The sequence below is a fragment of the Pelodiscus sinensis genome, chromosome 5 (assembly GCF_049634645.1).
Source record: "Pelodiscus sinensis isolate JC-2024 chromosome 5, ASM4963464v1, whole genome shotgun sequence".
NCBI classification, from domain to species: Eukaryota; Metazoa; Chordata; order Testudines; family Trionychidae; genus Pelodiscus; species Pelodiscus sinensis.
The window spans coordinates 59,305,788-59,357,076 of NC_134715.1; the positions used below are offsets into that span (position 1 = coordinate 59,305,788).

The 51,289-nt window shown below is 41.9% G+C and overlaps 1 protein-coding gene and 1 long non-coding RNA gene across 5 annotated transcripts; one reads left to right on the top strand and one right to left on the bottom strand.

Annotated features, from left to right (window-relative positions):
• Positions 1–4,541: 4,541 nt before the first annotated feature.
• On the bottom strand, positions 4,542–11,264 carry LOC142829612 (uncharacterized). 2 transcript variants are annotated; one of them, XR_012904191.1, is made up of 4 exons: positions 10,839–10,906; positions 10,199–10,324; positions 9,114–9,455; positions 4,542–4,945 (listed from the first exon to the last, which is right to left on the bottom strand). It is a non-coding gene; the product is annotated as an uncharacterized LOC142829612 (long non-coding RNA). The 2 variants fall into 2 exon arrangements; XR_012904190.1 differs by having other exon boundaries at positions 10,199–11,264.
• A 974-nt stretch (positions 11,265–12,238) lies between these two features.
• TMEM144 (transmembrane protein 144) lies at positions 12,239–44,370 on the top strand. Of its 3 annotated transcripts, XM_006121864.3 has the most exons (13): positions 12,239–12,517; positions 15,412–15,484; positions 17,520–17,720; positions 18,908–19,030; positions 21,894–21,993; positions 22,708–22,788; positions 24,820–24,901; positions 26,028–26,104; positions 27,394–27,512; positions 34,070–34,189; positions 36,664–36,761; positions 37,767–37,820; positions 40,808–44,370. In XM_006121864.3, exons 3-13 carry the CDS (start codon positions 17,582–17,584, stop codon positions 40,889–40,891), a joined length of 1,077 nt encoding a protein of 358 aa, XP_006121926.1. In that variant the 5' UTR covers positions 12,239–12,517; positions 15,412–15,484; positions 17,520–17,581; the 3' UTR covers positions 40,892–44,370. The 3 variants fall into 3 exon arrangements, with proteins under 3 accessions (XP_006121926.1, XP_006121927.1, XP_006121925.1); XM_006121865.3 differs by lacking the exon at positions 15,412–15,484 and having other exon boundaries at positions 17,523–17,720; XM_006121863.3 differs by lacking the exon at positions 15,412–15,484 and having other exon boundaries at positions 12,240–12,517.
• The last annotated feature ends 6,919 nt before the right edge of the window (positions 44,371–51,289 follow it).

Sequence of the window (51,289 nt, forward strand, 5' to 3'; positions counted from 1 at the left end):
TTACGTCCACACTACAATCGCATTCTTTCGCCAAAAAAAAATCAAAAGAACAGAGAGTTTTGTTCCAACAGCGGCAAACCTCTTTCTACGAGGAAGAACGCCTTTTCCGAAAGAGCTGTTTTGGAAAAAGGCATGTATGCATGAGGAAGAGGAAGGTTTTTTTTTAAAGAAAAGGCCTCCAGGGAAAAGCACAGGTGCCCTGGTGGCCATTCTGTCCACAGTAATCAATCCAATTAATGTGGATGTTATCTTTTGAAAAAACAGATCGCTTTTTCGATGAGCTTTGGCAGCGTGGAAGCTCTCTTTCAGAAGAAGGTTTTTCAGAAGCTCTCTTCTGGAAAAGCTTCTTCCAAAAAAAGCCTGCAGTCTTGACATAGCCATAGAAGCCCTGGCAATGAGACTCCAAAAGAGTCGTTGCAAGAAGCTATATGCTACCTGAGAATTCCCTGTAAAAAGGGGAAATTCTCATTCAGCTAGGTGCTGCCAGGTTTCCTGCCCTTTGTGCCAATGAAAAAGTGTAAATAAACCCCTGTGAGAATTGGGCCCTGCATGTCATTTTAAACTGCAAAAAAGTGTGGGAAATGATATACAATGACACGTGGAGAAAAGATAAGTGAAAGGGAGCTCTTTTCATGGAAGCCTTGCAAATGAAAGCAGCATTTGGTCCACAGCACACAAGATATGGACAAACTACAGAGAGCATGAAAAAGATTTCAATTGCTGTGAGCTAGATTCAGTACTGACACAGTGAATTTGGGGACACAGTTCAGCAAGAAATCTGTCCACTGAGTTTACCATATTTATAGTTTTATTCTTTGTATTGCTTGTGACAGAATCCATCCTACGTTGTATAATATTCCCTACTATTGAAGCTAGTTTAGTGAGTGCATACAGGGAATACCATTACTTGTCAGTGACATGTTGATGCGATTAGAATGTGGATAGTCTTAGTTACTAATGTTTTCCTTTAGCTCATCCAGGCCTGGGGGCCTGGTAATACAAAAGCTACTGTGGCAGTAGCCAGAGCTCTGGGCTCTTTAAATCGCTGCCAAAAGACCATGCAATGCACTCTGGGCAGCACTGAGTGCTGACTGAGGAAAACACGGCACTCTCCCAGCAGTGCTAAAGACGGCCTAGCCCCAACCCCAGGTTCACCCCACTCTCATCGTTTCGGCGATCGCAAGCAGAGCCTCTCCCTCCCACCCCACCTTGCCTAGGCCCAGAGAGGCTGTCGGTCCTGCTGAGCTCATCCCCTTTAAACATTATAAGCTATACAAACCTACTCATACAACTCTTTAAAAAGGAGTATAGATGATTCAGAGCACAGTTTTTTCACCCCCAATTTCCTTTTCTGGAAGAGCCCATGCAATTGAAGTAATGATGATCACTCAGGAAACAGTTTGTGACTGTTGTTTTTGTGATTCTTCTATTATTTTTGTGCTCCAGCAATATTATTCTCTCTTGGTATAAATAATTTCAGTGAAATGGAAAGCTGCCAAGAACTTGACTAAAAAGGGATATACTTTCTTCTAATCTAGCTGAAATTTTTTTTCCCCCCAAACATATATACTTTGGACTGACCATTAAGGGACAACCCATAAACAATGTTCTTAGTTTTTCAACTCACATAGCATATAGCCATTCTGCCTTAGGCTAGGATCTCAAACGAGCTCCCAGAGCTAATCTATATTGGACAGGATATGGGCTTGTTTGGAAAACTGCCCAGGTACATGAAGAAGAGTCCAGTAGAAAGTGTTATTTGTGTTCCCATGGGTGGCACTCATCTCTGGATCAATACTGAACTAAAAACCCAGCATAATGCCTTAGCACTCTTCAGTTGAAGGTGTGTTCTTTCAGGTGGGACACAAAAACCAAGATCCCAGCATTTGTGGTCATAGAGTATTATTTGAAAGAGTAGAATGATTATCACGGGTATTCTGGTCAAATTCTAACTCAGATAACTGCACTTTGCCTTCCTAAATTTCTTTTGCAATTTCAATTGAATTCTGTATTCATCTTCATTTCCTGTCCTAAACTTTTTTGTAGAATTACTATCTGCCACTGGCAAGTCATCTTCTTCTCATGTCAGTACTTACACCTCCACACATCTCTATCTTGGCTTTCTTTCACTGACTGCATCATATTCAAGTTCCTTATCCAGAACTTCAGGGCCCTGCATAATTTTGCCCTCACCCCTGAGCTCCTCTCCTCCTATTGATTACATTTGTTGCCTTCTCTGAAACCTTTCCATGTATTACTCCTTTTCACCTCAACTCTTAGCTTGTACCTTCTGATGCTGAGCAGCCTACGGAGCTGAGAAACCCATGGCCATTGCCAGTTTCAGAGATGCAGAAATATCAAGGCTAACATCAGGGTTTGTTGTTGTTGTTTTTAAGTGTTGTCTTGACTTTTCATTACAGACAGCCTTGGAAATGTAAACTGATGACTAGACATGTCACTTTGTTTATTAACTTGTGAAATCCACCACTACCTGTGCCTCAGTATTTGGAAGAAATCCAGTCCGATGTTTAGTTCTAGGACACGGTACCACCCAAGCTGCTGTTGGTGCTAAGACTGCTTCAAGCTCCCGACCAGCCAGAGGCCTGCAGCTATGCCAAATCATCTACTAAGCAGTCAGTGTGGCCTTTGGCCAAACTGTGGGCAGTCAAAAGAGCATGGGCAGCAGAGTTCGGTAGCAGGCTAGTGCATTAGATATAGGACTGAGTGTTAAAACATCTGCATTCAGGCCAAAGCCCTGATCCAGACCTCCCTTTTCTCTGAGACAAGTTACTTAACCCCTCTGATTCAAATTCCACATCTCTAAAATTGGGATAATACAGGGAAGATGTGATAATTAATTCATCAGAATGTGCACTGAACTGATAGTGCATGTGGCCTAAACTTGGAACAGCCTCCCAAATCCTCACAAGCCTCACTCTGTACTCCATCATGAAAAGTAACAGAGAGGTAGCCATATTAGTCTGATCTTGGTAAAACAAAAAAAGCAGTCATGTAGCACTTTAAAGACTAACAAGATAGTTTATTAGGTGTTGAGCTTTCGAGGGGCAGACCGACTTCTTCAGATCATACTCTGAAAGTGAATTGACATGACCATTATATAACAGAGGGACACAATGAAAAAAGAAAACAAATTACAAATTAACAAATCAGCTAAATAGAACAGACCATGAGGGCGAGGGGACAAGGAAGAGACAAGGAAGGAGGAAATTGCTATTGTAAGAGTCAGTTAAGTGGCTAATCTGGAGTTACTACGAATATCAAAAGGTGGGGAGGCTGTCTTTGTAATGTGTAAGGTAATTATCTATATTAAGGCCCATTTGCAACGTGTCGAATTTTAGCATAAATAAAAGTTCTGAAGTCTTCCTCTGTAATCTGGTGTTAAAGTCTCTTTGTAGTAAGACACATGTTGTCAGGTCTTTAACGGAATGGCCAGCTTGATTGAAATGCTTGGCTGACAGGTTTGTGTGTGTGGAGATTTCTGAGGTCTGATCTGTGAGCATTAATTTTTCTGGCGAAGTGACTGATATTCCTGTACATCCAGCAACGTGATATATGCCACCATGTGCCAGCAATGTCCCTCTGCAATGTGTATTGGACAAACTGGTCAGTCATGTAGATGATAATTACCTTACACATTACAAAGACAGCTTCCCCACCTTTTGATATTCGCAGTAACTCCTGATTAGCCACTTAATTGACTCTTACAATAAGCAATTTCTTCCTTCCTTATCTCTTTCTTGTCCCCTCGCCCCCACCTTCTATTCTATGTAGATGATTTGTTAGTTTGTAATTTGTTTACTTTTTTCATTGTATCCCTCTGTTATATAATGGTCATGCCAATTCACTTTCAGAATATGATCTGAAGAAGTGGATCTGCCCTACAAAAGTTCAACACCTAATAAACTATCTTGTTAGTCTTTAAAGTGCTACATGACTGCTTTTTCTGTATTCCATGTACCTCTTAACATCCTCTTTCTTCTTACCTAAATCCCTCCTCGTGGCCCTTCCCTTCCTATGTCTGCTCTTCAGCTAGTCCACGTTAGCATGTAAACTCTTTAGTTTCTTACTTAGTATTTATCCAGCAAAATGCACATGAACAGCACAAGGGAAGTAATTTATAATTACATAGTGATGGTGTTACTATTATCATTACAGCCTGCTTAACAGTTGTCATATTTCATCTCAGAAGGGCACATACATGTCAGTGTTCTCTGCCTAAGAGCGAATAAAATTGTCCTTGAATAGTTTGCAAAGCACTTTGCAATAAAAGGGGCTCTATAAATTGAACTGCTTGTAATAGTCAACATTTAGAAACTCCTTCCCAGTTGTGTCATTTTCCATTTTAGTAAAAACTATATATATATATATATATATATATATATATATATATATATATATATATATATATACACACACATACACACACACACACACAGTGTTTGTTTGTGGATAGATATATTCCTTTCTCCGCACACAGAAACCTTGGGATGCTGGGGTGAAGCAATGTTTTTATTAAAATACCTTGGCAATATACATAATGGCTTTTCATATTTAACACTTTGCAACAGCTTCTTCTGTGGTGTCACCGTATCTTGGGAATGTTTTTTTACAGAAGTGTTGCTTCTGAACCAGCAGATGGAGCCCAGAACATTCACTTATGCTTATTCCCAGAAAATAGTGATGCGAGATAGGGTTTCAATTTTCTTTTTGTTCAATGGCATCTTGTTTTGGGCTCCGCCTTCTTATCTTCCGCATACATTTTAATCTGCTTGATGGACAGATATTTATAATTCCCATTGACATCTGAAAATACAGGCCTCCTTTTTCCTCGTGAATAAGCATGAATCCCATGGCCCCATCCACAGCAGGGATTTATGCACCCTCGTGTATCAGTGATCAGGACATTTTTAATGTCTGGAGGAGCCTGTAGCCAGAAATCAGAGGCAAAGATCAGAGTGATAAGGCTGGGGAGGACAGAAATCGGGAACAGCACTGAAAGTCAGAGTTGGAGTCAGGAGCCCACGAGAAAGCTGAAAGGTAGGTCTGTCACTACAACTGACAGGGGAGTCCAACATGTTTCAAAGATACTACCTCAAACTCCTCCTAATCTTAAAGAGGGTGCCTGGATGGTTGGAAAGGAAAGCTGTCAGTCTGGTCTTTTGAAGTGGTACTTATCTCCACAGGGTTTCTGTGACAATGCACATGGCCCTGTCATGGCTGCCAGATAGCAGCATTGGCCACCCTGCAGAACCACCCACAGCCAGATGCCTTCCCTGGCCAGATGCCTGCGCCAAAGGTCAGAACAAATCAAAGCCAAGTGGAGTGAAGCAAGGCTGGGAACAAGCAGGCATAGGAGCTAACACAGCTCTGAGCAAATGCTATGAGCAGCCCCCACCCTCCTGCTGCTGGTGGTCTTAAGAGCAGAACTGTTGCTCCCCTCAGACAATTGAGTTGTTGGACGATTAGGCAGCTCATCGGGCCCAGCAGCACTCATTAGACTCCCTAAGGGTTAAGCCAGCAAGTAAGCCGGCTAGCCTGCTCCTGACGCTGTGTCATGTACTCCATATTTCTACATCTAAACTCACTCTTCATTAAAAATCCTGTTTACTGAGATGTTACAAACTAGGGTTTCAAACTTTGTAACATTTGAAAACTGGTCACTCCAGCAGGAGTGCTGGAGTTTTCCCTGATCACCCTCTCTGCTCTGTCCTGCTTTGCCTCTTCCCTCCCTCATCCTGTCCTGCCTACTCCCCAATATCCTACTTCTGCCCTGCCCCTTCTCCCTAAGGCCCCACCCCCAAATTTGCTCCTCTTTTCCCCTCCCTCTGTCATTCACTGCTTTTCCTCCCTACTACTCCTCTCCCTGCATTGATGAGGAGGGCATCATCTGCAGAGCTAGTGCTGAGAATTGCAGCTGCCCAACTCACTTGAGGAGGCAGCCCTGGCTCAGCAGGAGCTTGTGCGGTTGATTACTTGATGCCTCCTCCAACCACAGTAACTGCACTTTAGATGAGAAGTGAGTAGATCTGACTGAACACCATCAGGCCCCATTTTCAACTGGACTTTCTGGTTGAAAACTGGACAATTGGCCACCTAGCCACAACTGCCATTAGCATTCAAACCATGTGCACACAGACTGGCTTACTGATGTCTCCTCGTACCTCCTGCAATCTTCTCCAGGTTCTATGCAGATTATGACACGCTGTTGCTCTATCAAAGCAGCTGCATGAATGCAAATCTCTACTGTACACATGTTGTGCTAGTTTAAACAATGCTGCCCTATTGTAAACCTTCAAGGACCCTGTTTTGAGGGTAAACTGGCCCTTAGGATTATTGTGACCAACACTATATGTTTGTGGAGTCTGCCTTACAGTATGCGGTCGGTTAATTATAGGGTTACCTGATGGGTTTAAAAAAAAATACTGGACATCTCAGAACGGGATGGGGGGGAGGCGGGATCGAGTGGGAGGGGAACAGGGTTGGCGGAGAAGGAGTCGGGGGGAGGGGAGGCGCCGGGCTGGCCAGGGTGGAACCAGCTGGCGGAGAGCGGGGCTGGCCCGGGCGTGCACAGATCCTGGGGTGCTGCCTGTCTCGCGCACGGTCCCTGTGGGGTGCACAGGTGAGTCCAGCCCCAGGGATTTCATCCTACCCAGCCTCACCCCCCTCCTCCCTACTGTGTAGTTGCATACTGCCTGACTGGTAGACACACTCACACAGTGTGAACGTGTCTACAAGCCAGGCAGTATGCAACTACGTACTGATACTCATGATAATAATAAAACTTACTGAATTAAAAAATATCAGATATTCGTGTGTCCAGTATTTTCTCAATTTGTTTCCCAGACAGAAAGCTCAAATACTGGACTGTCCGGTTCAAAACCGGACACCTGGAAACCCTAGTTAATTAACCCCACATTACAACTGGCCCCCAAGCTCCTTTCTATACAACCCAATGCAGAGTTCAGATGGGCCCATTGTGTCACCCCTTTTGTTCATTATTTATAGAAAGCCAATGGGAAGGTTCAAGAGAAGATGTGGGCTGTAATGTGTTCAATACACAGATGACATGCAGCTCTACAACTTCATCATGTCTGTCATAGTAGCTACAGGGAACAAATATCTGAGCAAGGTGTGTGGGGGGAGGGGAGGAGAGAAGAAACCAGCTGAAGATCTGTCTAAAAAAGAAAGAGGCTGTAATTAGAGTTGGTCAGAATTTTTCAGACAAAAACTAGTGACAAATTTTTGCCACAATTTGCAAATGAAACTAACCGTTATTTAACACATTCCAGTAGTGACGGTAAGTGCAAAGACAGTAAGTTGATCTTTTACTTTTGATATCTGAAGAGGATGGTCTAGGGTGAAATATATTGGCTTTGTGTTGAGGCTCTTATTCTGTGGGGACTGGCAGTAGTTCAATGCTAAAGATGTTTACCAGTTTGCTTTAAATATGATTATTAAAATCACAAAAGAGGAACACATTGCCTCTGGGATGACAGATCCCTCTTCTTCACACAGCACAATATTTGAACATTATGGTGTAACCTGTTGTTCCTCTCAGATACCCTGCCGCTAAATTGTTTCCATAGAGACATCATCCACTTCATCTCTGTAAGTGCCACACACAAACATTGTGGTGAAATTGACTGATTGACCACTTTCTATTTATGCCTTACAGTTATGTATGGTTCTGAGGACCTGTTAGCTGGAAAAACTCTGTGTCATTACGACAGATGATGTAGATTTGTGCTTTGAAGTATGAAGCATTTTGGTTCTGAAGGTTTATGCTCTATTTCAGAAGAGATTGATTGGAACTGCCATTTGGAAACTACATTTAAAAAAGATAAAGGGAAAATGTTTCTTTTGTAACCAAAAATGCTGATTAACAGTCTAGGCTTTAATTGGTCTCGGTAATATCCTTACAGTGGGATTTGTAAAAGGCCTCCTTGAGAGGTCTGAAATCCCCTGCAGAGCACCTGGTTTAGGCATGCAAACTGGGGGGATTTTCAAAGCAGGACTCATTCTTTAAAAATCTTCACTCTGTTTCTGGGGCTCAGATTCAGCTGGGATGCCAGTCACCAATATTTTCTAACAGCATGGCAGTGCATTGGCCACTGTTGAAAGATAGGATATTGGCCTAGATGGACCTTTGGTCTGACCTAATATGGCCATTCTTATGTTCCAATTCTGTTTCTACAAGTCAGTCAGTATCAGCCTGCCACATGCCAAGGACAGTCGAGACACTATCGCAATAATCTCAGGGGCACCCGCACATCTGACCAGCTGGACCAGTAAAATGACCTCAGTGTACTCAACCTGAAGTGCTGCAGAAGTGGAATGAAAAGCTGATAAGAGACAGTAGCTGAAGACTGGTCCCTTAGTACATTATAATGACCACTGATTTCAGAACTGACTGGAGAGGAGGCGGGTAATGGACTCAGCCTCTCACAAGTATCCCTGTGTGTGCAACGAGCCCCTGTGGCTTTCAGCTGAATGCTGTGGAACTCTACCCCATCTTAAGCCAGACAAAAATAACCACTGCAAACCCAAACTCCCTTCCCTGTCACTTTTCTGAATTCCCGATAACTGCAAGCACTGGTGGTCATATTTTATAATTCCTACATTTAGGGTTAACATGGATTGTGACCTCACAACAGCACATTTCAGCACCCACAGGCAAGTTACTGGTAAGAGTTCTGGAATATTAATTCAGTGCCGGGCCTCTTTTCCAAGGCAGCAGCCACCAATTAAGCAGGACTTCTCCCTCCTAAGGCTCTTCTTGCAGGCCTGACATACCTTCCAGGTGTAATGGAATTGAGCTCTTGAGCCCATAGCAGCTCCTTAAACAATTTCCTGCCCATTGCACGTTTGTATGCCTTATCACAGGAGGCCAGTTGTATTTAAAAATCTATTCGATATATGATAATTTTAGAATATACTGGTACTACTACAGGTCTCTGATTCTGTGTTTTACTGACAGGAGAGGGGCCCCAAACTTAATTGGGGCCTCCAGCTGGTAAGATAATGTAAACAAATAATAATGTTATAACAGTTACTGATTAGGACAGTTTGCTTTCACATATTGTCTCACCTACCTTCAGAAAGACGTTGGATTCACCAATATTCCAGTGAGGCTGGGAGCAGTGGCAGGAAGCGATGGGGAGGATGGTTGGAGCAAGCAGCCAGCAGGCAGCTGATGGGAGTGGCCAGCAGTAGCAGTGGTGAGCAGCAGGCAGGCAGCCAGCAAAGCGGTGCCAGAGAGCAGCAAGTAGGTGGATGGCGAGTGACCAGCGGAGTGGGTGAGATGCCTCTTATCCCTTCCTCCAGGGATCACCTCTGAAGTCTGGTCTTTCCTGACCAAGGGCAGCAACTGTGAGTGGGGTTCAGAGAAGAGTTGGGCATACGAATAGGACACTTGAATAGCTGGACTTGTGAGCCTAAGAGGCAAAGGACATGGTCAAACCTACTTGAGCTGGAACGTTTACTTGTGGTTTGGTTGTGAACTCTGTTTGTGATGTTTTCCCAAATTAATGCCACGTAACTTCTCTCCCTCTTTCATTAAAAGTTTCTTTCCTACACTCAGACTCTATGCATGTGAGTGGGGACACATTGCCTCCCAGAGGTGCCTAGCGGTGGTGTGTTAATTTCCCAGGTTACTGGGTGGGAGTTCAAGTCAATTCTGTGTTTGGATGGATGAAAAGGAGCCCCTAGATATTGAACCTAGCCCTGGCTGCTGCTGGCACTACCTGGCAGAAGGGTTACATTTTTGGGGTGCGACAGGGGGATCATCCGGGATTCTTTACACTGACAGTGTCTCTCCTTTGACTGAGTTAAACACAGTTGCTTTTCTGAATTCCCGATAACCGCAAGCACTGGTGATCATATTTTATAATTCCTACATTTAGGGTTAACATGGATTGTGACCCCACAACAGCCAAATTAGTTACAATAGGCAAAATACCATTCTAACAATTAAATATCTATCAGGCCTATAGCAACCTGCCTGAACTGTAATTACATAGCCACATCCAGGATTTCTTTCCCATTCTAGCATGAACTGTATTTACATAACAGTTGAATACCTTACAGGGCTAAACAACCGAGTGAGCAAAACCACACCCAGGATTCCTTTTCCATTCCAGCTGGCTGTACTGAAAGCATTGATGTAGACCCTGCTTACCTGTGTATAAAATCAGCCAATGTCACTGCATTATCTTTTTCCCAATCCTTTCATGTGATAACATGGCTTTCCCAAGGCAGTTTGTATTGGAACAAGCATTAGGAATTTGGTGAGAGATGATGAAGGCTGGAAAATATGACCATCCATCAAGTATTCTCAAAGATTCCTTTCCACGGAACCAATCCAGATAGAAATCAGCCAAGGCAGTCACAACCAAAGAATCAGCCAATTATCAGTGCAAGACATTTTGTTCTACCCCATTCCAACTTACTTTTACATAAAAATCCCTCTCCCCTTGGTACAACCCTGCCACTGTTTTCACTAAGTGAATTTAAAATTACCTAAAGTTTTGTGACAGTTCTTGGTTGCATTTATCTAGAGAACATATTTGTGCACCGTGGTAAAGCTCTGTGTATCAGATCTATGCCATCCTCAGGCAACCCACAATCCATACAATAGAAATAGCCATAATGAAAGATGCAAGCAAGGTTTTGCTCATGCATACCTCAACTTCTAAGGAATTATTTCAGGCATGAACTTTGTTGTTTTATTTCTGAAAACATAAGCATCTCACACACTAATATAATTGAACCTTAATTTGAAAAAAAAAAGTGAAGAAACAAACAAGATGAAGACATACTTTAAACTTAAATATAGGAGACAAAATTGAGTAAGCAGCAAAGTGGAATGGGGGAGGGAGAAATGAACAGCAGCAGGTGGGAGTGGAGTGAAACAGAAAGGGGAAGTTGAAAAGTCCATAATTAAGGCACAACCTTAATTCTGCCTGCTTGTGCATTATGATCCAATCAGTCTCTAATTACATAAGCACTCAGTAGATTTTCCACAAGAACCCACCCAGGAAATTCTATTCCTTGTTTCTACCACAGAGTGATACTGGACAAGCCATTTAAACCAAAACTTTCACACGTGACCACTAATTATGTCTTCCTAATTTTGGGGTTGTCAAGCTTCACCCCCATAGAACTAGTTTTTCAGAACAGCTGAATGCTCATTCCTGCAAAAGAAATAGATTCCAGTGATGCTTTGACCTTAAGAAGTGATTATAAAAATTGCAAATCCTCTGAAAAAGCCATATTGAGCACTAACAAAATACAGGACTATGTAGCACTTTAAAGACTAACAAGATGGTTTATTAGATGATTATCATTTATCTAATCAACCATCTTGTTAGTCTTTAAAGTGCTACATAGTCCTGTATTTTGTTTCAGCTACACCAGACTAACACGGCTACATCTCTATCAATATTGAGCACTAAAAACTGTCAGAAACTTTTGATCTTAAACTCTCAGTTCCACATGTGTAAAATGTGTATCACCCCCTTACCTCACCAGAGCATTGTTAAAATAAAATATTAATGTTTGTGGAGCATTCAGAAATGAGAGAGAGAAGCTCTACAGAAGCACCTGTCAGGAAGTTAACAACCCTGTTGCCAGAGCAGGGTTGGAATAGTGTGCAGTAAATCAGGCTTGGGATTGGGATCACTCATGGAATAAGGAGAAAACTGAATATTGATTAGCAGCTCAATCATTGAGCACCATACATCCTGAGCGTTGAATGATGCAGGAAAAAATAGTAATTAAAGGCTGTATTTTAATGCACAGGCACAAAGGGGCTGAATAAAAATTGCACAAGCAACCTTCCTTCTGGCATTTCCTACATTTTAAGCATTTAACTGTGAAACCTCAAGAACGTTCTTTTCATTCTTTTTTAGTATGATAGGGCGCTGTCTATTTATCTATCAACGTATATCTCCCCACAACAAAATTAAACTACTAGCTAGTTAAAGCTGCAGGCACATATCAGTGGTATGCCTGTCTCCTTTCAAAGCATTAAAGGGTTGGGGGGAGGGGTGTTAAGAATGCTTTAAGTATTGGAAATAAAAAAAAATAGAGTTAAATTAAGCCTGCACTTTTCAAACACTGCACCCAAACTGCCTTAGCTATTGCAGCCCAGGCTCCTCCTCCTGCTCCTGTCAGCGCCCTAGACTCGTGATCAGACCCAAACACATGACATGAAGCAGCTGCTTGTACATCGGAGCCACAAAAGGGAAGACGATGGGGTCAGCATCAGAAGGCTATTGTGCTTTATTTGCAATGTGGGAGTTATGCCTTCCCCGACCCGCTCAGCACATATGTAGTATTACACATTCCCTTCCGTAGCAAATGTGCCTCAAAGACAATAAATAAATGCAAGAGAAGGGGGAGCCTTGATCACATGAGGAGGAGGAGCTACAGCTGGATCCCAGGAGTTTCTGCAGAACAAGTCAGTGCAGGAAGTCGGAATTGCAAAGAAACAATTGTAAGTAAAGGAAAACATGGATATGTGCTTAGGATTTTATAATGGGAGCAAAGTGACTGCAAGGAGAGTCACACTAGCGAAAACAGAACATGAAGAGAGGAAACATTTGTAAAGGAAATGTTAAATTTCATAAACAAAAGGGGGGGGGGGAGAGAAAAATGAAACTAAAGCCATCAGTTGGACTGACAGAGTAAAAAATTCAATCCATATAACCATATCATTAAAATCAAAGCAAGCTAATGCTATTTAAATTAAGAAATTTCAATAATTAAAATAAATTTAATCATGTAAAGGCAATGAATGAAGTGAATGAAAGCGAGTATGTACGGTGTTTACACTGTTTTTGTGGGTATGTTAATGATCTGAATATAGTAATTCACCTAGTTAATTCTTCTGGAGTGATTGAGATAAAAGGATGAAATATCTGCTGATATAGATGAGCACAGCTTTATTGAAGTCTCTGAAGCTGAGCCCAATTCCACCAAGTGACAATTTTACCTTAGGTCATCTGTACAAGAACTCTGACTGGGAAACAAATCCTTAAAAATTGGGGGAAGCAAGGGGAAGCTCAGGGTTGGAGGTCTCATGGGACCAACTTGATTTTCATGCAGACCTGCTCCTGGCTTCACATGTGGCCTTTGGTGGCCAGGCTGACAGCTATCCTGCCATAGACGGCCACATTTCTCTGTCTAGTGCAGAGATCATGGACGTTGGGGGCATACCCCCCAAACCTGAATAAGGTACATGATCTCCACCCTGGCAGGCTTAAAATAAGGAATAAGGGATCTTTTGGAAAAGGCTTTATTTTCTGAAAGATCCGTGTCTAAACTGGAGCTTTTTTCCGGCAAAGCTCCGAGCCGGAAAAAAGCGGCAGCCATATTTATGCAAATGAAGCAGGGGGGATTTAAATCCCAGCTTCATTTGCAATTGCAATGTGTCTAATTTGCATCCCTTTTACAGAAAAGGGATGCAGTCTAGACACAGCCTTAATGTAGCTGAAGTTGCATCTCTTAACTTGACTTTAGCCCGCAGTGTAGATGTACCCTTAGAGACTAACAAAAAATGTAGATGGTATCATGAGCTTTCATGGGCACAACCTATTTCTTCAGATGAATGAAGTTAAGGGGTCCAGGATACCAGGGCAGGAATGAAGTGTCAATAATGCATGCAGCCTCAAAAAGCATCTGTTTTATTAGCAAAGCTCCATATCCCAGAGCAAGCTAAAATTTCTCTGAAGTCTTAACAGCATCCTTCATCCATCTTGAGATGAAAGTTCTTTTGGGGTAGGATCCCTGTCTTCACACTTAACTACAGGAAGCATAGCAAATTGTAAATGCTGTATTGTAAGTGTTTTCTTTGTGGCCCACAAATTAACGGTGGGATATTTTCTAAAGAAATACAATGAAAATATGGGACATGATTTTCAGCTGGTGTAAATTACCAAAACTCCACTGACATCAATGAATCAGTGTCAGTTTATACCAGCTCAAAATCTTGCTAATGCTGTCAGATCATCAGCCTTGCTATTGGCAATACAAAACACACTTAAAGCACATTTAACAGGACACCCCAGATTTCCCCTTGTTCTGAAGGGGAACGGAAGATTTCTACAGAGACTATAGCAACCGTCTATCCTGCAGTGCTGCTGTCACCCCAACATCTGGAAGAATTAGGGATGTGAAAGGTTAACTGGTTATCCTGTAAACATTAGCCTTACTGGCATCCTTACCTAATAACCAGTTAACATGCCCTTTGCAAATCCCTGTAAAGGGCCAGCCAGCAGAGGGGTGGTCAGCCCTGTGGTAGGGCAGGACCAGCTGTGCCAGATCAGCGTACTCATAAACAAAGGGTGGCCTGTAAATAGATTCCCCCTCAGTTCATACTCACCTCAACCCAGAGGAAAAAGATAATCTTTGGCGTGTCTGGGAGGTTAACAAACCTGGACTATAACAGGAAAGGGTAGGAGCAATAAGTCAACCAAGGATCAAATATCAACTCCAAGTTATGTTCCTGTTTGATAAATGCAAATCATACTCCTCTTGTGAAGGAAGCCAATGTGAGTTTTGCCAACTCTTCTGGCTGCTGCTCTCCCCAGCCTAGCAACATTATGTTGTCCTTGTCAGAACTGAACCACAACCAGGTACAATACTTCAAGCCCTGAGTCCACCCTGGCTTTCATTCCACTGCTTTGGTTGGGTGAGATGTGACGGAGACTTAGTAAGGTCCTGATTTAGTAATGAGAGCCTCTTGCTAGGTGAATTTGATTCATAGATGGACAAACTGCAGTTGCTCATGTGAGTAATGTTGATGAATCAGGAATTATTAGAAAAAAGAGCATTGCAATGACCAGTTTTTGTAAGAAAGAGAAAGTACATAAAATTGTGTAGAATCTGCAGACAGGGTCTGGGTGTATATATGAAAATTGGAGTTTCCTTACTTAGAGCATACTTAGTAGCTGTCAGTGTCCTGCCTTAAAACAGTATTTATATTATATCAATAGTAAGCAACCTTGACACTTCAGTCTTTAGAGGTGATCATCAAAAAAAAAACATTACCTTGTGTCCTTTTTTAGGATGTATGCAAGGAGACTGGAAGGTTCCTTTCCTTCATGTACAAAATTCATTTTCTGCTTTGTGCCCTCTCCTCCTTCCCCCCGCTCCTCCTGGCTTTGAATTAGCAGAAATGACAAGCCTTGTCTTCTTTGTTCCTCTAATTGTTGTTGGAAGACTTTGTCTGACTATTGGAAACTTTTTCAAACCTTAAATGAAGTGAAAGTGCTGAATCTTAAAATTATCATTTCTTCTAAGTGCTGTAGACAAATAGGTTTTAAGGAAAACAGAAAATTATAAACTTACAGTTTAATCAGAGGTTTCTTTTGTACTTGTGATGTACAGATTACATCTCCCTAAACCAGGGCTTTCTGGTCCAGCAACATCCATGGTCCGGAAAAACAACGGATGTTCCCAAGTCAGAGAACGGATGTTCTCCTGATGTTCCCAGCAAGAGAATTGGGCCTGGCAGCAGCCAGATAGCAGATGCGGCCACCACATCTCAGGAGCAAGCCAAGCCTGGGCTGGTGGCAGGCAGCCCTGCAGAGCCAGTGACCAGCCAGGGCTGGAAATGGATCCAGCTGTGGGCTGGGGACCAGTGGCAAGGGACTCCCCTGTCCAGCAAATTCCCTTGTTTGAGACTGGTCAGGTCCCGAGAGTGCTGGACCTGGGAGGTCCAACCTTTAGTGTGAATACTTCTCAAGTCATACATCGTCTTCCAAAGCACACAATATAACAATTTAAATGTCAGAAACAAGCACAACTATCTCTTGTTTTCCACTGCACACTCTGCCTACGTCTAGACTGCAAGCCTCTTTCGAAAGAGGCTTTTTCGAAAGATACTTTCGAAAAAGAGCATATAGACTGCAATCTCTTCTTTCAAAAAAGTGAGCCGCTTTTTCAAAAGAGAGCACCCAGGCAGTCTGGATGCTCTCTTTAGAAAAAGCCCTGTTTGCATTCAAGAACGCCTTTTTTCGAAAGAGCACTTTTGAAAAAAGGCATTCTTCCTCGTGAAATGAGGAGTACCGCCGTCGAAAGAAAAGCAGCGTTCTTTTGATTTAACTTTGAAAGAACGTGGCTGTAGTCTAGACGCAGGTGAAGTTTTTTCGAAAAAAGGCTATTTTTTTTTTTTTTTTTTTTTGAAAAAAATCCTACAGTCTAGACACAGTCTCTGTCTCCTGGGCATAAATAAAAACATTTCAGGGCTCCTTTATACACAGTAGTGAAGTTCAAAAGAGCACAAACTTTCCCCCCTTTGAAAAGCAGCTGAAAGCACTATCATGTTTTATGAGAATAAAAGCTACAGGATTGCATATTGTATTTGCAGAAATGTAATGAAAGCAGGAAAACCAATAGTCAGTGTTCCTACGAGTAAGATTTTTCTTTTGCAGGAGCAAATATGATCTCCTACTTGACTTGCAGATTAATACAATGGCTCAGTGAGCAAACATGTTAAATGCTTCTACCTACATTAAACAGCATTTCAGTAGTGTTTGTGTCAGCAAACAAACAAAATACTAGTTTACATAAGTGAAATAAAGAAAAAACATGAAATAGCTTTACATTAAACTGTGACTTAAATCTACCAAAAAACCCATGAAAAACCATTTTCCCCTTGCTAAGGCTAAATTACATTTCAGAAAAATTTTACTTAAAGAGGTCCAAAGCAGCCCTTCCTGTGGAAAGGAGGTCCAAAGCAGTGGGGCTAGTGGGTGAGGAAAACCTTAATAAGCTTTCCCTCACTGAGTTCTTCCCAAGTTTCTATGGAGATTTAAGAAAGTAACCCATCGAGTCCCCCTTACACTCCACAGAGAAAAACTGAGGGTTCTGCCCCTTAAATTCTATCAGTCCTGAGCTTCCATACTGACTCTGGAACCACTGCACTGCCCACATTCCCCTCCATTCTGGTTGCTAGGCAGTGTGGTAGGACTAGACTCTCACTGCCAAGACTTCCTCCACTGTAGGAAGATGATTACACTGAATTGCCTAATATTTGCTGTCACGCAAACCCAAAAGACATCAGCCTACTTGGTTCCAGGTGGTTTCCCATAGCAGCATTCTAGAGCTGGGATCATTCTAATGTTCCAATATTCGCACCTCTCTATAAAGAACCATGGACCTTCCTTTAAGCTAGATACATTTGAGCATTCATAATTCTGTATTATGTCTCTATCTGTTCTTTAACTATTCATGTTTTATATCTCCAAAGGCTTGTCTGCTTGAAGTTGCTTTTGAGATGATACTGTATTTCATGTGTGTTCTTTTTGTTTCCCCCTTATTTAAATTATATGGCAGTAGCTCATTAGACTATATTATTCCTACAGTTTTTTCCAGTTTCGGGGAGGTAGAAAAGCAGGAGGTTTTTTTAAACTCCCCCATTACTAAAAATCATGCTCCTGTAGGACTGTTATGATCCGATGACATATATTGGTTTAATTCTGGTCTGTTTTCAGAAGCTGCCTGAATGGATCTTCGTTAAAACAGCACCATAACAAGAAGCACTTTCAGACCCAAAATGAACAACTGGAGGGCAAATAACAGCTCTGTCAATAACAGTGGCACAGACCTCACTATCGGCTTTACCTCTTCTGCGATTGCTGTCTTTTTATTTGGGACAAACTTTGTACCTGTTAAGAAATTTGATACTGGAGATGGTAAATAGTTTCTGTGTTTTATTACTTGAAAGGACAATGTTTATGTTTTACACACTAGCAGAAAGAATGTGGAGTCTGGTTATTGAGACTACTGAGCTAGATCAATATTAGGTCCAGCTCAGCCTAAAGCTATAGAGAGTGAGGTGATGGAAGTACAGCATTTGTTCTTCACAACAATGCTTTTAGTAAAAACAATCAGAAACACTTTTTAGAGGCCCTTGTTGCCATCCACTTAGGAGTGACAGAGTAAACTACAGGTGGGCTGCAAGATGGAAAAGCAAAAAGTGAAGTGCCTTTCAATCCACCAGTTTGCAGATTTTCAAGTACACACTGAAGTGTGTATTTATCCTTGATAGCTGGTGATGTATTAAATATTGCCATCCCTTGAGTCCTATTATTGTAGATAACATAAAAAGCAATAAGAAATGGAAGCTTGAGTGTGTATGCCTTGGCAATCTGATAACACAAAATAACCCCTTTAGTTTCCTACTTGCTATTTATGATTTTACCACAGCACTTCACTTGCTTTGCACTGGGATTGTGCTGTATCTGTGTATATATGAAGGCATATTATTGTTCATTGGTTTCACTGTGCCATGATCAAAAAAGACTTATCACAGGTTCCTTTTCTGTAACCATATCTGCTTTTCAGGTTGAATCCTAGCCTCTGTTTTATCCTCTTTTTATGCCAATTCAGCACTGCTAAAGTGACAAAAAGTTTGCTTAAATATTCAACCAAGGATTTCCTTTTTGTAAGGGAATTCCTGGGAAGGTGCATAAAACCAGCAAATATGTCACCCATGCTTAGCCACTCCAAGTACAGGATCTGCTGGGAGGTAGAGGAGGTTTGGCCAGAGCATACAGCCAAACCTCCTTATGTGTTAATGAAATAGCTCTAGGACCCCACAGTGCAAGTTAAACCAGCCTAGAAGCTACTCTAATGTGTTTGTGGTGGAGAGTGGACTGAAGGGGGAAAGTAATTTAACTCGATCCTCTTCAAGGAGCCAACCAGAGCTCATGTGCACCTGAGGATCGGGATTATATTAACTTTATCCACGTAAGCATAGTTAGCAAGTGTACAGAGAATGTGAGAACTCAGAAATAACTAGTTGCTTGCTAATATCTTACCCCAGATTATAACCTTGTGGAAAATATTGTAACCATTAACATATCTGTTTTCTACCTAGGAATGTTCTTCCAATGGATTCTCTGTGCTGCGATATGGATAGTATCGTTGGTGGTGAACCTTATTCGGAATAGCCCTAGGTTTTGGCCTCTTGCTATGGTTGGGGGTTGTGTATGGGCTACAGGTAAAGAGGAACAGATCCTACTTCTTCAGAGACACAATACAACTAATTCCTTATAGGAGGCAGAGATAATAACATTGAAATAATTGATATACTAAACAGATCTTTGTTATTGTCAGCACTGTTGGATCTCTGCCATTATTGTGTGTATTACTGTGAACGTGGTATTTTATAATTTTATCACTGATAGTAGTTTTTATAGCCTTATTTAAAAACTAAAAGTTATACAGGTACCAAATAATACCCATATTTCATAAGGGCTGAAGAAACAGAGGATGCTGAAGTTACCTTATCTATACAGCAAGATAGGATAAAGGCTTACATTTTAAATGGCCACTAGGGGATTGCATCCCCGGCTCAAACTTTGCTTGCCAAACCCCCTCTCTGAGGATCAGCAGTCCCAGCTCTTCCCATGGCCGCTAGGGAAGGCCAGGCTGAGGCGTGGCATCCCTGGACTGCCCCGGTTCTCTCCCCCCCAGCCACCGGGCCCCCCTGAGGCCAGGCCAGCACTGGCTGTCCCTTCCCCCAGGCTGCCAGAGGGTTAGTCTGGGCCAAGCCTGGGCCAGCTCCCTCCCCCTGGCCGCAGGGATGGGCCAAGCTAAGGCTCTTCCCTCTCAAATATTTACCTGGCATTGCTCAGGCTCTTAACTCTTTTTTTCTTCATTAATATCATTGCTCTGTGGTGGTAATGAGGGGTTCAGAATGCAGGCTGCTCCAGAGAGAAAGGACTACCTCAGCCCTCTCTCACCACAGCAGCTTGGGGTCAGGTGAGAGTTGAAGACTCAGGGTTGAGACAGTCCCAGACATGGGGGAGTGCACCCCCAGCCATCCTCTTTCACCTGCCTGGTAATTCTTTCTCTTTTCTTTATGGTTTTATGAGAAGCAATCCCATTCCAGGCACATCTCATTTTCCTGCCACAACCGAAGTCTTACCTTGCTTTAAGTTATAAGAAAAAGCTGTATGCCAAATTTGGTGATCCTAGTTCTTAGGCTGTGTCTAGATTGCACCCCTTTTCTGTAAAAGGGATGCAAATTAGACACAGCGGAATTGCAAATGAAGCGGGGATTTAAATCTTCCCCGCTTCATTTGCATAAACATGGCTGCCGCTCTTTTCCGGCTCGGGGCTTTGCCGGCAAAAAGCGCCAGTCTAGACGGGGATCTTTTGGAAAATAAAGCCTTTTAAAATCAGGAATAAGGGATCTTTCGGAAAAGGCTTTATTTTCCGAAAGATCCCCGTCTAGACTGGCGCTTTTTGCCAGCAAAGCCCCGAGCCGGAAAAAAGTGTCAGCCATGTTTATGCAAATGAAGCGGGGAAGATTTAAATCCCCGCTTCATTTGCAATTCCGCTGTGTCTAATTTGCATCCTTTTACGGAAAAGGGGTGCAATCTAGACACAGCCTTATAGTTTAGGAGGAATTCTTGGACAGACAAACTCTCAAATATATACAGGCAGTCCCCGGGTTAAGTACAAGATAGGGACTGTAGGTTTGTTCTTAAGTTGAATTTGTATGTAAGTCGGAACTGGTACATATTGTAGGGGAAACTCTAGCCAAACATTTCTCCAGAGCTCAGTTTTATTCTCCCACACCTCACTTCCCTCAGTCCTATATTCTGAAGCTGAGGTGTCTGCTGAGAAAAGCCGTTCTGCGTCTCCCTGGTCTGCTGGGGGGGAGGGAGGCGTTAGCTTCGCATCTCCCTAGTCTGCTGGGGGGAAGCAGCTAGTTGCCTCACCCCATTTGTAAGTAGGGATCCAATGTAAGTCAGATCCATGTAACCCGGGGACTGCCTGTAGTAGATAAGGGCAAATATAAAAACTCAGAAATACAGGCCTTTTTTATTCCTAAAACATAAATGGCATTCTCTTTTTAAGAGAGATTTAGGACCAGAATACCAAGGATTCTTATAGGTCTGAGGTGTGTGCATCTTCCTTTTGTAAGCACTAAATTCACACTAAGGCTAGCTTTTAAAATGGTGGATGATGAAGAATTGAATAAAGGTTGAGGTTTTTGTTTGTGCATGCACTTGTTAAATATTTAACATCATTTTGTACCACATATTGTGTGTGGTGGTGTTCAAAAGATCTGGTCATATAAACTAGGGATGTTAAATATAGTTTAATCAACTAGTCTAGTCAATTAGTTGATAAGCATGGGAGCTGCAGCATGGTTAGCTCCCGGTCCCAGCAGCTAATCCTGCTGCAGCTCTGCTATCAGGCTCTTAATACATTTAAAAGGCTGAAGCACAGCCGGGGGGACCCAGTGCGAGCGGGGACCAGTGATTGCCAGCTCGTGCTGGGTTCCCCTGCTGAGCTGATTTTTAAATGTATTAAGAGCCCACGTGCTCTTAATACATTTAAAAGGCTACAGCTCAGTGGGGGGAGACCCAGCGCGAGTCAGGAATCAGCTGTCCTGGCTTGCACTGCCTCTCACTAAACTCCCGCCTCTCCCGCTGCGCTTCTGATATTTAAATGTATTAAGAGCCATCAGGTTCTTAATACATTTAAAGAGCAGAGCTGCAGTGTCTGAGACTGGGCGTGAATTAGGAATTAACTGATTCCTGGCTTGTGCCCAGCCCCTGTTACTCCCCTACCCTCTGCGGAGATTGTGCTGGGGGAAACCAGCTTTTAAACTGGCTCCAGCTCTTGCTCCTCCCCTCACTGCAAGAGGCGGTGGCGGGGCTGGGGAGCAACTAGTCGATGAACTAGTCGACTATCTGATAAGCTTTTGCTTATCGGATAGTCAAATAGTCGTTTACATCTCTAATATAAACCACATTGCAGTTCAAAATACAATACGACCTCTAATTTTAAAACCAAAATATTTTAGCAAGAGAATAATTTTGCTTTTGTTTTTTTCCACATTGCAGGTAACATTACAGTTGTCCCTATTGTCAAAACCATTGGTTTAGGTCTTGGGCTTTTAATCTGGGCTTCTTTTAATTTACTAACTGGCTGGGCAAGCTCAAGGTAACCGCATTTAAACTTTAAATTCATTCCATGATTGCTGTCATTTTTTCATTAACAACTCTAATGAAAACACTTGCCAAGAATATAAAAGAAGTATCAAATAGAAAATAATTCTTTCTCCCACTAAAATATTCAGTCTAATTGTAATCCATTGTGCTTCCTTATTTGTGAGAGTCTCAAGAAGAAGAAAATGTTTTACTGCATCTTTTTTGCAAAAGAGCCTAGATGCTCACTTATCTGATTAAATGCAATTATATTTGTCATGTGCATGTGAAATGCTATTTGTACTTTCATTATTTTCTTTATCATCATAATTGTGCGGGATTAAATTTTTTTTTTCTCTTGGGCAATTATATACCTTTTGGCAAAACTTCACTAAACACAAATCCAGTTCTGGTAATCTGAATTTCAGTGGAACTACTTGCATTAACAAGCTCGCAGATGGTGGGGGCAAAAGGACTAGATGGAGCCATGGGCCCTTTAAATTGGTTCTAGAGTGATGCACCGCTCTTTGGGCAATGCTGAGGGATGCCCAGCCCTGCCCATTCTGCCTAAAGCCCTGCCCCTTCCAGTGGTGCAAAGCAGGGCTCCCACCTTACCCAGGGGTCTGGCAAGGCTGTTGCATTAATAAGGATTTCCAAGTCTGAACTCTAATTTAAAATTTGTAAGTATATCATAGATGGAATCAAATGCAACTGTGGTTAAATGTTCCAGATTCGGCTGGTTTGGAATTGACCCAGAAGAGGTATCAAAACCCATCTTAAATTATATCGGAGCTGGACTTTCAGTGTTAAGGTAAATATTATTCCCAATAACAAACAAGTCCTTTGATCTGAAAAATCAGATTTAAAAACTGATGTATTGATTTTATAGGAGAGGATTTTTGCAAGTTGAATAAATTTTGTAAAAGCAGATCGTTTAAAACTTAGTAAGTTGTCTTATCCAGGATGATAGAGAAATATTTTCAGAATTAGACAAATGTGAATTCCAGTTCAGTGGCAAAATAGTTCTTGATAAATGAAGAACATTTTTCTGCCAATGGACATGTTAAATACTATCCCAGCTGTAGAATAATTGATGTCATAGTTACATTCCTCAAATGTTTCACTTTCCTAATTGTTGTCTGGCAAAGTCTTCCATGGAAAAAACTATCATCTCCTGGTGGTATCTGTCTTATATCAATCCTTCAGGGGTGGAATTTGCTTCTTCTTTCCCCCTTTCCATAGACTAGGCCACAGGACCCCTCCTCAAACCCAGTAGACTCTGTGGATTCATCTGAATCTAGGGGCATCAACACTGTCTCTTGTCCCCAGAGGCTCTGGCAACCGCCCAGTAGTGAAGCTCTGAAGCCATGCTTCCAGGAATTTCCCAACCATGGCATCCTTCACGTCTCACCTCTAGGGCTTTCAAGTCTTTCTTTATATATGGGAGCAGATACTCTTTGCAAAACACTTTTCAAACACTTAGGCTATGTCTACACTCGCGGCTTCTTGCGCAAGTAATATGTAAATGAGGCTAAGTGTGGAATATCGCGGAGCCTCATTTGCATACCTAATGAGCCACTATTTTTTTTAGAAGAGGCTCTTGTGCAAGAAGGAGCGTCTACACTGCCCCTTGCGCAAGAAAAACCCTCTTGTGCAACGCCGTTACACCTATTACTTTTCAGGAAGAACGGCGTTGCGCAAGAGAGTTTTTCTTGCGCAGGGGGCAAGGCAAGTAGACAAGGCAAGAGCCTCTTCTGAAAAAAATGGTGGCTCATTAGGTATGCAAATGAGGCTCAGCGATATTCCACGCTTAGCCTCATTTGCATAATACTTGCGCAAGAAGCCGCGAGTGTAGACATAGCCTTAGGGAGGATGGAACTCATGATTTAAGCATCTCTTCTAAGCCTCAGAGGCCTGGAGGGGGGACAGTGTGTGTTTGCCTGGTCTTCATTGAGGAAGCTGACATTCCCTTCTTCCCAATACTCCTTCCTGTTCTCTCAGGAAGGAGAAGAACTATGCATGATGCCCGTCATTCCTTGGCACTAAAAAATAAACCCTGCTAATCCTGATTGCACATATTTACCTGATCAAATGAAAGTTAAATATGTTGGTACCTCTGTCTAATCCTGAACATCCCCCACTTTTATCCATCTGAAGAGGGGCTTAATATTTCCAGTTTAATTTAACTGAAAAACATGTAGCACTTAAACAAATCAGAGGAAATGGTTTTAGAGTTTCTATTCTCTGTTTACATCCCAGGCCAAAAAAAGTGCAGAAAGCTGTTGAGCCAGCTGCACAGAGACTGTGAATGTAAATGTGTGTTAACACATTCTCATTATGAACTGTTTAGTTACTCTCCTTAAATCCTAGTTATGGTAAATGTAATATGCTTTTGCTTTTTTTAGAAAGAGGGTCTCATCCTTTTTTCCTCCTTTCTCTCAGCTTTTAGGACATCCTAGTGTACATCTGCTATACTTTGAAAATACAGTGTGGCTATGACAAACATCTTTAGAAAAATAATGCAATGATATCTCAGAAGAGTGGTATTTGCACCCTATTATTATGATAGGGATAACTATAAGGACTGTACTAAATTTTTAAAAGTAGATTTGATCAGATTATATACTTATCCTTTAAATTAATAAATAAGAGTAATCATGCTAGCTAAGAGTTCATTTCAAGATACATTGAAATGTGACATTGTCAAATGAAAGATGAAAAACAGGAACAAAATGAAAATGAGGAGTATGCCTTTAACTATTTGTTTGTGCCCTCGGATATTCAATGTTATGACCTCGCAAATGAATATTTGGTATATTTTAATGTCTTTTTCTCCTCATAGCACTATCATATTTCTTTTTGTAAAAAGTGAAGTTCAAAGCTCTTCAGTTTCATCAGAAGCCACCCCATTACTGAATGAGAGTGTAAGTACTCTGTTTTACATCACTGAAAATATTCCATGCATCTGCAGAAAGAAAAGAAAAGCTATTACTTGATGTTAACCAGATCTGTCAACATTCATGGTCAAACAGAGATGCCCATTTATACAAACTTCAAATTATGAGTCTTCTAAGATCAATGCATTTTATCAACAGAAAAAGATTTGTATTCTTGTTGTTACTGGCTTGGCATGTTTTATAGGTTCATGAATCCTTTCCCATTATGACATGGGTTTTATGAATGATTAAGAATATCCTTTCATGTCAGAGAGGGGAAATAATTTTAATTACAACTTTTGGAAGTTGTAGAAGTACACCGTTAGATACAAGCAAGCAAACAATGAATCTTGACAGCTAGATTCCTTGCTGTACAGCACAGTCCACATGCTAAGAGAGGTAATTGACTCTTTGATTCTTGGTCCTTGCCTAGGCACAGGTTAGAGACTTGAGGCTGGTGCCAGATGACTATTGTCTCATAGGGCACATGAACCAGGCAAGGATAACTTGAGCACAGCACGTTCCAGTCAGGCTCTAACCCCCCTCCTTATGTTGCCTGAACTGGGGACCACAGGAAGGAAGTATAGGAGCCAATTATGCACACTGGGATTCCTCCATATCAAGGGAATCCTCATCAGGAGAAGCAAAGGAAGCAGAATGACACTGAATTAGCTTGTATTAGAGAAGGATTCAGCATGTGCATGGGAAGATGGGAACACATAGAAATGGTATGCATATGAAATGGTGAAGGCAAAGGACCTGCATAGTCAACAACACTGAAAATGGAGTAACAAACAAAACTTCTGGATTGCAGCACCCAGCAAACTTAAGGGAAAACATGTTTTTAAATTTAAAACTAAATTCAGTAGCAAATTTGTAAGTGGATTCTCTCTCTACAGTATGTTGAGTCAAGGCCCAGAACCAGGAACTACTGAAGCATTTGATATCCTGATCCAATCTTTTTGGTTTGGGCCTATCCCTAAACCCATGTCTCCTAACCTTAGTTCAGAGGGTTTTTTCCTAATGTGTAACTGTCCTAATTTATAGCAAAACTTGCCCTTTTTTTTATGTTTTCCAAAACATTTTACACTAAAATTGTAACTGTTGTCTGCAGTCAGTCAACAATTCTGAAAATACTTATTCTGATGCTTCATGGGTGGACAGTCTTTCTCCGGTACGAAAAAGAGTAATGTAAGTAGTTACCTTTTTCTTTTCTTCATTCTGCCTAGTTGACCTGGGTTTCTTAAAGTTGTTACAAAACAGTAAAGGAACTTCTGTACTCTATGAAGCATAGCCACACTTGTAACGCATGAATGATACATTTCTAAATCTTCAGAGGGGTAGCTGAGTTAGTCTGTACTGGATAAACTTAAAAAACAACAAATAGTCTGGTCCAGTCATCTGAAGAAGTGGACTGTGCCCAAGAAAGCTCATGATACCATCTACATGTTTTGTTAGTCTTTAAAGTGCTACCAGACCATTTATTGTTTTTTTAAGTTTATCCTGGACAGACTAACTCAGCTACCCCTCTGAAGCTTTTGAACTTGCAAGGCACTGCATTCAGCCGTATGGAGTGGGAATCCATCAACTACACAAAGGTCCGGTCATCTGAAGAAGTGGGCTATGTCCACGAAAGCTCATGATACCATCTACGTGTTTTGTTAGTCTTTAAAGTGTTAGCACACTATTTTTTGTTTTTTAAGTTTACATTTATAAATGTTAGTGCTGCAATAAAGAGGCTTAACTGCAAAACAACGTAGATACATTTTAAATGGATAAAAGTGTGTGTCCTTTTAATTCTTCAGTTTGCTTTTAAAATCTATGAATATGAGCTCTTTAAGAGTCAGCATGTAGTGTGGTTCTAAATGTTCACATCTACCAGCACTTCTTTGTAAAATTCATAGAATCATAGGGCTGAAAGGGACTTTTAGAGGTCATCTAGTCCAGTCCCCTGCGCTCACAGCAGGAGCAAGCACCATCTAGATCATTCCTGATAGAGATTTATCCAACGTGCTCTTAAATATCTCCAATGATGGAGATAGATTATTCCAGTGTTTAACCACCTGACAGAAAGTGTTTCCTAATGTCCAATCTAAACCTCCCTTGCTGTAATTTAGTTGTTGTGGCTTTTCATTAATCTTGACCGTCCACTCTTTAGGGCAGGGACTCCTTGGATCCGGCCTCTGAGGCTCAGGGTCCCACCCAGCATTGGAGAGCCTGCACTGGCACTCCAGCCCCTGCCACATCACCATGGAGCACACAAAATCTAGTAGCCTGAGCCCTCCTAGACTCTGATATGCTAGAGCATTGTGGGGAGAATCTCCTCTAGTCAGTGAGAGTTTGTGGTGGTGTAAATTCTAAATCATTACTAGCAATTTGCATGTGCAGCATGATTTATATAGTATTATTCTAATCCTGCATATGCCTTAAGTTATTATCCAGCGTACTGGTTAATAATGGTTTCTTTTCACTCTCTCAAGAGGTTGTACCCTAGCAGTAGTAGCTGGAATATTCTATGGTTCCAGTTTTGTGCCAGTGCTCTACATCAAGGACCATGGTAGAAGAAATGGGACATTATACACTGGAGCAAGTCAATTTGGTAAAAGCCAATGAGCCATTTTTATTTCACCTTATAATTACTGTATAGCAATTAGTTTTGTACATAGGTTTGGTGATTTTTGCTTTGCCTCCTGGTATTATGTAACAACAAAGGAATCGGTGCATCTTATTCTCCATTACCTGGCCCCGTTGGCAGGTAATGGCTGGAGCCCCAAGCCCCTTTAAATTGCCACCAGAGTGCTGCACCACATACTCCGCATGCCTCTGAAGACTGAAAGAGAGAACCAGTGCTGATCTGGTAGTGCTTGACACCCATTTTGCTCAGGTGTAAATGACCATAGAAGTTGTGTGGTAATGGTCACTCAGCCACAGTGTATGCCAAACTTCACTGATGTTTGGACACCATTTCATTCACAACAAAATGTTCTTAAACATTTTGAAATTTAGTCAGATTTTCTACTTACTTTGCTTATGGGGTGTGTATTATGTGGCTTATAGATTTTTCACAACTGCATTGGTAGGCAATATTCCAAATAGGTTAGGCACCAAATTAATATAAATGTTTGGTTTCTTCATCCATTTTTCAGCTCATGTTCTGCTTTTACTGTGCATAAAATATATTTACTTGATGTTTGTATTAATTATCCTCACACTTAATGGGGGTAATCATCAAATATGGGAAAATAGAGAGACCACGGGCTTTCAGAGTGGCAATGCATTTAGCTGCAGCCGGCAAGTTCAGTTTCTTTCCCTAGCTTGTAGGCTTCCAGAGGCATTAATTCTACCTGAGGGGAGTGTGAGAGAACACAAGGATTTACTACTCCATGTTCCTCCAGCCTGGCCAGCACAGTGCCAGAAGTATGTCTGTTGAGGGCATGAGCCCAGCCCAAGCCAGGGGAGAGAAAGTGGTTTAGTACCTACTAACGGAGCTGATAAGGAGCATTTCAAGCCATCCTTCCTCAGGGTTGACCCATCCTCTTCATTGCAGTCTTAGGTGCTTCTTATCTATCTTCCAACAATTCATGCAAGCACATTATACTATTGTCATTCTCTTGCAATTTCTTGTTGGCGTGGTGCCTTCATAAATTGGTGTGCTCACACTGCTGCAGCAATAATGAGCCAAAGTCACTGATTAGGTAGGTGGACAATGAATCTCTTGGCTCCTGCATTCTTCATCAGATGATAAGTACAAGCCAAGTGGAGAATCTAGATAGCACATATAAGGGAAGAGTATGTCTGTTCACACAACAAACTCAGCAGTGCAGCATTAGAACCGAAACAAGGGATTCCTTTTCTTCTTGAGTCAAAAACACAGGTGCTTACATGTGAGGTTTAAGCAACCAAATCCCACTTTTAGGCTTTACTGTGAACCACAAAATTCCCTCTAAACTCTATGGGTACATCTACACAGCAGCGTTATTTCGGAATAAATAACTATGTGAGCATCTACACAGCTAGCCTGTTATTTCAAAACTAGCCAATTCGCCCGTCATAAGATGGGATTTTCAGGTCTCTCCTCCACGTCAGTCTTCTCTCCTGAGCCTCCGGACTCTCGCTCTGTCTCTCTCTCCTCCTCCTACTGCCTCCCCCTCTCTCTCTCAGCTCTCCTCCCCCTCCTGCCTCTCACTCGGGGACAGCGGAGCCCAAACAGCTTGGGGAGCGCAGAGCCCAAACGGTCACTTGCGTCACTTGCTCCCGCACGGCGGCCCGGCTGAGAGGCGCAGAAGTCAGCCAACCGCCACTGCAGGAGGCGAAGGGGGAGGGGCAGTGATGTTTACGGGCAGGGGGTGGGGCCTGGAGCCACTGTCACGGCGCACGTCAGCGCCCCGCCCCCCGTCGCCTCCCGCCATGGTGCTCAGCTGACTTCTGTGCCGCTCAGCCAGGCCGCTGCGCGTGAGCAAGTGGCGCAAGCGACTGTTTGGGCTCTGCACTCCCCATGCAGCGCAGGAGTGGTCCGGCTGAGCGAGGGAGCAAGCGGCGGCCCGGCTGAGCGGCACAGAATTGAGCCAAGCACCACGGCGGGAGACTAAGGGGAGCGCGAAGGGAGGTGGGGCGGTGACATACACGGCCAGGCCCCACCCCCTGGCCGTGTATGTCACCGCACCACCTCCCTTCCCCTCCCGCCGTGGCGCCCGGCTGACTCCTGCGCCACTCAGATGTCAGCCAAGCACCACGTAGGAGGCGAAGGACGTTACAGAAGCAACAGCGCCACCCAGAGGCAACACCAAGCGTTACACCGTTACAGAGTCACAGACATTGGGCTACTATATTTCAAAATAATTTCAAAATAGTGGGCGGCTTATTTTGGTATTTGTAAACCTCATTCCATGAGGAATAACGCCTCTTCCGAAATAGCTATTTCAGAATAGCAGGAGTGTGGAGGCTCCACGGATGCGATTTCAAAATAACTTCTCACCCAGGGCCATCCAAAGTAATTACTCCTTAGTGCTTCCTGGGGTTCTAAATCGAGGTAGCACACCCACATTAGGGGAGCCTCTTTCGGACTAATTTCCAGGCTTTCCTGTTGTGTAGACGTGCTATTTCAGAATAAGCTATTTCAGAGACTTTTTTCCGGAATAACTTATTCCAAAATAATCATGCAGTATAGACGTAGCTTATATATGCTTAAACTCACTGAGTACCTAAATTATCAGCATAATAGCTCTTTCTATCCCTATGTTTCTGCTTCTGAGCATCTCCCTCCTATCTTAGCTACAGAACAGTCCACAAACCAGAGGAAGATTAACGTTCGATCACCTAACTTGTATGCAGGGCCTACTCTAGCAGAGGTACTCACACGCCACCGGATTAAATCCCATTCAGAATCTGGTCATGTGAGGAAAAAGAGATGGAGATTGTGCCCAGCCATCAGAGCACTCACTAGGGATAGGTAAAATCTAGGTTCAATTCTCCCCTCTCTGCCAGTGCTGGGACGATCCTGTTGAAAAGTCATTGGAGCAGGTGTATTGGATTATGGGTTTCCCACTTTCTTGATATATTTTAACTACATGCTTTGTAGGTGATGTTGTAGAAATGGGATTTTGAGAGGTAATTGAATAAGGTGAGGATTGAGTCTTGACTCGGGATATGTCTACACTACGGCCATTTTTCTGAAAAAAGCTTGAATTAAGTCCACACTGCAGTCATGTTCTTCTAAAAGAAAACAAAGAACAGAGGGGCTTTTCTGACATTGGTAATCGTCTTGCTACGAGGAAGAAGTCTTTTTCCAAAAGAGCTCTTTTTTTGACTGGATTACAGTCCTAGTAGATAGGAGAAAAGTAGTAGACATGCTACGTTAATAAGGCTTTTGACAGCACCATGTGACTTTATAAAGAAAATAGGAAAACGTGGGCTAGATGAAGGTACTGTACAGTGGGTGCATAGCCAGTTGAAATATTGTACTCAGCAATTTTTAATGGTTCACTGTCAAAGTGGAAAGACAAATATAGTGGGATCACATGGGGGGTCTGTCTTGAGTCCAGCACTAATCAATATTTTTATTAATGAATTGGATAATGGAGTGGAAAAGAAGCTTATTAAATTTATGGGTGAAACCTACCTGAGAGGCATTACAAGCACTTTGGAGGACAGAATTTAAACTCAAATTGCCCAATTCTGGGTTCCACACTATAAAAAACAAGGAAAATAGGAGGGGATCTAGAGGAAAGAAACAATGATGACAACATTCTTGAGGTCCCTTCTAGCCCTAGAATTTTATGGTTTTATGGCAGTGTCAACCCCCCTATATAATTTAGCCTGCATGATTGACCTTATCTAGAGTACAGGTTACCTCCCTTAACTGGGACTCTCTGCTGGACCAAGGATGTTCCTGGACCACAGAGCCCAGGTATAAAGAGTTCAGGCCGCAGGGCAAGAATGGGGAAGGGGAAGGGCAGCAATTCAGCCAGGAGCCCTGTGTTGGGGGGTGGGAGGGCAGGTGGGCAGTGTAGCAGGGAGTTCTGGCCCCTGTGGCTGAGTAGCACGGGCCAGGAGAAGCTGCAGAGCTCCGGCCCCAGAGCCCCGACCACAGCAGCCATGGAGCTCCAGTTCCAGATGCAAAGCTCTGGTTCCAGCAGCAACAGCCACGGAGCTGCAGCCTGGGGAGCCAGAGCCATTAGGCAGCAGCAGAGCTGGACTGAAGTCCTAGCCAGGGGCCACATGGGCCATGTTGGGAGGGACCTTCTCTCATTCAGCAAATCCCCTTGTTCGGGACCAGTTGGGTCCCAAGGGTGCCAGACGAGGGAGGTCTAACCTGTACTATTTGCAGTCGTGTTTGTATCACGTGGATAATGCTACAAATTTACTTCCCGTGGGTATGTTTACTATAAAGCACTAATTCGAACTAACTTAATTCAAATTAGTTAATTCGAACTAAGCTAATTTGAACTAGTGCATCTAGACCTAAAAACTAATTCGAATTAGCATTTTGCTAATTCGAAATAGCATGTCCACATTGAGTGGCCCCTGAACTGAAGTTAAGGCTGGCCAGAACCAGTGCCGGCAGGGCATCAGGTTAGGACTTAGAGCATGGAGCTGCTGCCTCAGGCTAGCCGAAGACTGTGCTTAAAGGGACCTGACCCCCACCCCGGACAGACAGTTCTCAGGGTTCCCCGCTTGCTTGTCTACCTCGATGAGGGACAGCAAAGCAGTCCTGTCTTGGAGTGTCCTGAGTGCCCACACTCGGCACATCATAGCACTCGGCCACCAGCCCGGCTGAGCTTGCCGCAGGCTGCCATCCGGGGGGGTCAATCGGGAGGCTGTCAGGATCCAGGAGGCCCTGCAGAAGAGCTTCCACCCCGAGGAGCCCGCAGGAGTCCTCCCCATCGGGGGCTCGTGCCCCATTCCTCCCTCACCTCCTTCCACTTACCCCTCCTTAGCCCCCCTTCCTGATGAAAAAATAAAGGACACGTGTGTTGAAAAATAGAAACTCCTTTTATTTAACAAAACTGGGGGGGAGGATTAACCTCTGCGGAGACTGGGAAAAGGAGATGGGAGAGGGGAAGAGAGAGGGTGGAAGAGGGGAGGGGGAAACCTGGGAGGAGGGAGCTGGAAGAGGGAAGCCAGGGGAAGGAGGAGGAGGAGAAGTATAAAACTATGGTATACCATATCTTCAATACTGTTTGCAGATATGGTCTCCTCACCTCAAAAAAGATATTTGGACCTTGGAAAGGGTTCAGAAAAGGGCAACTAAAATAATTAGGGTCCCATATGAAGAGAGGTTAAAGAGACTGGGACTTCTGAGCTTAGAAAAGAGGAAACTGAGGGGGGATATGATAGAGGTCTATAAAATCATGAGTGGTGTGGAGAGGGTGAATAAAGAAAAGTTCTTCATTAGTTTCCATAATAGAAGGACTAGAGAACACCAAATGAAATGAATGGACAGCAGGTTTAAAACTAATAAGCAAAAGTTCTTCTTCACACAGCACATAGTCAACCTGTGGAACTCCTTGCCACAGGAGGCTGTGAAGGCTAGAACTGTAACAGAGTTTAAAGAGAAGTTAGATAAATTCATGGAGGTTGGGTCCATAGTGTGCTATTAGCCAGGGGGTAGGAACGGTGTCCCTGGCCTCTGCTTGTGGAAGGCTGGAGATGGATGGCACAAGATAAATCGTTTGGTCATTGTCTTCGTCCATTCCCTCCAGGGTACCTGGTGCTGGCCGCTGTCAGCAGACAGGCTACTGGGCTAGATGGACCTTTGGTCTGACCCAGTACGGCTGTTCTTATGTTCTAAGCTCAGGGTTGGGGGTCTCACTGGACCAACTTGATTTTCACGCAAACCTGCTCCTGGGTTTGCATGTGGCCTTTGGTGGCCAGTCTGGCAGCTATCCTGCCCTAGATGGCTGCATTCCTGTGCCTAGTGCGGAGGTCGTGGACGTTGGAGGCCTCCCCCCAAACCTCTATGAGGTCCACGATCTCCGCACTAGACCAAGCGGGCACCCACTTCTTGTGGCCCCGGACAGGCTCCTGAGAACCGCCAGCCTGGTCCTAGGAAGAGGTGGAGGGCTGGGTGGCAGCGGGTGGCTGGCTCATGTCGTGCCAGGTGCAGGGTCTGCTGGCTAGGTACTGGCAGGCTTGCAACTGGCATGAGCACTGTAGCCAGACCGTGCCCCATTAAGGGCTCCGGGGCCAGGATTGGGGCAGAAAAGTTTCCCTGGTTTGGCCCAGAGTTGCCACCAGGGCAATCTGGGAAGGGCTAGCCTCCAACTAGTTTGAATTAAGTGGCTACACAGCCCTTAATTCAAACTAGTTAATTCGAACTAGGTGTTAGTCCTCGTAGAATGAGGTTTACCTAGTTCGAATTAAGTGCTCCGCTAGTTCAAATTAAGTTCGAACTAGCGGTTTGCATGTGTAGACGCTATGAAAGTTAATTCAAACTAACGGCTGTTAGTTCGAATTAACTTTGTAGTGTAGACACACCCTTTGTTTGTCTTATTTTTGTTTTATTTAAAGTGGATGAACAATGGCCAGATTTCATGTTGTTAGTTTCTTACACATTTTTGTATTCATGCACTCAGTATGAAACATAGCGTAGTTTAGTAACAATGTTTACCATAACTGTGATTTTATATCTTTACCTTTGTGCCTTTTCTGTTTCAGATTTAGACTATGTCTTTGCACACTTCAGTGGAATCTTTCTTACAAGCACCATATACTTTTTGATTTACTGTGCAGTCATGAAAAATAAACCTAAAGTTTACCCTGAAGTCATAATGCCAGGTATGACTATTTGATAAAGTATCTATTAATGTAAATTACTTCCTCTAATCATTTAAACTGTACTACTGTAATTATTCCAAACAATATTCTTGGGATTATGGTTAATCTTGGAAGTACATTTGCTTGACTTTTGGTATCATTTGAAAGAGCATATGTGAAATGGTTGGGAGACCATGACAAATTGTGGTCCAATTTGAAATGTGATGTTGCATGTTAAAGATGTTCTAACACTTCGCCGGAACTGAGAACACATTGCCCAGCTAATTGTATCTGATATCTACTTAGTATACTGACCTTTGAAAATTTTACAACTTCTTTAGGGTAGGAATGAGGAAAAAAAATCCTCTTAGTGAAAGGCCAGATGGTGAAGAATTTGTCACTGCAAACGTAAGAAAAATAAAAAGAAACTGAATCAACAGTAGTTGCTGTAAATTCAGTATTGGTTGATCCATTTGGATTACCTATATTTTTCCAGAACTCAGTATCTAGTAGGATTTTTGTGACACCCATATATTTTAAATAGTCTTAAGCGAAAAGATACTTACTTCAAACTCAAACTAATGTCCTGTTACTAAACGATCAGTGATTAATTGATTTTTTTTATAATTTAATGCCATGAATAACATCCAATGAACACAGAAAAACCAACAAACAAAAAGCCATGCTAAACAATATCTAGACCCACATATAAATGCAAAACCAGTTTTCTGAGCAGCAATACAATACTAAAGCAGTTAATTACTCCATGTATGTGCTCTTTCACGTAGTACAATAATGCATTATTACCAATCTCATTGCCATTTATAAAATAATATGTTGTTCAAATCAGGAAGAGGAGGAGAGTCCTGTGCCTGAATTTCTGCTGTCTGGCTTTGCTGTAAGTGCTAAGAGAACAAAAGTATAATAATTAAATCTGCGTGTGACAAAGAATGATACTTTTGATTTCAACAGAAGTTCTCTTTTCAGCCCACCTTTTAAATTTTGTTCCTAGTAACATTAAGGCACACTTCAAATTTTGTCTTTATGTTGAGTAACAGAAACAGTTAAGATACTAAATTTAATTAGCACTATTAATTGCAAACATTGTGTTGTAAATGAATTTAGAATATGTTTTATATCAGTCCTGGATGTTTGTCAGTTCCTGCTGTGGATCTTAGAAAACCCACACAGGAGATCAAGCCACATCTCCAACCAGGACTGGGCTAGCTGTGATAGACAATATCCAGTAATATCCTGAACAAACTTTAAGGAATTTAGATAAACTTAAATAAATTAATTAAAGTGTAATATCTTTGGGGTATACTGCTTTAAAAATGCAATTGTGTGTTGTTATTGTATGTACCTTCTTTAGTAGGAAGGGGGATACTAATACACTTCCTCCATTTTCGGCCTTTTGAAGCCTGTGAAAGGTAAACATACATTGGTTCAACCAGATTCTGTAGAGACTAATAGACAAAGAAAAAGGGGGTTAACTGATCACCTGGTTTTACTCTGTCCCAGAGCCTTATTTTTGATCTAGTAAATGGATGGGACTCCTGGTCCTCAAAAAGTCCCAATCCTAGGATAGGTTGGAAGGACAGGCTCAAGTGAGACCTCATAAGACTGGGTATTTGCTTTGAGCTGAACTTATAACCACAGGGAATCTCCTTGGGAGGAAGACTGAAGGACAGCTCTCCCCAAAATCCATGTTAGCATTGGGTAAGCTCTAGTACGCTTATTAGCACATGTGCAGGTTATTATTGGTTTTTAATGTTTTTTCTTTGTAACCTTAAGAACAAAGTAAGTTTGCATTGAAAGTGCTGTGTGGTACCTTGTAACTGTAACAGTTATACAGAAGGGAGGGACGGAGGAAAGGTGAGCCTTGGCCTAATAGTGCTGGGAATACAGCGTAGGGAAGAAACGGTTCAGTCTGAAATTCCCCCCTGTAAGAAGAAGAAAGAGAGAGAACAAAGATGGAATTTTGGGAGGGGAGGCAGCAGCCATGCACTCTGGGAAGTGGTTTCCTTTTCTTCCCATTCCCCAGACTACCAGGGAGTGAGGTGAAAGTGCTCGCCAGACAGAATTCAAGTACTGTCCTCTCGCTCCCTTAGTGTCCGGGGAACGGGATGAAAACCCCCATCCTGAAGCTCACAGCTGCTGCCCTCCCTCACTCACGTGGAATTTTGGGAGAGAGAGCGTCCATTGCAAGAGCAACTGGAAGTTTGACTATCAGTGCCCTTGCCGAACCACTGGGTGGAAATACAGTTGCAGTTTCTCTGAATTGTGTCACCACCTAATTTGTCATCCAGAAACACTCTGCAACCATTTCACTTGGAGAGGTTTATTTTATCCCTTAAGGTTAGATTTAGATAATCCGTATTCAACATACTGTTCAGATTCCATTTTACATTTTCATGTAGTAAATTGTAATGTCTTTCACTGCCCGTCTATATGTTGTTGTACATAGTTTTTTGACTGGAATATGTTGTTCCTAGGGTTTGTTTCTGGTGTACTTTGGGCAATAGCGAATTGTTGCTGGTTCCTAGCTAATCGCTACCTCAGTGCAGTGGTCAGCTTTCCAATAATCACTGCTGTAAGTAGCTTTTTTTAAAGGTTGTATATTGTGTCATTATTATTTAATTTTGGGGTAGGGGGGTTATTTGCAACATTGAGGGATTGAGTCTGTGCAGCCAGTCTGTGGCCTTTTCTTAAGATCCATACTGCTATGTCTTCCACACTGCCTTTGGCTTTTGGGAACATGTGTAATTGTGACAACAGCCATCTTGGGTGGCATCAAGGGGTGAACTAGGTGTCTCCAGAGCTAAATGAATGAGTAGCTTTTAAGTAAGAGAGTCAGTCTCTTTAATTTTGCTCAGGTCCAGTGAACAACTGGAGCAACCCCTGTCTGCAGTAGGCCTCCCCACGGGACTGTAGCAGACCACTGCCCATGGCAAGGAGAGAGCTGCTCCAGCCTCATCCATTAAGGCTTACCGGTTAAACATTCATATCCCTAATGTGGACAATTCCGATTACTGATAGATAAAAGAAGATGTATTTTTAGTCTTTCACTTTTACAGTGAGTGTTTAAGGCAAACTTTGTTCGAGTAGGCTGTGCCCATGAAAGCTCATGATACCATCTACATGTTTTGTTAGTCTTTAAAGTGCTGCCAGACTATTTGTTGTTTTTTAAGTTTGTTCAACTAGTTAGTTATAGAAATGAAGTAAATATTAGAAATAATCTTGGTAACTGCTAAGATCATGTGCAGAAACCTGAATAGCCTCCTCCAATCTGAACTACGGATGAGATTGAGGTGAGATTTACTAGTTTGGAGAATATCAAGAACGAATGAAGTGGCAGGTTCGAGATACTGTCTCTGCAGTCTGATTTTGGTCCAGATTGTACCTACTCCTCAGATGTCATCCCCCTTTTCTTCCTCCTGCAGGATTTATTGATCCTTCCTTTGAAATCTGTACAATGTTTGTTTTGTTCATGAACATTTACAGTTGCATTACAGGAAAAAAAAAAGGGTCTGAATTAAGTATTGATAAAATTGCCCATTTTTAAGAAATGCTATAATGGCTAACCTTTTTTCTTTAGGGTCCTGGTTTTATAGCTGCTATGTGGGGAGTCCTGGTATTTAACGAAATAAAAGTAAGTCCAATGGTGTCTTAACTTTACCTGTATCTAACATCAAGAATTGCATGTGAAACCTGAGACTTGATGATACATGGCAGCGTTTCCCAAACTATGGGCCGCAGCCCAGCACCAGGCCACAGGAAAAAAATACCGGGCCTCAGCGTGGCTGCCAGGAGGGGAGCAGAGCAGGGCGAGCTGGGAGGAGGTAGTGGGGAACCGGCTGCCTGGAAACAAGGTTAGGGGCAGTGGCACTGTCCCGCGGAGATCCGGGCAGGCGGTGAAAGCAGGGCTGGGGGAAGTGGGGCTGTCCTGTGGAGATGGAGGGGGCGGGCGGCAGAACCAGGGCTGGACAGGAGCTGGGGAGGGCTGGCTTGGGGAGATCAGGAGGAGGAGGACGGGAGAACCAGCTGCTGGAAGCAGGGCTGGACAGGGGCAGCGGGGCTGGTCGGGGGGGGGGGGGGTGACCGTCGGGGGAGCGGGGCTGACCAGGGGAGATTGGTCGTCGGAAGCAGGGCTGGCCGGGAGCAGCAGGGCTGGACTGGGGACATCAGGAGGAGAAGGGAGCGGGGGGAGCGGGACTGCCCCGGGCACATGCAGACGAGTGAGTCTGGCCGGGGATTCCATTTTGCCCCCCCCACACGCACACACACACACACTCCCTGGAGTAGTTGCGAAGTGCCTGGCAGGTAGACACACACAGACAGCGTGAGCACATCTACTAGCCAGGCAGTTCGCAGCTAAGGACTGATACACCTAATTATAATAAAACTTACCTAATTAGAAAATACCAGGTATTTTATATGTCTGGTAATTTCTCAATTTCTTTCCCGGACAAAACCTTCAAATACCGGACTGTCAGGTACAAAACTGGACACCTGGCAACCCTACCCCTCTTTGCACCCTCCCTTCTAGCCAGATACCCTACCCCCAATCTGCTCTGCTCCTCCTGGAGTGCTCATGTGGCGCCGGGTCCCCTCATTCTTTTTTTTTATATGTGTTTATGTTTTGGGGCTGCAAAAAACAGTACTGAAAAAAACGGGTTCCAACTAAAGTAAAAAGTTTGGGAAACCCTGGTCTAGCCAGCTTTCTATCCATCTTACAGTCCATTTATCCCATCCATATTCCCTTAACTTACTGGCAAGAATATTGTGGGTGACTGTATCAAAAGCTTTGCTAACGCTGGAACTGGAGGCATTAGGGGGACAAGAAACAACTTATTTGAATATTCATCGTTTTCTTAATGAATATGCAAATATGTAAATGAATGTTACCAGTCCTCCAAAAGCTCGTGAATGGATTTACTGGTCCGCATGTCAAAACGGTTAGGAACCCCTGATATATGGTACTATGCTGTATCATGAGACTTCTTCTGTGCCTTTCATAAGTGGGCAGATACAACATGGAGCAAGGTTCGTTGTCATGCAAGAGTAATTTTTGGAAGATAAGGTTTGATGTGACTAGGGGGAGCTTTCATTCACTTTAGAACAATGAAAAATTGAATTCCACATCTGCATAAAAAGCTGAGACACAGAATGAAGGACTGCTAGCGGGATCAGGAGTTCAACAACAAATTGATATTTAAAAAAAATTAAAGATTGTTTTTGAGTATTAAACATCTTTTAGATTGACAAGGACCAACATAGATATCCAAAAATAGTACTCCATTAATGCTATATCTGAAAGAAGATTTTGGAAGTCTCATGCATAGATAATGTGCTATGCTATAATTTTAAAAAATATACTTTAACATGTTTACATTTTGAAAGATTAATTTTAGCAGTATTCCGTTTTTAGTCTCTTCTGTTTCAGGAAAATTCTAAGTGTCTACAATTGGATGACACATAAGAATTTGTTTTCCCTAATTGAACAACCTTTGCTTGCTTCTAGTTTGTAAAATTTACATAAAATTCTAATTTTGTTTTTATTCTGGAAAAAATGGAAAAACCATTTTCCTTAAAGTCAATGGCAGTTAAGTGCTTTTCCTGGAAAGGGGCCTAAAGCCGAGATCCTCAGAGATATTTGACATGTAAGATGATGCACATATAAGAAATTGTTTTTTTTATTTCAATCGGACAACTCACATACTTAAGGACGTGATTGTGGGTATATCCACACTGTGATAGATGCCTGCAGCCTCTTGGGACTCAGAGCTCAAACAGTTGACCGGAGATTGGGTGTTGAAATTCATGCCTCCCTCCTCCAGCAGGGGTTCTGAGCCCAGGCAGCAGATCGAGCCCAAATATTTACTTTGCAATTTTTGAGATTTGTGAGCTGAAGTCAGCTGATCTGAGTCAGCTACAACCATGCCACAGGCCATGTACTGACATGTAGATACACCCATAAACACATATACATAACTTTAAATAAAGGTGGTAAATACCATTGTCCAAGCACTAAAGATGAGGAAAGTGTGGCTCAAAGAGGTTAACTCACCCAACATCATACAGCAAGTCATCATCCAAACCAAGATTAGAACTCAAGTTGTTCAGTTAATTTAGAAGAATCTGATCAGCTAATTTGCTGTTTGAGAATTGTCCTTGAATAGGATGAAATTTCTCAAAAATACTCCAAATTATTTGCTGAATAGTTCTTGTGATTAATTCCTATATAAAAGTAATGTTTGTTTAGAGTACCCACTGTGAACTTCTTTGTGAACAATCTTTGAGGTCTTTGACATCAACAAAAAAGATTCCCTTTTATAGGGCTTTTGGATTTAAATGGACACATCAATCATGTTATTTTCCCTGACTGGATGAGTAATTCTTTTATTGTAAGCACTCACGTTATATGAACTCTGGATTAACTTTCCATAAGAATTCACTTAACATTTGCTTTTGATAAATGCCATTCCCAGAAACCCACTTATTCATGCAATTTATTGTAAACAACTAACTTCACTTTCATTTTACTCTCTCCCTCCCCTTTTTAAAAAAAGAACCCCACTATCTTGTATGCAAGTATTTTTACATTTTTCTTTTCTTTTTTTTTCTTTCACTGCATAGGGACTGAAAAACTACCTATTACTCTCCATAGCATTTTGTGTCATTTTGGCTGGATCACTCTCCACAGCATTTTCTAAAATTTGAAAGGATTGCCTGGACCAGCAGATGGTGCTACTAGTTAATAAAAATACTGTAAGAAGATGTATCTCTGGCATTTTATCTATTAAACTGATTAATAGATCTTCACTCTTGCAAGAAACAGGCAAATATTCCTAATTCCAATTATTTTCTGACAACAGAGAAAATTCATCATAGTTGTTCTACATCTGAAACAAAGAATAATGTGGAATATTTCCAAGAAAATATATTGGAAGATACCAGTGTTGTCTTTCTGGATGATTGTAGAGCAAAAACTGGATTCTAAGGGTTTCAAATAATTGTATAGTCTATTGGTCTACAAGTCATTGAATCAAGATAAGTTTTAATTCAACTTTACGAGTTGAAGGATGAAGGGAATGTTAAATCTAGGTTTTAAATATTTTATTTCTTTTTGCATGATAGAACACTTGTTTTAATATATTTTATGTTCTGATTTATTCGTGTTGCTATGCAAAACAACTTGTCAACAAAGTAATCATAACATTACTGGGGGAAGGTTTGTTGTAGGAAAAGGGATTGTTTTGTATTTTTAAGTCCTCATCTATTAAAGTTTCAGTTTATACAAAAATTGTATCATCCATTCGCTCTACAATTTTGAATATAAAAACATTTTTGTTGTTGTTGAAATAGTCAGCAACATTTGTTGAAGATAATCTTGTTCTGGTTGACTGAAATAAGTTGTTTACAGTTCCATTTAAATTATGCTGCTATAAGTACCTTGGGCATCATTCTTAGAACATTATGTTATGAAATCTACTCAGTTGAAGTGTGCAGAACTATGCAAACAATTAATTCTGTAACTGGAGAAATGCCTTCACTGTAAGAAATGTAAGATTGTTGTCAAATTAATATACTGTTAAATGTTTGCTGATAAGCCCTATTATTGTGCATTTTCTCAAATGTTGTGGATGTCACAGGAACATTTTTGTAAGTAGTTATACTAAAATTTCACAATATTTTCTATATTGTCGAACAGGTTTTGCCGAAGAGCAAATTGCATGTGATGTGTCACAATCTGAATTGCATGTTCAGTTTCAAAATAGAGTGAAACTCCCCCCCCCCCCCCCCCCCCCCCCAGTGGCCATAGAATTGAAAGGAACAACTGCTGTCTGAAAGAGCTTTGCTTCATACAGAAGTTACCAGAGACAGAGGGATGAAATTCACAGCTCCATCCAGCTGGGCTACAACATCTAATCCAGACCTTAGTGAAGAGCAGCATGTATAGCTTGCATGAACATGGAGTTTAAGGCTAAAAGTCATCATGAAGTATGTGAAGCATTTCTATATTTAGCAGGTAGAGCTTGTTTTATAATAATGAGCCAGATCCTCAGGTGGTAGAAATTAGCAAAGCTTCATTGGTCTCAGTATCCTACACAGATTTAAACCAGACACGGAACACACCTAGCATTTCTTGTTGGAATTTAAAACAATAAACAGCTATTAAAAGTTAAGAAGCAGGCCAGAGGCACACTTTGCTTGTTAATCTCAGCAGCCACCGATGTAGAGTTGTATCTTCCCAAAAATAGAATTTACAGAACATTCAGCTCCCTGAATACAGAATTACCTCTGCTGACCACGCTCTCCAGATATATCTTGCTTTGGGAACCAGACGAAGTAGAAATAATGACTTTCTTGATCCTTTAGATTCATCCTGAACCCTGCATAGGAGACAGTGTATGATTGAGCATCCCTAGGAAGGAATTGGAAAAGTCACAATGTTCCCTTTTGCTCCAAAAGGAAGGAAAGTAATTAATTATAACCTTTAATCGTGCAGCTCACTTCACTCCTCACACTTGGCCAACAAACATAGAATCATAAAACACTAGAACTGGAAGGGACCTTGAGAGGTCATTGAGTCCAGTCCCCTGCCCTCATGGCAGGACCAACCACTATCTAGATCATTCCTGATAGAGTTATCCAGCCTGCTCTTAAATATCTCCAATGATGGAGATTCCACAACCCCCCTAGGCAATTTATTCCAGTGTTTAACCACCCTGACAGGTGTAGATGGTATCCTACACCCTGTATGTATACTCTGACAGGTGTAGATGGTATCATGAGCTTTTGTGAATACAACCCACTTCTTCAGATGAATGGAGTTAAGGGATCCAGGGGACAAATAGATAGCAGAGGTATGGTGAGGGAAAGAGAAGGAAAAATATATTGTCACATTAATTGACAATATATTTTTTCCTTCTCTTTCCCTTCCCAGCTGCTCTCTTTCTCTGATATTCATTTGTCCCCTGGGCCTCTTAACTCCATTCATCTGAAGAAGTGGGTTGGGCCCACAAAAGTTCATGATACCATCTACATTATTTGCTCGTCTCTAAGGTGCTGCAAGACTATTTGTTGTTTTTTAAGTTATTTAATTATCTGGAAAGTAGGAGTTGCTTTCTACACAACACTTCAGAACTGATTTGGTTGAGTAAGACATAGGAATACAATCTAGCCCTAAAAATAAGATTTGTTAATTTGTAATTTAGCTCCTCTCTTTCCCTCATCAATAGTCAGATTTCTCCTCCACTTCCAAATTGGATTTTCTCAGGTTGTTTGGGATTCCTTGTGGTACTTCAGATGTCATTTACTGGAACTCAGACATGATGGTGGTGGTTTTTCTGAAATTATTATAATGAAATAAGAGAACTGAATTACAGAAGTTTGACTGGATGGCTCAGAAAGCGGTTATTTATCTTATTACCACCATGTGATGTAATATTCCATATGCTTTATGAAAAAGTTCAATATGAATGACATACATTACGTGAGCATTCGACATATATCAGTTGTCATTGCAAAGGCTATGATTTACTGAATTTGATTATCCCAGTTGTATGTTTGTATCGTTTTTGTAGACAAAGTTGGATGTATGTCTGTGTTTCATATTTGCAATTTTGGGTTACTCCCACTGCCAACATGTCAGACTATAATGGGAAAAAAAAGACAGGGCTGATGGCCCATCAGCTAGGACTGTGGGAAAAGCATGCCTTTCCATAATGCTCCCGACTCATGGACAATGGTGTCAAGTGACCTGGTCACATGCCACTAACCAAATCCTTGGTCTGATGAACTGTTCCACAAGGGGGTGAGAGAATCCAAAGATTTCCCAAATGTATAGAAATTCTGTATAGGGCAGGGAAGGAAAACAATAAATATCTTCAACTGGATTTACCTCTGCCTCCCCACCCCAAAGGGATACTTGAAAAACCTGGAAACAAAAGGACTGTCACTGACAGGGTAGAGGAAGAACAGTTGGATCCAGGTCAGAAAGGACACCTCTGGTCTGTGAAGAACTCTGTCTAAAATAATATTTAGGGTGCGAAATCAGTTGTAATCAGTTTCTTTAATGAATCTGACTTTTGAGTGCATGCCTTGTATTATTGTCTGGTTGCTACTTCTTTAACCACTTAAACATCTTTTCATTAATAAAGTTATTTCTATTGTATATTATAACCCTGTTTATGTAATTTCTAAGTGGGAGGAGTGAGCAGTTGTCTGTACCTTCCTTCACATTGAAGGAGGAGACAAACTTCATATAACTTTGGGTTTGTACCTGAAGAGGGGCGAACATCTGGGTGCTACAGTAAACCTCTTGAATGGAGTCTTCCCAGAGCTATTCTCAGCGTTAGTATTTTCTGCAACTAGATGTGGCCCAGCCTGTGAGCTTTTCTGGAAGAGGCCTGGCTCAGCAAGACCAGACTTAAGGGGAGACCAGGCTGGTGGAATAGGCTGAATCAGTGGTCTCTCAGCACCTCTGTTGACCTCACAAGGGTCTTAAACCATAATACACACTTCCATGTAACAGTGCTAATCTGACAAATTAGTAGTAACCCCAAATCTTCACCATGCTAGTGCTCCTCAGTAGCCTCTGTGAAGTTGGTTAGTGGTGTCTCAGTCTGATTCCTTGTAAGTGGTCAAACATCAGTATCATCAGAGAACCCAAGGTCTGAATGGTGATGGAAACTAAACTAATCTCTAACTCTGGAATAAAACCTGTAGGGCATGGTTTAGGCCAGGAGTGGGGTACCTCAGGCTTGGTCCCCGGCTTGCCTGGATCCATCTCCCAAGGCTCATGGGCTCTCCTCCAGCACTGTGAAGCCCACACTGGTGCTCCAGGACCCCCACACACTACCCCGCCGCAGGACTAGAGCACAGAATCTAATAGGCTGGGCCCCCCTAGGTGAACGTAGGGAGTGTCTGTCTCAATCAGGGGCCATGTCAATGAGGGTTTGGTTTTGTTTTTTTCCCTTCTCACTTGTGTATGTCTCCTGACTGATTTTTCTGTGGGTGGGCGGCCCCCGACCCAAAAAAGTTCCCCACTCCTGGTTTAGGCAGATTGGGAAACCATAAAGAGCCATATAGCATTATGGCCAGTATTATACTTGCTCGGTTTCAAATTCTAGTCTATCTGCTACATTTACAAATTAGCATATGTAAGGCAAATTGGAGGTGACCCATATGTATGCTATGTCCTGCCTGTTTCCAGTTACAGTATGCTAGCCCTGACCATGGTTTACAGGTAGTCCCCGACTTACAAATGCATCAATGTACCACCAGCCGCACTTACAACCAACCGCCTATAAAGCACAGCCCCGACTTATGAACAATGATTTGCGTTTATGAAAGCGCGGTCCCATTGAAATGAATGGGGTCTGACTTACAAACACATCGCGTTATAACCAAGTGCTTGGTACGTAACTCATTCATACATCGGTGACTATCTGTATTGAGAAAGTGAAGCTGTGCTTACAATATGGTGGTTTGGATGGCTTTAGTTACAAAAAAACTACACCCATATGACTCAGTTCATTTTATTATTCAGAGCTAACTGAAGAGGTTCTTCGAGGGGAGGGAGTTCTTTGACTTTAAATCTTTCCTATTGCTCTATAGGGACTGTTCTAATGTTTTGCTTTGTACAGGACTGAGTACTTTCTTGATACTTGAATAATGATGGAAGAATTATTTGCATAGTCTAAGCACCCAGCAGCCTCTCCTACATTTATGAGGCTCTGCAAAATCTAACCTTTCATTTGAAAGAACAGTGGAAATGTCTATGGCAGTGCAAACTGAAGCACTGGTATCTTGTCCAGTCTGCAGCTTGTCAGATTTAAACAGTTTGTCAGATTTAAACAGTAACAGTATGAAATGTGTGAATTCCCACACTTATCTCAGTGGGGCATTGACTATAAATCCTTTGAAATGTCAGTGTTACTAAACAGTTCCTTACTGATGGTTTTATCAGAAGCTTCTAGCCAGTGTTTTAAACCCGTAGCTAGATGTCTCTTGCAGCTTTACTTTCTAGAAAAGCGTTTTTCAGAACAATGGACTATCAGGATGCATGTTTTTAATATATAAATAATCCAATTTTTGTTCAGTTCATCCCAAACCACTTTAACTTAAATTTCAAGCACAAATTGATGTCTGCTGTGCTCTCACCTTTGAAACGCTGGCCTAGTATGGGTCTGTCATACCATTTCGTATTTAAATTTAAGTGCCACTACTGGACTATGGGCTAATTCTTCAGCTGGCACAAATAAATATGGGTCTATGGATATTCTCTAGGCTAGTGTTTCTCAATCTTTATAAAAAGAGTACCCCCCTTTTTCAAAAAAAATTGAAAGTACCCCAATTCACAAGTACAGTTTTCCGACACAATTTTTTGTCTACTATAGCAACACATTTGTTTAAACAACTTAATCATAGCCAGGTGTAAAAAGTACAAAAATAATGAAGCTCTGTAAAACTTAAAACAAATTCAGTTTTCTCCAAGTTTCAGTTGTGCTGACGTACTCCCCAGACGTCTCTCGAGTACCCCTAAGGGTACTCGTACCACTGGTTGAGAAACACTTCCCTAGGCTATGCCAATTTCCATTAAGTGAAGATCTTGCCCTAAATATATTTAAATGACTCTCACTGCCCTACATTGTGGTCCAGCTTATCAAGTATACGGACAAACAAATAATGTTGGGAGTTTTTTGGGTTAGGAGGAGAGGAGAGAAGCAAGGGAATATATCACTGCCGCTATCTTCAAATTTTTTTGTCCACCGATTTGGATTCACCTATCACTATCTTGCAGACTATTTTCAACTTTATTTCTCTACTTCTGTCCAAATTGATCTTACCAATCCTTTAAAATACATGAAGTTTAAAATTAATGGCACATATCAATTTGTAAAAAATAAAAACAAAGTGTTAACCGTGCTGTTATCCTTAGCACCATGTAGATTTTCTACTGCGTGCCTGTTGCTTCTCCATATATTATCTGGATATGGTCCTATGCCCTCCTGTCTTTTGACTATTAGATCAGCTCTTCAGTTTACACTTCCTTTTATAACCTAAGTTAACAAACTACTGATACTGCCAGAAGGCGGGGAGGGTATCTCTTTTTAAACACTTACATTAAACTACTAGCACTTTTTAAAAACAAATCTAATCAGCAAAACTGAATTTTTGCATCAGTATGTACTATTTATATTTAAATCCTATTTCTAATATCTCCTTTAAAAAATTTGTTAACCCAGAATTAAAATTCAGAGTCGGACTTGAGTTCTTACAGATGTAAAAATGAAATGCCAACCAAAATTATGAATACCATCAATTGAGTCAAATGTCAGTTTTAATTAAGACCTCCTTTTCAAAAGCAATTCAGTTTGAAGGTATCTACACAATTGTCTTGTGACAAATGGATTCCACTTTCTTTTTCATAGAATCAGCTGCAAAGCATTATATTAATTTAAGTGTTTTAGTTGATTGCAAAAGTGTATGGCTATTAAACTGCAAAGTTATTTTTCATGCTCATCACAAAATGTGTCTTTTTTTTACTAAAAGTTAATGTAAAAACAATGTATTTAAAGTATACTCTTTCCATCACCTTTGTAAAATTTTTATTTAGATCACACATACCATCTTGGTTCTCTGTTTGTACAATGTCAGGCATAATGGGGTCACAGTCCATTACTAAGGCTCTTAAGTACTACGGTTATATAAATAAGTATTAGTCTATTGTGTATAGATACAAGTGATTTAATTAATAAAATTCTAACCTTGCTGGGCCTCCATCTCTGCTCTTTAAAATAGGAAAAAAGTAAATATTTTCCTAAGTTACGTTTTTTTTTTTTTAAGTTTACATATAGTGACAGAAGTATAGTGTACATGGCTTTTGGAGAAATGACAGCATTTCAGTCAAGTCGAACTTGAGAAATTTGATGCAGGTTTTTACAGAGTTATAATCTGTAGGCTCACTAACTGAACTAAAACATAACAAGAATGGCTGAATAGCCTTCGTCAAATATCTAACCACCCAGCAATGTCCATATTCAAACTAAAATCAAGCTAAGTTGTAAAATCCCTAACATTCCCATAAAATATTTAGAGTTTTCCTGTGTAAGGCTATACAGTAATTCCTCATATAACACATTCCCTCATATAACACATTACTCATATAACACGTTTTCGCGATAGCATGATTTTTTTTTTTAGGGAACTTTTTTGAATTACACAACTATCCCCGGAATAACACGATTTCTGCAGCTGGCCCCATTGCCGGCGGCTGTGCGGGGCTTCCCCCTCCTACCTGCAAAGCGGTGGAGGGTTCGCCGCACCATACCCCAGTGACGCCCCCTCACCGGACGCAGTGCGGGTCCCGGCACAGGGGCATACTCCCAACCCAGTCCCCCTCCCCTTTCCTTCTCCAGACCCAAACACCTCCCCTCCCTGCTGGCCACACCAGACAGCCCTACTGGGTTGTACCTCGCAGCCCGGATGCAGCATGCTAGGCAGACCAGCTGCAGGGAGCCCAGCTGCTAGCCCTCCACTAGGACTCTCTGGTCCTGTAACATTCATTGTCTGGCAGATTTAACCTGCATTTTCCTGCACATTTTTGACTCCCATGAGTTATTTTTTCTTCATGGGAGGGATGATTTTGCCTTAAACTTTATTCAGATAAAGATAATACTTTGCAAGCTACTTTAGGGTGTAATAGGTACTGCCAAGCAGCTGGCAACTTGTTTAGCCAGTTGGCTTGTTCAGCATAATTTCCTTGTCTTGCTCCAGAAGTGGAGAATGTAAAAAATGCATTTGTTTTTACTCTTTGAACTGAAGTATTGGGATGCTGATGGTAAATTTTAGTCGATGACTGTATACGGCAAGACTGAATATAAATAAGAAAACTTAGTTCTTACACAATCACTGATATTTGGCAGGCATTTTTTCAAGTCCCATTACAAAATGTGTGAAAAATGTTTTTCTCTTGCCTTCTAGATAAGACTTTGAATTTAGCAGATGTTTAAAAATGTTCTGCAGCTGCTTGTTGGGGAAGTTTTACATGATTGATTTTTATCAAGCTGTGCATCAGCATGCATTAAAATAATCTCTCCTTACAAGCACTTGTCTGATGTGCATGTTTTGTGCTCAGGATGGAAGCTGTTTAAGCTAGCAATATAGAATTTGATGGAGGCTTGTTAGTTGTTTTCAGGTTTCATATGCCAACGTGACAGTTTGAAGTAAGCCAGAGGAGGGTAAGAAGGGGTCTATTCCCTGGAGGTTCCATGAGAAGTAGCATGATAAAGACTTACAGAACATTGTTCACACATCTCAGAGTACTATTTCAAATTGAAGGCCCACACCTGTTCCAGTGGAGTCAGTAAAAGCAGCATCGGGCCCCAATTAGAAACCAACTTTTTGTTTGCTTAAAGCTAAACAGTGGAATTTAACCATGTCCTTGAGCAAAGAGTGGCATATAGCTGTGGCATTCCAGGGCACTTCTCTGGATGGAGATAAGAAATAGTATGCTGAAGCCCTCATAAGGGTGGAGGGTGCTTCCTTCCTTGTGGCCAGCCAACTTTGATTGCTATCAAATAAGAGGAGAAACAAAGTTGAAATGACTTACTGCAGGTTAGCAGCAGGGCCAGGAGTAAAACCCTTGTCCCGAGTCCTAGTCCAGTGTCTTTATGCCTGATCCACTAGATTGCACTGCCACTCTCAAAGGGGAATGGGGGAGTATTAAGATTCTGGGTTCAAATCCCACTATTGGCCCAGATAAGGATACTAGAACGTGCCATATAAATGCTCCTATTCTGATGCTATAGTGGCAGTTTCTCTGTATTTGGTTCTAACTGCAGACAAAAAGGAGATAAATGGAGGACAAATTTCCTTAGTATTCTGGAACTTGCTGTCTCAGAATAGCTGCTTAGTTTTGTTTTTTAAGTGTTAGACGTGGAGAACTTTTAAAAACTGTCAAACCAGACAAGTGAAAAGCACAGCAATGTCTGATTTGAATTTATAAGTAGCCACATGAAACTAGGTCAACTGAACATTCATATTAATAAATGGAGTAGCCACTTGAGAAATACAAGGAAACATGGGGCTATCACTCACAATGAGCTTAAATATGGAGCTGCATGTTTATGGGTAAAAGTTAAATCACTAACCCATGCATATTTTCTGCAATTTCCATATTCCTTCACTGAAATCCTTATCTTAGCAGAGGGTTTGTAGGGACTGGAGGGAAGGGAATTAACCCATCCAGCTTCTGCATCCTAGCACTTGACTCTTCTCTTTCCCCTATAGACTATAACCTTTTTAGACAGGGCTCTGTAAGGGTCAGAGGAAGGAGGGGTGCTAGCACCCCCAATGTGCTAAGCCTTATCAGAATACAAATAATTACAGGCAATTCAGATCCACAGGCTTGTCATGTTTTTAGTAATATCCAGGCCCTTCAGATATCACTAAAAAATGAAAATTACCAGGTTTTAGACACATACCAGTTACCTCTAATTCAACAATAAACATCTCCCTTCACTTGACTAAGGGTATATCTACACTGCAATTCAAAACTAGCTGCTCGCCTGTGCACAATGCGCATGTGGGCTCGCTGCAGGAGAAAATCTTTACCACAGAATTGCATAGTACAGTCAATGTAACTATAGTCGGTTGGGGCTTTTCAGCGCAGAAACCTAACAAGGTCCTGTGGAAGAAGACACCAAAGTAACTTTTAGCTAATTTGATAATTTATTTGTCCTTCTGTGGAATTTTCTTAGGAGTTGGGCTGCCCCTCAATAGCGCCCCCAAAGGTCTTTCTTTAGAAGTTAGAAATGAAATGTAACCTATTCCTAATGTCCTTTAGTCTCCCCTGTACACAGGGAGAGAAGGTGAGCAACTGCAGGGATGCTGAAACAATTTTTATAGTGGGGGGAGGGTGCAAAAAGTGGAAACCATGTATTTGGTTTTTACTACTTCCAGCCAGGGGATGTTGCCACACTTCCAGTGCCAGTTCTCCCAACATTATCTGCATCTAGCTAGAAGGGTATTACCCCTTCTGGCCCAAGTGGATAACCAATATTCAGGGTGTTGCAGGTCGTTGCCATTAGGAGAAATTGATGATAGACC

Coding starts and splice junctions, on each gene's coding strand:
- TMEM144 (XM_006121864.3), top strand. CDS start 17,582: ATGAACAACTGGAGGGCAAATAACAGCTCTGTCAATAACAGTGGCACA. Junction 21,994..22,707: donor ACTGGCTGGGCAAGCTCAAG/GTAACCGCATTT, acceptor TAAATGTTCCAG/ATTCGGCTGGTTTGGAATTG. Junction 22,789..24,819: donor GCTGGACTTTCAGTGTTAAG/GTAAATATTATT, acceptor TTCTCCTCATAG/CACTATCATATTTCTTTTTG.